The 72,089-nt window shown below is 43.8% G+C and overlaps 1 long non-coding RNA gene across 1 annotated transcript; it reads left to right on the top strand.

Moving 5' to 3' along the window:
- Positions 1-38,288: 38,288 nt before the first annotated feature.
- Positions 38,289-71,283, top strand: LOC124554119. The gene is made up of 3 exons (XR_006968250.1): positions 38,289-38,413; positions 50,208-50,249; positions 71,217-71,283. It is a non-coding gene; the product is annotated as an uncharacterized LOC124554119 (long non-coding RNA).
- The last annotated feature ends 806 nt before the right edge of the window (positions 71,284-72,089 follow it).

The raw sequence follows: 72,089 nt of genomic DNA, 5'->3' as shown, positions 1-72,089 counted from the left end.
CAGTGAATACAGGTACACGTGGAAATCTAGGAAATTTCAGTATTCATGTTACATGCCTAATTTTCATTAACATTTACCTTAATTATATGGTTACACTTTTTGCTGATTTGAACTGTGTACTACATGTTAAAAAGATTTTGTTTGGTCATAGTAATAAAAGCATTTCATTTTGTTAGTTCATATGTCCCACATGGAACTGAAATTATCGAGTTATGATGACAAAGGAAGGAAATAACATTAAGGAATCTTACTTCACAGAAATTATGTAACAATGGTTACACTTTTTGCTAGTTAACTTTAACATAAACCATTTAGTTTTCCATTAAGAGTGAAAGCAGTTGCATGAGTCACGTAAAGAACATAGTTTCTCATAGGGAACTAAAGTATTTAACGTTTGAGTTATTGCAGTCCCAAAGTATTGTGATCTTCATATTTCTGTTTAAAAAAGTTTTTAACTCAAATTCACAGACATTTTGGAATCTGTACATACATGTGTGTAGCAAGGTACTTTTCATGTGCCATGTGGAACCTTTAATTTTCTGGTTTAAATATAATTTGTTTCATGAATTACCTTTAATACCAGCACTGTCTGAATGCATTATTTACCATTTAGAAGAAGAAATATTAGTGTACAGAATAACAAACCTCATGAAAAATGCGAGAAATTGTTGTGTACAGAACTTGGAATGGCTCTTTATCAATAGCAGGTAAAAAAGAAGGCTTCTATTAAATGTTCAAAGAAACCAGTCAGTACCTCATAATTCGCCATAGAGGTGATACAGTAATAAAACAATTTACTTTTTTCAGAATTTCTGCTAAGTATTAAAAGTGTGAAGACGTATTCAATTAGTATTTGCTTTACCAATAACCTGTAGTACAAGCACACGTATAAGCAGATAATTATGGGAGTCAAGAGTTATGTTAAAATTAAAGATACTGACTGTTATTACTTGCTCACAAAGCATTGTAGTTGCTGCACAGTTTATGCTGTATGTGGTGTACCCAATGTGATTCCTGGAGGACGTAATATTGTTATCCCATGGGAGTGCACTGGTACCACACCTTTTGAAAGTACGTTTTGTTGTGGAATAGTTGTATCAGATGTCTGTACCAGAAAACAAATCTCCACTGTGACACCCTTATGTTCTTGGTATGCTATTAGCCATTATTACAGGAATACTCTTCACATGGAGGAGGAAGCATAGTGAGATTTTCTTTTTCATCATTTCCAACATTGTACACAACTTTCTTGCACTTTTATGTTATCACATTTTTTCCCTTGATAATCGAAGAGATAGAGAGAGAGAGGGGGGGGGGGGGGGGGGGAATTTAAGCGAGCTTTCATAACTGAAAACTCTACTTGCGTCATTTGTTATTTTCAAAATGTTACTCTCTTTCCAAATACTGTCCTATTTCTTCAAACCAATTTTGAATTTCTCAGGTTATTACATATTATTTACTGTACATTGTCCACCAATACTTCTGTTATTACCAGATAGTTTGTAATGTGGCACTACCTTTGTGCCACTGGTATTGGCTAGTGTACTTTTGCGGATAAGAAAATCGACTGGACTAGATTGTCCTGTCAGTATAGGACAAATTCAGACAATATGGAGCTTTTTACACTAAATTTGCAATATAATGTCACCCTTGTCTCACACATATTGTAGCAGCCATTGAGGTGCCTGTCTGGCCAGCTTCCGCAGCTTTCACTTTCAGGTTTGTTTTTTGCTTGGGCCGTATACTGACAACCAGTCATTCCAGTGATTGACACCATGTCAAAGACTGGAACCAAGATTCACAGAAATAGAATTCTATGGTTGTAATTCAAAGTGTAATTAATTTTGCTCACTGACATGTTTTGAAATCAATTTTAAAATTGTTTGGGTGTCACATGACTGGAAAATTACAGTTTTAAGACACCCCAACCTTAAAATTAGCAGCTGTGATCGAGGTTATTTTCAACAAGTTCTTTCACTTCCTACATCATCATGGATCAGTCTAATATAATATTATTACTAGACTTAACTTCCAAATGATACAAGTCAAGCATTTAAGAGGAGCCTTAACGTTGGGCTTTGTGCTTATCTCATTTAAATGTATTTCTTGTCTCGTATCAAAGACTGTAGCACTGTTAAAAACTGGTGCTTCTACCATATCACTCAGTTTAAATACACGGTGTCATGTACAGGCGTTAATAAAATCATGGCATTTAAATTACTGATCAAAGAGTGTTTCAAATTCGTAAGAGCATGTTGCAATTACAGTGTCAGCATATATGCAGATCGGTAATGCGTCACTTCAGATAAAGAAAAAATAACGATTTTTTCTGTTTATACGTAAGTAATACTTTAATAGTTCAGTTGTAATTTGTGTTGTCAGTAAAGATACCCCTAAGCACACGATGTCAACTTTTTTTCAAGAGACGTCTACACTGTTTTCCACACTTGATTTTCCGAAGTATACCAGTAGTTAAAAGCTTCGGCAAGTAAGGTAATTTGTTGACCTCCATTGAATCTTAAATAGTGTTTTAAAAGGGCAAATAAGTAAAGCACTCATAAATAGTAAACAATTTATAGGTCAGCTTGTCAACCTTTCAAAACACACTCGAATTTAGGAATATCATAGCAGAACTGTCACTGTTTTTTCTCACTAGATTAGAAACACTTAATTATGTTGATGTGTAGATATCTAGAACATCCAATTTAAAATACTTATGAGGGCGCAGAACGAAAAACATTTTCATCCGTGTTTTGACACTTCGTTTTTTTGCCAAATTCAGATATGACGGACACTCAATGATATAATCTCTTGCCGGCACGCGCTAGAGCCATCTATCGGTAGGTCCGGTAGTTGAGCATCCCTCATTTCGCTAGCTTTAGACGCCTGTAAACCGACCCATGCAGTGACCACGCTTCCAAACATGAAACACCGCTTCTACCACAGATAGCACTGCTCAACCGCAGAACGCCAACGTCACAGCTCCCACAGAATTGTGTGCGTAAGCTTTGTTTTTAGGTGTAGTTGCTCCAATTCGACTCGTTTTCGGCCAGTCACGAATTGCAGACGGAGCTAAAATGATCGCCATATTTTCTGAGGTGGCGTCTCGCATCTAGAGGGTTGGATCCCCTCCTTCGAAAGCGTCAGATTGCAAAGCCTGGGCTTCTCTCAGGGTGGAATCTCCGTCTTCGAAGATTGTGTGTGTTTGTCTGTCTGTCTGTCTGTCTGCCCGCTGCTGTCGCTGTTCGTTCGTTCGTTCGTCCGTCCGTCTGTCCGCCTGCTGGCTGTCCTTCGCCGTCGTCGTAACCGCTGCCCCCGCCGCCGCCGCCGCCGCCTGCTGTTCGTCCGTCTGTTCGCCGCCGACGCCGACGCCGCCTGCTGTTCGTCCGTCTGTTCGCCGCTGTCCATCGCCGACGCCGACGCCGCCTGCTGCACGTCCGTCTGTCTGTCGCCGTTCGTCTGCAATGAGTACTCCCACCTCCACCGTCATCTACACCTCCCCCTCCCCCTCTCCCACAGTCACTTCCTGGAGTGCCGCCTCTGGCCTCCCTCCTTCCACCTCCCCTTCCCTTCCCCCACTTACCCACCCCCCTATCTCCTCCCCTGCTGTCTACCCACACCTCTACACCCTTCCTCGAGCCTCCACACCCTCAACAGCTCCCACTACTACCCCCGCCCTCAGGTACGCCTCTGTTGCCGCCTCTGCTGCCACCCCTCAGGTGGTTGGCTTCCCCTCTCTCACCGACCCCGTCGCTTCTTCTTCTGCATCTCCCGCACGCATCACGTCGCGCCGAGCCACCATCGCCACCACTGAACCAGCTGCTTCTCCCGGTGCCTCCACTATGCCACAGGGATCTGCCACCCACCACCTCCCTCTCCTCCCCGTCCCTCTCCCCTCCTCCCAGCCTCCAGTCTCCAAAAAACCCCAAAAGCATGTCCTTACCGACTCTGTTCCCGCCACTTCCCACAAAAAATCAACACCACCTCCCCCTCCCCCTGCCGTCACCATGGACACCACCCCTCCTCCTGCCACCCCTACCTTGGCCCCCACCCTCCACACCTTCGTCCTGTCAACTCCCAATCCTAAGTTCCTCGACGCTCGTACCCTCACCAAGGAAATACGAAAGTACTTACCTGGTGCTCCCATCTCCCAACTCATTCCCCGCAGGGACTCAGTCCTTATCAAGTCCCCGTCCCCATCCTTTCACACAGACCTCCTGGGAAAACTCCCACGAGTTATGTTTGGCCCCCACGCCTCTCTGACACCCTTCCTTTCTGCTTCCACTCCTCGTTAGCCCCAGCCTCCCCGTCGCCCCCCCACCTACACCGCTGTGATCACCAAGCTCAGCCCGGTGCTCACAGAGGATGAAGTGTTGGTAGAACTGAACTCCCACCCGGACTTGGAAATCCGCTCTGCCCGCCGTATCCACAATGCCCCTGGTCCCACCTACCTCATGCGGGTATTCTCAGAGTCTGCCCCATCCATAGACCATGTCCTCACCCAGGGTGCCCTGATATACCACCATCGCCACCCTGTTGAATCCTCCAAATCCCCTCCCCAATCCTACCGTTTCCAGCGGTGCCTGATGTACAATGACCACCTGACTCCCAACTGCAAAAACCCCCTCACCTGTCCCCATTGCAAGGCCTCCCACTTTCTCAAGAACTGCCCCAACCTCGCTGCTCCTCCTTCCTGTAATACCTGCAATGGCCCCCATCCCACATACTCCCACAAGTGTAAAGCTAAACCCCCTCCAGCCACCCCTGAACTTACAGTCCCAGTTCGTCCCGTCAATCCTCCTGTCCATCCTAACAATTCCCTCCGTCCACCCCCCACGGCCGACGACATCATCCGGTTCATTACCGTTGTACTCCAAAACATTCACCCTTTTCAGCGTCCGCACACCTTCCAACAAATATCCCTTGCTGCTCGCTCTGTTTTCCACCTGAACACCTTCGCCACTTACTCCCACAACCAAGCCCACTTGACCTTCACCCGCCTCGACACCCTAGTTTAAGTCTCTTCCCTTCCCTCTCTTCCCCCCCCCTTTCCGTCATGGCGCGGCACGAGTCTCGCATCCTCTTCCAGAACATTCGCTCCTTCCGCTCCAACAATACCTCCTCATGCACACCCTCTCCCACCACCAGGTCGACACCTTCCTCTTGAACGAAACCTTTCTCCAGCCCCACCACTCTATCCGCACCTCCCCCTATATCCTCCACCGCACTGATCCTCCTGGTCCTCGTGCGCAGGGTGGAGTCGTGATTGGCCACCTTAAGCATATCCCCGTCTGGCCACAACCTCTCCTCAATGACCCCACTGAACACCTTATCCTTAGCGTCTTCTTCCCCTCCCTCACCATTACCTGTGCCACCATCTATGTCCGCTCCACTGCTCCTCTTCCTTATGACTTCATCTCACACATTGATCACACCTTCTCCACCTATGTGATTGCCGCCGACCTCAACATCCATAGCCGCACTCCTGCTGCCCTTCGGCGGTGGCATCAGTTCCTCTCCACAATCCAGGGTGACTTTGTTCCCATTCCCCAGCACACCCGACCCGAAAGTAACACCACCCCCGATGTTGTCATTGCCTCCGCCAACCTCCTTGGGCGTATCACTGTCGCCGTCCTTGACCCCACAGGTAGCGATCACCTCCCTGTCCTTCTCACCATAACGTCTGCAAACTGCCCCCCTCCGGCTCTGCAACCTGCACCCCCTCCCAAGGTCGTCCATGACTATCGTCGTGCCAACTGGGATGCCTACCGGGACTCCATCTCCACCCAGGCCGAAAGCCACCCTCTTACCTATGGCCATCCTGACGACATCATCCGCGCCTCGTCCTTCCTTCACACGGTAATTACTGACGCCATGGAGGCCCATGTTCCTACTAAAACCATCCACCCACACCGTCCCACTCTCCCTCCGCAGGCTGTCCTCCTCCTCCGTGAATCCCGCCGCCTCTATCGCTCCTTCCTTCGCACTCGTGACAGGGATACACACCAACGCCACCGGCAAATACAGCGACACGTACGGAACCTTATTACAGCAACGAAACGCCGGGACTGGCGCCGGACCTGCACACGACTCAATGCCACCCTCCCTATCAACTCCTCCAAGTAATGGTCCGCCTTCCATCGTCTTACTGGTTCCCTTTCCGCTCCCCACTACCCCCTTATCCATAACGATCGCCCCCTTCCAGACAACCTCAGTGAGGCCAACCACTTCGCTTCCCACCTTTCCGAGGTCTTCTCCATCCCCGATGATCCCCACTTTGATTATTCTCTTTTCCCCACCGTCATGGAACGTGCTGATACCTCAGTTGCTCCACTTGCTCCTAGTCTCCAGTACTTGGAGCAGTTGCCCCCCTCTGACGTCAACACTCCCATCACAGCACAAGACATTAAACTTCTCCTCCAGTCCAAACGCAACACGGCCCCTGGTCACGACTGTGTCACCTACCGTCACCTTCGAGAAAGCCCCTATTCCTTCCTAACTGTCCTCGCCCATCTCTATAATGTCATCCTCTCTACTGGCTTCTACCCTGACCTGTGGAAGACCTCCCGCGTCCTCCTATTCCTCAAACCCAAAAAACCCCCTTCTGCCGCCTCTTCCTATCGTCTCATCTGCCTCACCTCCGTCTTCAGTAAGGTCTTTGAATCCATCCTCTCCCACCGTATCCATCGGCACCTTGCTCAACACCACCTCCTCCCCCTTACCCAGTGTGGCTTCCGACCCTCCTTCTCTGCTGACAACCAACTCCTCAACCTTGTTCACCTTCTGTCCCTCCAGCTCAACTCCCGTCGCTCTGCCATTTTTGTTTCCCTTGACCTCCAAAATGCCTATGACCGTGTATGGCATCCCGGTCTCCTCTTTAAACTCCAAACCTACGCCCTGCCTATCAATTTTGTCCGTCTGGTCGCTTCCTTCCTCTCACACCGTCCTTCCTATGTCACCCTCCACAACACCAACTCCCGTATCTTTTATCCCATGGCTGGCGTCCCCCAGGGTTCTGTCCTCTCCCCTCTCCTTTATCTCTTGTACTCAGCTGATATGCCCAAGCCACCCCCACCAGTCCACCTTCTCCAATATGCTGATGACACCGCCTTCCTGGCTCTCTATCCTACCCTTCAACGGTCTCAACGTACCCTCCAAACCCACCTTAATCAGTTCACCACTTGGTGTAACCAGTGGCTCCTCCGTCTCAACCCCTCCAAAACCCAGGCAATCATCATAGGCCGCACCACTCGCTCCTTTCGCCTCCATGATTTCTACCTCACCCTTTATGATCGCCCTATCCAACTCACCCCCACCCTGAAATACCTTGGCCTCACCCTTGACCGACACCTCACCTGGACCCCTCATCTCCTGACCATCCAGCAGAAAGCCCATTCCCGCCTCCGCCTGCTGAAACTCCTGTCCGGCCGGACATGGGGTTTGCATCCTTCTACCATCCTCCACACCTACAAATCCCTCATCCGTCCTATCCTCTGTTATGCCAACGTCGCCTGGATCTCCACCCCCACCCGCTTTGACAAGGTCCTCCAAATCCTTGAAAGCCATGCGCTCCGCCTTGCCTTCTGTATCCGCCTTCCTTCCCCCACACGGCTCCTGCATGAACTGATCCCCTTCCCCCACCTCCTGTTGTTCCTCCAACATCTCCGCATCCTTTACATTGTTCGCAGGGTTGATCCCCCCCACCCTCTGGTTTCCTCCTTCCTCTCCACCCCCCCGCCTGTTGCCCCACCTCTATCGCTGTATCCCTACCTCTCTCCACCTCCACACCCTCTATCTCCTTCATCAGGGCAATTTCCAGCGCCTCCTCCTCCCGGATGACGAACTTCGCCGTGACATATACCCTTCCTTCCAACTATAACCTAACCTTGTCCACCCCCGCTCCCCAGGGCCCCCTTCTCCTCTTTCCTCCTTCTCCCAGAGCGGATTTTCCTCCATCCCCCCCCCTGAGACCCTGCACCCCATACTTGCCTCTCTCCTTCCCACATCCCTCCCTACCTGGCCCTCTTCCGCGCGCCCCCCATTCCCCTCCCCCATCTCTTCCCCTCCCTCCCTTCTTCAGGTCTCTCTCATCTCCTTGAACCTGGCAGATCCTCTGTATTGATCATCATCAGTGTGCCACATCAGTGTTGTGTTTAGTGCTGTTTCTCGTGTGTGTCAAGAGGTGTGATTTTAATTGTGTACTGCCTTGAGGTTCGCCGTCAGTGTTACGTTGTGTGCTATGCCATCCGTCAACACCTTTATGCTCCAGTCATACTGTGCCTTGTGTTCTTTTAATCGTCGCAGTGTGTAGCTTTTTGTGTGTGCTACTTTTAAACAGTTTTTTATCTCCATTTTACAGACACCCCGTTTTTTTTCTTTTTTTTTGTCTGTTGCATTCCATGATGTTCTTCCTTTTTATATCTATGTTCGCCTTCTTCTCTCCTTTGCTGTTTTTAAATGTCTTCTATTGTTTTGTTCTATGTCTTTCGGCTGAAGAGCAGCGCATATGCTGCTGCCAGCCCGCCCCGATGGGGAATTGAAATACAATAAAGAAAAGAAAAAAAAGTGTCTCGCACTGACATCTGTTGGCAGCGCCCAGCTACACTGAAGTATTCAAGCGCTGCTTATTTTACTTTACAAGTACAGCAGGAAAAATATCAAGTAAGAAACAATTTCGTAGTTATATGAAGTATTTATTTCTATGCTGCTAATAAAATAGCAATAACCACTCTCGCCCTCGGTTTGTCTGTGAAGAATATATTTCATACCCACAAAATTTCTTGGTAAGGTATTATTTAGATATGGTAACTTCATGCTGTAACCTGCATTCGAGGGTTGGATTCCCTCTCTTCTTCATCGAAGAGTTTCACTGCCTGGGCTACTCTCAGGGTGCACCTTCGACGTGGAAGTTCCCTGCCGTGTCGTCTGCTTGCCGTCCATACTGCCTGCCGGTGCTCGCCGCCGCCGCCGCCGCCGCCGCCGCCGCCGCCGCCGCTTGGTCGCCGCCTTCCGGTCCTCACCGCCGCCGCCGCCGCCGCCGCCGCCGTCGCCGCCTGCCGGTGCTCGCCGCCCCCGCCTGGTCGCCGCCTGCCGGTGCTCGCCGCCGCCGCCGCCGCCGCCGCCGCCGCCGCCTGCCGGGGCTCGCCGCCGTCGCCGCCGCCAGCCGGTGCCCGCCCCTGCCGCCGCCGCTGCCGCCGCCGCTGCCGCCGCCGCCATCCGGAGCCGCCCGGTCGCCGCCATCGCCGCCGTCCTGACCCTGGTCTACGGCCGTCTTCGTCTTTGTCTTTGTCTGTCCCCAGTTTCTGTCCTTTCCTCTTCGTTCTTGTTTCTCTCTCCCGTCATGTCCGCCCCCACCACCACTGTCACTACTACCACCACCGCCATTGTCTATACCTCCCCTTCCGCCGCCTCCACCACTGTAACTTGGTATGCCCAGTCCCACCCCCCTCCTTCCATTCCGCCACTCCCCACTCTCCCTTCACCCTCTATCTTTGTCGCCCCCTCTGCCGCTTCATCCTCCCGCTCCTCTCGTTCTGATCCCTTCCCCCCACTCCCCCAGCCTGTCACTGCAGCCCCGGCTCGGGTGGTGGCCCGTCGGGCCACTGCCCACGCCCAGCTCTCCCCGTCACCTTCGCCATCACCGCCGCCACTGCAACCATCATCGTCATCGTCATCGTCGCCGTCGCCTTCGCCTTCACCGTCACCGTCACCATCTCCGGCGCCGACTCCGGCCCCGGGACCTGCCCCTCCCCGCCACATTCCCGTTGTTCCTATCCCCCACACCTCCTCCACCGCCGTCAAGCGCCCCGGTGGCACTCCTGCTTCCTCTGCTTCCAAAAAGGCTGCGCCTCGTCCTCCTTCCCCCACCCCTGATGCCATGGAAGTCTCCCCGCCTGTCCCTGCCCCCTCATCTTCCTCCTCTCCCCCTTCTTCCTACCGCTACCTCCTCTCCCGCCCTGATCCCTCTCTCCTTGAAGCCCGGAACCTCACCCTCTTCCTTCGCCAGCATTGTCCTGGTGCCCCCATCTCCCTCCTCACTCCTCGCCGAGATTCGGTCCTCATCTCCTCCCCCAGCCCAACCCTCCACACCTACCTCCTTTCCCGCATACCTGTCACCCACTTTGGCCCTCATGCCTCTCTCACCCCTGCTCCTTCACCACCACCCTCCTGCCAACCCCAACCTCCGCGTCGCCCGCCAACTCTCACCGCCGTGATCACTCGGCTTAGTCCAGTGATCACGGAGGAGGAGGTGTTAGCGGAGCTCCAGGCGCATCCCCATTTGGAGGTGCGTGCGGTTCGCCGCATACATATCGCTGCCGGCCTCACCCGCCTTATGCGGGTTTTTTCTGAGCACGCCCCCTCCATTGACCGTCTCCTGAAGGAGGGTGCCCTCCTTTTTAACTAGTGGTACAAGGTCGACCCCTCCCGTTCCCCTCCTCAATCCCTGCACTGCCAGAGGTGTCTACTCTATAACGCGCACCCCACAGCTGAGTGCCGCGAGGCCCCCACCTGCCCGCATTGTCGGCAAGCGCACTTCCTCAGGCAGTGCCCCAACCACCAATCCCCTCATTCCTGCAATACCTGCAATCTCCCCCATCCCACCTACTCCCAAAAGTGTAAAGCCTGACCCCCTCCAACCACTCCTGAACTCACCGTCCCTGTCCGTCCCCTGGACGCCCCCACCCCTCCTGGCAATTCCCTTTGTCCCCCCCCCCACCGCTGAGGACATCATCAGGTTCCTTACCATCGTCCTCCAGAATGTTCATCCCTTTCAGCGCCCTCACACCCTCCAACAGATCTCCCTTGCTGCCCGTTCCATCTTCCAACTCAAGATGTATGCCACCTACTCCAACAACCAGGCCCATTTCACCTTCTCCCGCCTCGACACCCTCGTCTAAATCCCTATCATGGCGCGACACAATGTATCCTTTTCAACAACATCCGCTCCCTACCCCCCAACAGGAACCTCTTCCTGCACACCCTTGCCACCCACCGCGTGGATGCCTTCCTTCTTAATGAAACCTTCCTCCAACCCCACCACACCATTCACACTTCACCCTACCTCCTCCACCGCTCCGATAATCCCCTCCCGATTGCGCGTGGCGGAGTTGCCATTGGTCACCACCGCCAGATCCCCGTTCGGCTCCAACCTCTCCTTCCCGACCCCACCGAACACCTGATCCTTAGTCTCTTCTTCCCCAGCCTTACCGTTACCTGCGCCACCATCTATGTCCGCCCCAACGCTCCTATTCCCTTCGACTTCCTCTCCCACGTCGATCGTACCTTTTCCTCCTACGTGATCGCCGCCGACCTCAACATCCATAGTCATTCCGCTGCCCAGTTACGGTGATGGCATCGGTTCCTCTCCACCCTTCAAGGTGACCTTGTCCCCATCCCCCGGCATACCCGTCCTGACTCCAACTCCACTGCTGATGTTATCCTCTCCTCCCCCAACCTCCTTGGCCGCGTAACGGTGGATGTCCTGGAGCCTATTGGTAGCGACCATCTCCCTGTCCTCCTCACCGTTACAGACGGTCGTCGCCCTCGCCCCGACCCTCGTACTGACCCTCCCTCTAAGTATGTCCACGACTATTCCCGAGCCGACTGGAATGCCTACCGGGATACCCTTTCCACCCAGGTCGATAGCCACCCTCTCACCTACCACCACCCTGACGATGTCACCCATCCCGCCTCCTTTCTCCAGCAGACCTTGTCTGAGGCCATGGAGGCCCACGTTCCTACTGTCGCCATCCACCCCCACCGTCCTACCTTACCCCCACAGGCCGTTCTCCTCCTCCGTGAATCCCGTCGTCTCTACCGTGCCTTCCTCCACACGCGTGACCCGGACACACTACGACGCCACCGGCAACTCCAGCGACACGTTCGTAATTTGCTCGCGGCTAAGAAACGCCGGGACTGGCGACAGACATGCACCCGTTTAAATGCAACCCTACCAATCAACTCGTCCAAGTTCTGGTCGGCCTTCCGTCGCCTTACCGGAACTAAACCCTCCCCCTACTACCCTCTTCTCCACGATGATCACCCCTTCCCTGACACCCTTAGTAAGGCCAATCACTTTGCCTCCTACCTCTCCGATGTTTTCTCCATCCCCGACGATCCCCAGTTCGATTACTCCCTCTTCCTGGATATCCGCGATCGAACTGACACCTCTGTCCCTCCCCTCGCTCCAGGTTTCCAGTACTTGGACAACATTACACACACGGAACTCAATGCCCCTATCACTACACAGGATCTCATTGATACACTCCGCACAAAACGCAACACCGCTCCTGGTCACGATCGTGCCACCTACCGTCACCTTCGTGAAGCTCCTGTCTCTTTCCTCTCCACCCTAGCCAGGCTCTACAATGTAGTCCTGTCCACCGGTTACTACCCTGACCTGTGGAAAACCTCCCGTATCCTCATGTTCCTTAAACCTGGCAAACCGCCGTCCGCCATCTCCTCCTACCGTCCCATCAGCCTTACCTCGGTCTTCAGCAAGGTCCTGGAATCTATCCTCACCCGCCGCATCCACCAGCATCTCCGCCAGCACCGCCTCCTTCCCGTCACCCAGTGTGGCTTTACGCCATCCTTCTCTTCCGACGATCTTCTCCTTCGCCTCACTCATCTCCTTTCCGAACAGCTTAATTCCCGTCGCTCCGCCATCTTCCTCTCACTTGACCTCGAACGCGCTTATGACCGCGTCTGGCATTCCGGTCTCCTCTTCAAGCTCCAAACCTTTGCCCTTCCCATTAACTACGTCCGTCTGATCGGTTCCTTTCTCTCCCGCCGTCCTTCCTATGTCACCATCCATAACACCGATTCCTACACCTTTTTCCCATCCGCCGGTGTGCCCCAAGGCTCTGTCCTCTCCCCCCTTCTGTACCTTTTGTACACGGCGGACATGCCGCCGCCGTCGCCCCCCGTCCACCTCCTCCAGTTTGCAGATAACACCGCCTTCCTCGCCCTTGCCCCCACCCTGCAACGCTCTCAACGCCTTCTCCAATCCTATCTTGACCGGTTCACCGCTTGGTGCAACCAGTGGTTGCTCAAGGTCAATCCCTCCAAAACCCAGGCGATCATTGTAGGCAAAACCACCCCTTCCTTCCGCCTCCTTGATTTCTATCTCACTATCTATGGCCGTCCTATCGCCCTCACTCCCACCCTCAAGTACCTTGGCGTCACCCTCGACCGTCGCCTCTCCTGGACTCCCCATCTCCAGACAATCCAAGCCAAGGCACGTTCCCGACTCCGTCTCCTCAAGCTCCTTTCCGGCCGCACGTGGGGTCTGGACCCCTCCACAATCCTCCACACCTATAAATCCCTCATCCGCCCTATCCTTTGTTACGCCCATCCCGCCTGGATCTCTGCCCCCCCCCTACCTTCTATAAATCCCTCCAAATCCTTGAACGCCATGCTCTCCGCCTTGCCTATCGCATCCGTCTCCCCTCCCCCACGCGGATCCTGTATGATCTCATCCCCTTCCCCCACCTCCTACTTTTCCTTGAAAGGATATGGATCCTGTACACCTCCCGTAAACTTGATCCTCCTCACCCGCTCGTGCCCACGATCCTCTCCCACCCCCGCCCGCTGCCGCGCCTGTATTCCCACGTCCCACCCGGTCTCCATCTCTCCACCCTCCTTACCCTCTCCCAAGGTGGCTTCCGCCAGCTCCCCCTCCCTGATGATGTCCTCGTCCCCTCCATCTACCCCTCCTATCAACTTTGACCCTGCCCTGCCCCCCTCTCCCGGTGTCCTTTCCTTTCGGCGCCCTCCCTCCCTTCTCTTCCCTTCCCTTCTCTCTCCTTTCCCCCATCCCCTCCCTTCACCCCTCTTCCCCCGGGCTTTCTTTCCCCATTCCTCCCTCCCCCCCTTTCTCCCCTGCCCGTGGCATCTCTGCTCTCCCATCTCGCTCTCCCACTCCCCTTCCTCCTCCGCCTCCTCTATTGGCAGGTCCCCGGACTCGCACACGCTCAGTGGACATTCGCGCGCCGGAGGTCACCGCCGTCAGTGTATCGTGTGTGCCATCATGTTTAGTGTTCAGTGTTTCACCGTCACACTCCATCGTTCACCAGTGCCGTCGTCTTCTTCCGTGTTTGTGCATTGTGTCAACCGTTCGTCGTGTGGATTGTCATCGAGTGTGAACGGCTTCTTGTGTTTTCATGTTCATGTGTCTACTGTTTTTTCCCGCCGATTTTTTACGTCATGTCTCTTCTCTGTTTATCTCATTGTACACTCTTCGGCTGAAGAGCGGCGTATTGTGCTGCTACCAGCCTACCTGATTGTTCAGGTGTCAAAATAACAATAAAGTAAAAAAAAAAAAGCTGTAACCTGCATCAGAGGGTTGGATCCCCTCAGTCGACGACGTCCGGTTGCAACACCTGGGCTGCTTTCAGGTTGTAATCTCCGTCTTCGGCGGTTGTGTCTGTCTGTCTGTCTGTCTGTCTGCCCGTTGCTTCCTGCTGTCGCTGTCCGTCCGTCCGTTCGTCCGTCCGTCCGTCCGTCTGCCTGCCTGTTCGCTGCCGTCTGCTGTCCGTCCGTCCGTCTGTTCGTCGCCGCCGCCGCCACCGCCGGTGCCCGCCGCCGCCGCCGCTGCCGCCGCCGTCGCCGCCGCCGTCGCCGCCGTCCTGACCCTGGTCTACGGCCGTCTTCATCCGTCTTCGGCTTTGTCTGTTCCCAGTTTCTGTCCTCTTCTCTTCGTTCTGTTCGTTCTTGTTTCTCTCTCCCGTCATATCCGCCCCCACCACCACTGTCACTACTACCACCACCGCCATTGTCTATACCTCCCCTTCCGCCGCCTCCACCACTATAACTTGGTGTGCCCAGTCCCACCCCCCTCCTTCCATTCCACCTCTCCTCACTCTCCCTTCACCCTCTATCTTTGTCGCCCCCTCTCCCGCTTCTTCCTCCCGCTCCTCTCGTTCTGATCCCTTCCCCCCACTCCCCCAGCCTGTCACTGCAGCTTCGGCTCGGGTGGTGGCCCGTCGGGCCACTGCCCAAGCCCAGCTCTCCCCGTCACCTTCGCCATCACCGCCGCCACTGCCACCGTCATCGTCATCGCCGCCGTCGCCTTCGCCTTCACTGTCACTGTCACCATCTCCGGCGCCGACTCCGGCCCTGGGACCTGCCCCTCCCCGCCACATTCCCGTTGTTCCCATCCCCCACACCTCCTCCACCGCCGTCAAGCGCCCCAGTGGCACTCCTGCTTCCTCTGCTTCCAAAAAGGCTGCGCCTCATCCTCCTTCCCCCACCCATGATGCCATGGAAGTCTCCCCGCCTGTCCCTGCCCCTCATCCTCCTCCTCTCCCCCTTCCTCCTACCGCTACCTCCTCTCCCGTCCTGATCCCTCTCTCCTTGAAGCCCAGAACCTCACCCTCTTCCTTCGCCAGCATTGTCCTGGTGCCCACATCTCCCTCCTCACTCCTCGCCGAGATTCGGTCCTCATCTCCTCCCCCAGCCAGACCCTCCACACCTACCTCCTTTCCCGCATCCCTGTCACCCGCTTTGGCCCTCATGCCTCTCTCACCCCTGCTCCTCCACCACCTCCCTCCCGCCAACCCCAACCTCCGCGTCGTCCGCCAACTCTCACCGCCGTGATCACTCGGCTTAGTCCAGTGATCACAGAGGAGGAGGTGTTGGCGGAGCTCAAGGCGCATCCCCATTTGGAGGTGCGTGCGGTTCGCCGCATACATAACGCTGCCGGCCACACCCGCCTTATGCGGGTTTTTTCTGAGCACGCCCCCTCCATTGACCGTCTCCTGAAGGAGGGTGCCCTCCTTTTTAACCAGCGGTACAAGGTCGACCCCTCCCGTTCCCCTCCTCAATCCCTGCACTGCCAGAGGTGTCTGCGCTATAACGCGCACCCCACAGCTGAGTGCCGCGAGGCCCCCACCTGCCCGCATTGTCGGCAAGCGCACTTCCTCAGGCAGTGCCCTAACCTCCAATCCCCTCCTTCCTGCAATACCTGCAATCTCCCCCATCCCACCTACTCAGAAAAGTGTAAAGCCCGACCCCCTCCAACCACTCCTGAACTCACCGTCCCTGTCCGTCCCCTGGACGCCCCCACCCCTCCTGGCAAATCCCTTCGTCCCCCCCCCCCCGCTGAGGACATCATCAGGTTCCTTACCATCGCCCTCCAGAATGTTCATCCCTTTCAGCGCCCACACACCCTCCAACAGATCTCCCTCGCCGCCCGTTCCATATTCCAACTCAAGATGTACGCCACCTACTCCAACAACCAGGCCCATTTCACCTTCTCCCGCCTCGACACCCTCGTCTAAATCCCTATCATGGCGTGACAGCAATGTATCCTTTTCAACAACATCCGCTCCCTACCCGCCAACAGGAACCTCTTCCTGCACACCCTTGCCACCCACCGCGTGGATGCCTTCCTCCTTAATGAAACCTTTCTCCAACCCCACCACACCATTCACACTTCGCCCTACCTCCTCCACCGCTCCGATAATCCCCTCCCAATTGCGCGAGGCGGAGTTGCCATTGGTCACCACCGCCAGATCCCCGTTCGGCTCCAACCTCTCCTTCCCGACCCCACCGAACACTTGATCCTTAGTCTCTTCTTCCCCGGCCTTACCGTTACCTGCGCCACCATCTATGTCCGCCCCAACGCTCCTATTCCCTTCGACTTCCTCTCCCACGTCGATCGTACCTTTTCCTCCTACGTGATCGCCGCCGACCTCAACACCATAGTCGTTCCGCTGCCCAGTTACGGCGATGGCATCGGTTCCTCTCCACCCTTCAAGGTGACCACGTCCCCATCCCCCGGCATACCCGTCCTGAATCCAACTCCACTCCTGATGTTATCCTCTCCTCCCCCAACCTCCTTGGCCGCATAACGGTGGATGTCCTGGAGCCTATTGGTAGCGACTATCTCCCTGTCCTCCTCACCGTTACAGACGGTCGTCGCCCTCGCCCCGACCCTCGTAATGAGCCTCCCCCTAAGTATGTCCACGACTATTCCCGAGCCGACTGGAATGCCTACTGGGATACCCTTTCCACCCAGGTCGATAGCCACCCTCTCACCTACCACCACCCTGACGATGTCACCCATGCTGCCTCCTTTCTCCAGCAGACTTTGTCTGAGGCCGTGGAGGCCCACGTTCCTACTGTCGCCATCCACCCCCACTGTCCTACCTTACCCCCACAGGCCGTTCTCCTCCTCCGTGAATCCCGTCGTCTCTACTGTGCCTTCCTCCGCACGCGTGACCCGGACACACTACGACGCCACCGGCAACTCCAGCGACACGTTCGTAATTTGCTCGCGGCTAAGAAACACCGGGACTGGCGACAGACATGCACCTGTTTAAATGCAACCCTACCAATCAACTCGTCCAAGTTCTGGTCGGCCTTCCATCGCCTTACCGGAACTAAACCCTCCCCCTATTATCCTCTTCTCCATGATGATCACCCTTTCCCTGACTCCCTTAGTAAGGCCAATCACTTTGCCTCCTACCTCTCCGATGTATTTTCCATCCCCGATGATCCCCAGTTCGATTACTCCCTCTTCCCAGATATCCGCGATCGAACTGACACCTCTTCCCCTCCCCTCGCTCCTGGTTTCCAGTACTTGGACAACATTACACACATGGAACTCAATGCCCCTATCACTACACAGGATCTCATTGATACACTCCGCACAAAACGCAACACCGCTCCTGGTCACGATCGTGCCACCTACCGTCACCTTCGTGAAGCTCCTGTCTCTTTCCTCTCCATCCTGGCCAGGCTCTACAATGTAGTCCTGTCCACCGGTTACTACCCCGACCTGTGGAAAACCTCCCGTATCCTCATGTTCCTTAAACCTGGCAAACCGCCGTCCGCCGTCTCCTCCTACCGTCCCATCAGCCTTACCTCGGTCTTCAGCAAGGTCCTAGAATCTATCCTCACCTGCCGCATCCACCAGCATCTCCGCCAGCACCGCATCCTTCCCGTCACCCAGTGTGGCTTTCGGCCATACTTCTCTTCCGACGATCTTCTCCTTCACCTCACTCATCTCCTTTCTGAACAGCTTAATTCCCGTCGCTCCGCCATCTTCCTCTCACTTGACCTCGAACGCGCTTATGACCGCGTCTGGCATTCTGGTCTCCTCTTCAAGATCCAAACCTTTGCCCTTCCCATTAACTACGTCCGTCTGATCGGTTCCTTTCTCTCCCGCCGTCCTTCCTATGTCACCATCCATAACACCGATTCCTACACCTTTTTCCCCTCCGCCGGTGTGCCCCAAGGCTCCGTCCTCTCCCCCCTTCTGTACCTTTTGTACACGGCGGACATGCCGCCGCCGTCGCCCCCCGTCCAACTCCTCCAGTTTGCCGATGACACCGCGTTCCTCGCCCTTGCCCCCACCCTGCAACGCTCCCAACGCCTTCTCCAATCCCATCTTGACCGGTTCACCGCTTGGTGCAACCAGTGGTTGCTCAAGGTCAATCCCTCCAAAACCCAGGCGATCATTGTAGGCAAAACCACCCCTTCCTTCCGCCTCCTTGATTTCTATCTCACCGTCTATGGCCGTCCTATCGCCCTCACTCCCACCCTCAAGTACCTTGGCGTCACCCTCGACCGTCGCCTCTCCTGGACTCCCCATCTCCAGACAATCCAAGCCAAGGCACGTCCCCAACTCCGTCTCCTCAAGCTCCTTTCCGGCCGCACGTGGGGTCTGGACCCCTCCACAATCCTCCACACCTATAAATCCCTCATCCGCCCTATCCTTTGTTACGCCAATCCAGCCTGGATCTCCGCCCCCCCCTACCTTCTATAAATCCCTCCAAATCCTTGAACGCCATACTCTCCGCCTTGCCTATCGCATCCGTCTCCCCTCCCCCACGCGGATCCTGTATGATCTCATCCCCTTCCCCCACCTCCTCCTCTTCCTTGAAAGGATACGTATCCTGTACACCTCACGTAAACCTGATCCTCCTCACCCACTCGTTTCCCCGATCCTCTCCCACCCCCGCCCGCCGCCGCGCCTGTATTCCCACGTCCCGCCTGGTCTCCATCTCTCCACCCTCCTTACCCTCTCCCAAGGTGGCTTCTGCCAGCTCCCCCTACCTGATGATGTCCTCGTCCCCTCCATCTACCACTCTTATCAACTTTGATCCTCCCCCCCCACCTCCTATGTCCTCTCCTTTAGGCACCCTCCCTCCCTTCCCTTCCCTCCTCTTTCCTTTCCCCCCTCCTTCCTCCCCTCTCCACCGGGCTTCCCCTCCCCCTTCCTCCCTGCCCCTCTCTCCTTTGCCCATGGCATCTCTGCTCCCCCCTCTCCCATTCCCCTTCCCATTCCTCCTCCTCCACCTCCTCTCTTGGCAGGTCCCCGGACTCGTACATGCTCAGTGAACATTCGCGCGCCGGAGATCATCGCCGTCAGTGTTTCGTGTGTGTGCCTTCGTTTGTGTGTAGTGTTGTTCGCCGTCACGCCCCCACCGTTCACGTGCCGTCACAATCATCCATGTTCTGTGCATCGTGTCACCCAGTGTTAGTGATGTTTCTCGTCCAGCGTGAACGGCTACATGTTTTTTCGATTTTTAGTGTCTACATTTTTTTTTGCCCACCGTTATTACTGTCTACTCTGTGCCACCTTTATGTACTACTTGTTGTAACACTCAAGGCTGAAGAGCGGCGTATTGTGCTGCTGCCAGCCCGCCTTTGTATAAGGTGTTAAAATCACAATAAAGAAAAAAAAAAAAGCTGTAACCTGTTATACTTAACTTTTATTCTTTCAATTTTTGTAAGGTACGGATTGTATAATCCGTCCCTATATTAGAAGCCCAAATTGTGTAGCGGTATCTCTTCAGTGCTTTACTATACGTGGAATATATCTTCTCCTTTGAACATTTATCTTATCAACTGCAATATGGTTTGCTAGTGCGTTATGGGGCCTGACGTATTTGTATATATCCCTGTCTCACCCAGTAATTCCCAACAAGCAACTCCTCAAGCGAAGGGTCAAATCGAGTAGACTGGTAGTATTTCCAAACTTCGACTTTCGAAGAAGTCGGAAACTTAGTTTTAAACCTATATCGAGTTTACAGTAAAGCACCCACCTTACTTTTAATTTCGTGTTTATCTTCCTTGTCCGCCCAATCTGTAACTTTCATTGATTTAATGATTGCATGATAGTTTAGTTTTTTGTATGAAATTCCAAGCGTACTTTCGCCTTCCCTCGCTCCAGTATTGAAATGACAGTAAGCTTTTCTTTCGTCGCCGGCGCTCAGCTTTGGAAATCCAGGCAAGTAGATTCTAGACAGTAATGGGCTTTGTGGTATTGTGAGTTCTAAGAGACGAAAAGCAGAACACAAAATTGTTGGAGAGAAAACAGGAAATGTAATGTACATTCGGATTCTGGGATGCAAACAGGCTGATCGGTTGAAATGATTGTGGCTAGAATATCGTATTTTCCCATAGAATATAAATGTATAGGATCTATTTGAACTGTATGTACTAAAGCTGCACGTGTAGTGTTGTACTCGTGAACGTTATAAACGGCAGATTTATTTCATAGCTGTGTTGTATGCAACTTACTACTGTTGTAGTCGCATCCGTCATATCCATTCCTGAACGAAAAACAACAACCGATTAATTTTACTAAAATTACCACACGATCTACAATGAACAAATTAAGCTTCACACTCACTGAAACGAATTCCACTACAAACACAGCCGACACTCGCACAATTCTGGATAATGAGCAAAACCAAACTGAACCCATTACACCACACAAACGAAAACCCTGAACACACCACAAGAGAGCACAACAAACCACAACACGACGACATCTACAAACACGCCACACTCACAAGGCAAACTCCGCGCCGTCATGACGTCACACGACAACACCCGTACATCACGGGTCAAAGCCGACGCGTGGGATCGGACGCTTCTGTCGTCCCCTCTCAGATTATATTAGTGAATTATATAAGAAAACTTTTGTGGTTGTTGTTGAACGCTTTTGTGAACCTTTGGCAGACTTAGTGATAAACAATTGTTATGTTTTCTTCTGAATTTTCATTAAAATAACCTCATGGCTGACAGACAGCTATGGTGGTGCAGGGTCATTCATTATATACAACATTCCACATAGAATGAGCAAGAGCTGCACATGCAATGCAAATAGAGCAAAACATACATTCAGATTACTTTTATTGTTGTCATTGTCAGTAGCAGTGGGAAGTACATCAGTGGGGATGGTGGATAGAGCAACAGTTGGCTCTCGCCTTCCTGTGCATCGTACTGCAGCTGAGAAAGCTGTGTGGTGCCTAAAAATCAGTCATTACAGTGGGCACATAGGTGTCAAGAAAGAACAGCAGTTGGCTGACTCTTAGTCACTCCCACAATCACAGTTACTTTAATCAAGGCGTAGTGTGGTTGTGAAAAAAGTCATTTCATGCTGAAATTTGATCTGCACTATCAATACAAGACAGAAATATAACTTTTGTGTAAACTTTGCATCCTTAACTAAGATTTAACAAAGTTATGTATTATAGTATGAAGATATTTGAGAAGCTCCCATCTAACATCCAACAAGAAATTAGTTATCTCAGGAAATTCAAAGGAAAGTTTAAAAAATACATCAGTAGTGACTCCTTCCATTGATTATCTTAGTGCAAGGATTTCATTCCTTCTTTAGATGGATGGCAGGGAGTGTGTTGTAAACTGTCCTATGTAATTAAATATGTAGGTTACTGTTTTTTTATAAAAAATACTTGATTAATGAACTACATATCAAGTTTCTTATGACATCCTGAAGGTACCTAATGTAACTGAAGTAGCAGCAGCTTTCTTTCTAATTCACTAGAACACATTTAACTGGCATAAAAAGAACTAGCATTAAGCAGTATTGTGATATTTTCTTATTAATATAGTGTACAGCTTAAGCAATGTTTGGTTGTCTTTTGTTAATGTTTATCTTCACTTACTCGCTGTAGGTTCACCTCCTTGGCGGTAGAGTAGAAGAAATTTCTGTTCTTTTTCACCTTCTTGGTGGGATATACAGAATATGATGAATGAGTAGAATAAATTTCTATTCTTTTGAAATTGTGATGGTTTATTTATGTCAAGAAATGTTAGTAAATGTATATAATGTGAAGGTGATACTAGAATGCTTAATGCCTTGAACACGTACCTATATAATGAGTGTCGGTAAATCTGTAGCATCACAATCTTCAGCTGTCCAGTTGCAGTGTGAATGCAATACATGATCAGATTAGCTGATTAAATGTGCCACCATTTAACAACTTAATATGAAGTTAAATGTGGGAGTTTTTTGAAAATGATTTGCACCTAATTGGCCACAGAGTGGTGTATTCTACATACAAAATTCATATTGCTGATCAGTACATACATAATTCTTTTCTTACTTGACATGTATTGATGTTATTCTAATTTGACATCTAAAGATGTTTTTCTACTCATGTTTGTTCTTTCCGTTACTGCCAGGTTCTACCTTAAAATATGCAATAATTCACAATAATTCATTCAATATATCTTTTATGTATTTTCAGAAATGCATTGCAAATCCAGTACCACAACAGAGTGACTACAGGATTGCACAACCAAACGTTCTCTGCCACCACCCTATATTTTCTGGGATGGTTACTAGGAATAGGCAACAGCCAGTACCCAAGATCATTATTTTTATTTTACCATCTGTGTCAAATTAATGTGTCTGGTAATATATGAATAATGTTATATCACTGTCTGTAGTAGTATCATAGATACACTTTAAGAAAATGAAATGGTTTACATTGCACTGTGAAAACCCATGTCATAAAATGTTTATTGACGTGGATGACACGTTTATCTCTTGTGTTGGAGTTACTGTTGCAGTGAATGTGATTTTTTAGTATGACATGTTAAAAACATCAGCAGTAAAATAAATTTGTTTATTGCAGAAGGAGTTACCGGTGTGTCTTTTAAATATGTTGTATTGTCCCATCTTATACATGTGTTGTTCACAATCCCTGCTCCCATCCCCACCCACAGAAAGTAATTACAGAATCATGAATCTGTGTTGTGATTGGTTCTGCATGGAATGTTGTTATAATATTCAAAATTTGTTTGCTTACTGTGAACTATTAGACATCAGCTGTATTAGGTATATTAGTGACATGTGAAGATTTGTGCCGGAGTGCAACTTGAGCCTTATCAAAGATTCACTGTGTGTATGTTTAAAATAAGGTATAATGAGCTAATTGTAGCACATTTGGCCAGTGATACACAGCTTCTTATTTGGCATGTGTTCAGTTCATTTTTTTTTTATTCATTCCACGCATCACCTCTCCTCTGCTTGTAACTTCAGATTGATTAGTCTGTGAGAGTACATAATGGGCTATGAAAATGAACACTTATTTACAACAGTTCCTTCTAGATATGTTCAGTTTGGTTTGACCTTCTGGATGTGACATGATCTTGAATAAAACAAGTAGAAGTAGTAACAGTTATGACCAGTGCTTGATTTATAAAAAAGAACAGGTACCAGTACTGTGACTTGTCAGAGGTATCAGTATGGCATACCATCACTAATCGAGCACTGGTTATAACAACCAAAGCAGTTGTTTGGTTTAGAATAGTGATGCCAGTAACTGTACCTGGATTTCTTCGTCTTGTCACAGCAATGAAAAATGAAGATATATGTTCGACAGTTTTATGAAAAGGATAGTTGCTACCCACCATATAGTGGAGTCGCTGATTCGCAGATAGGCACAACAAAAAGACTGTCAAACACAGCTTTTGGCTAAACAGGTCTTTATTAGATTTAAACAGCACACAACACAACACACAAACACAACATGCGCAGACATGGACACAGTCTCTGGCTGCCAAGGAAAGAGTTTGAGCATCTTGCACTGCTGCTCACATTCTGGCCTTGGCAGCCAGATGCTGAGGTCAGGTATGTGTGTTTGTGTTTACGCACACTGCCATTGCCACTCAAAGAAACTGATAAACAAAATAGGTCTTATGAATTTTTGTGTGGAGGGGGGGGGATGGGAGGGGTTGGAGACAGAGGGGAAGGTTTGCACTGCCCACATGCAAAATTCTATCTTAATATGCGTTAATTAGGAAATCCCAACCTAATCATGGATCTGACACTATAGATTTAGCATTGCGTTAATATACCAGAATTAAACAATAATTTGAAAGTGATGAATGAAATCAGAATATTTTGTGATTGGATCTGTATGGGATCTGAACCCTGTCACATTCATCTTTTTTTGTTGTAATATATTTGGTTACACTGATGCAAAACTTCAGAAAGAATACACAAGATGAAAACTCCATAAAACAAGATTGATGGAAAAAAGGAAGTTAACTGTTTAGTATTTCAAAACTAATCACCATAGCTGTGAATACATTTACGACCCTGTGAGACAAGATGGTCAACAGCTTAATGGAAAAATGTTTGCGGTGTTCTACGAACTCTTGGTGTGAACCAAACGAATGACCAATCTCTCTCCAAGTGATTTCCATATTTTTAAAGTGCTGAAGAAAGGCATTCATGGCTGTCCCTTTGCTTCAGATAAAGAGGCGTGTGCCTGGCAACATTTTTTCACAAAGGCGTTGACCACTGTAAGGCAATTACAGTGGAATAAATGTGTTAACAACTATGGCAAGTACTTCAGTATTAATAAGTAGTTTACTTACATTTTTCCACATTTTTCATATTTGACTGCCCTTGTATGCCACTCTCTTAAGCTTGCTTTTGTAGCTCTGTGTACTACGTACACAAGTACTCTATTATTATTTTACAGCATTTTTTTTAATGCCATGTTCCATTCATGATCTTGCAGCTGTGTGCTGGGTTAAAGCTATCCCAAATTTGGTAGGTTTTCCCTAGAGGGAGCTGTAGAGGGCAAAAACTGTAGAGGAAGACAGAGATTGGAATACGTCAAGCAAATAATTGGGGACTGGGGATGTGGGTTGCAAGTGCTACTCTGAGATGAAGAGGTTAGCACAGGAAAGCAATTCGTGGGGGGCCGCATCAATCCAGTCAGTAGACTGATGACCAAAAAAAAAAAAAATGTAATGAACACTCTTAGCTGCTTACAGGCATTGACATACGTCAATGGGGACAGATGAAAACGTGTGTCCCGACCGGGACTCGAACCCAGGATATCCTGATTACTTGGCAGACGCTCTATCCATCTGAGCCACTGAGGACACAGAGGATAGTGCGACTATATGGATTTATCTCTGGCCTCCCGCGAAACCCACGTTCTCAACGTATTGTCCCGCACTACATTCGTAGTGCCCCCACCCATTATACTCATTTCTCGCAGTGCGTTGCCGATTCCCGTAAGAGTTCGGGCACTGTTTGTGCATTTACACAGAAGAAGAAGATGGTCAAGTGGCCGGTGCGCCTTAACTTCTTCTGTGCGAATGCACAAACAGTTCCCGAACTCTTACAGGAATCGGCAACGCGCCGCGAGTATTGAGTATAATGGGCGGGGGCACTACGAATGTAGTGCGGGACAATATGTTGAGAATGTGGGTTTCGTGGGAGGCGTGCCACTGATGAATCCCTGTAGTCGCACTATCCTCTGTGTCCTCGGTGGCTCAGATGGATAGAGTGTCTGTCATGTAAGCAGGAGATCCCGGGTTTGAGTCCCGGTCGGGCACACATTTTCATCTGTCCCCGTTGACGTATGTCAATGCCTGTAAGCAGCTAAGGGTGTTCATTTCATTGTAATTTCAAGACATCTATCACATTGGCAGGAAAGATCATCAATTCACGTTTCACAGAACACAGTGGGCCGCTGACATATCCACAACCTCACCCTCTTGTACTTCCTAGACTGACTGAAACTGATGTCCACACGTATTTCTTCAGGTCATCAAAGATGTGAAAATCACAGAGTCAATTCAGAGAACCATAGCCTTCATCTGATTGGAGGTGTGGGGGTGGGTGTTATCGTGCAATAGGATGATTCGATCACACAGCATTCCTTGATATTTTGATGTGATAGCACGTCACAGTTTTGACAGAGTGTCTTCCTGGCATTGCACATTGATTGTGGTTCCACACTTGAGGAACTCAACAAGCAGAGGACCCAAGGAGTTGAAGGAGGAGGTTATCGTGACCTTACTGGAAATTGTGTGAACAACTTTGGATTTCTTAGGCAGGGGAGACGTGGGATCTTTCCACTGTCTGTTTTACAATTTGCCCTCTGGCTGGAATCAGCTTTTGCCCAATAATGCCTGCCGCCACACCACCATTCGAACCAAAGCTGTGCCTCAACAATTTGGTTGGGAAATACTGCAACATCCTGAATACAGTCTGAATCATTCGTAAGACTTTTACATCTTTGGCAATGCCTTAACAAGTTTGGTGATTACTTTTGAATGGAACCATTCCACATGTTCAGTTTTCGGATCCCTTATATATTTAAGTCATCATATATTTGAGTACTAACAACTAAAATTAATGAACTACAGTACTTATCTGCCTTGGTGAATAACAGTCATCAAATCCATCTGACATAATTTACCTCTATGAACATTGTGTGCCCACTGATACATAAGTGTTAAGTGTAACAGGATTTAGATTAGTCTCTTGCTTCTGTAGAGCAGAAATGGAAACAGAAGGAGCTGCTGCATTCATCAGGAATTGTCATCTGCCTAAAGCAGCTTGTGGAAGCATGCAGGACAGAACTAGAATTTCATATTAAATCATTTATAATGGTAAGGGTGTACTGAACGCCACTGGGTAATTTTAATCTGTTCATAGATCACATTGATGTTCTATAGGCATATGTAACAGCAATAAAAAAAGATAAACAGTGATTCTGATAACTTTAATGTAGATTATCTTAAAGACTTGTCCAGTAAGGATTTATCAGTTAGTAACACTATCATTCACGTAATCCATACTGTCAACTTCCAAAATAGGGTAGCTAATTGCTCAAACACAGCTATTGATAACAATGCACTATTAATATTATCTGCAGGGTCATTTATATACAACAGGAACAGCAAGGTCCCAACACAATTTCCGCACATCTGAAGATACTTCTACATCTGACAATAAAATTCTATGACTTCTCTACCAAAAGGTCCTCAATCCAGTCACAAATTTCACTCGACACCCCATAAGATTGTAGTTTTGATAATATGCATAGGTGAGTTACTGAGTCAAATGCTTTTCAGAAATGAAGCAACACAGCATCTTCCTGACACCCTTGATCCAAAGCTTTCAGTAGGTCGTGGGAGTAAAGAGTGAGTTGGGTTTCACATGACTCATGTTTTTGGAATACATGGTGCTTGGCAGTGAGGAGATCATTCTGTTAAAGATGCCTCATTATGTTAGCGTTCAGACTATGTTCTAATATTCTACAACACATCAGTGTGTGGGATATCGGACAGTAGTTTTGTGGTACACTTCTACTACCCTTCCCGTATACATGTGTAACCTGTGCTTTTTTCCAAGAACTGAGCGAGGATTTTTGTTCAAGGAATCTGCGATATATGAAAGTTAGACAAGTGGCCAACTCGGATGCGAGTGCAATCAGACCTGCAGCGAGGAAGAGAGGAGACGAGGATCAAGGGAGAGATGCCAGAGAGAGTAGCTCAGGGATAAAGTGCACTGCCAGCTTCAGTGCAGAAATGACACTGGCACAGTTAAAAGTAAAGATAGATTAGAAGGAAGAGGAATGAATAGTACAATTAGGAACTATGACAGTATAAGGGGTGGACAGAAAGAGGACAGGTAGTTAAGAGAGTGAAGGTGGACAACAAAAGGAGAGAAAAGCTTAATGAAAAAAATGAGGAGGAGGGATGTGTTAATGAAGATTAAGATCAGGATGAGATGGTGTCGAAATGTGAGGATGTCACAGATGGGCAGCTCCAAACTATGGAGTCCAGGAAAACAGTACCAGGTGGGGACTGGAGGGGGGAATGGGGGGGGGGAGGAGGGAGATCCAAATGACCTGTGTTGTGTAGCACCCTTGAATCATGTGGTGGAGTATATTGAGCAACTGGGTACCGGATGTCCCAAAAGCATAAAGTTCTTCCATGCACATTTGTATGCTCCACCAGTTTAGTGATGGTCAGGTATGTATATAACACAGTGCAGTGGACACAAGTTAATTGATAAACGACATGCACAGTTTTGCAAGTTGACCTGCCTTTGATATTGTAGGATTTACTAATGGTGGAACTGGAGTAGGTGGTGGTCGGTTGGTGCACGGAGAAGGATTTACACTATGACAATCCCAATGGCAGGAACTCTGGAGTGCGGGTAATGGTTTGGGAATGTCATATAGTCTGACTAGGATGGTACGGAGATTAGGAGGGTGTTAGAAGGTGACACTGGTTGGTGCGAGAAAGATATAAGTGAGAGATGATCCCATTTCAGGGCTCAACTTGAAAAAGCTGTAGCTGTGGCCTCATAAAGTTATACCCGATATTTGAGGCTGACTGCTGAATAAATCCACTGCTCCCAAAGTACATTTTCCACAAGGTCCATGACGATAAGATGTGACATATTAGGGCTTGTATTGACATTTTTAGGCAGTTGTTTTTTCCTCACTCTATTTGCGAGTGGATTAGTACAGGAAATTATTAGTATGGTAAAAGTTACCCTCTGTCATGCTCTGTGCAGTGATTTGAGCAGTGTGTATGTAGATGTAGGAAGTATAGAAGAAGTTGAGGCCCGGGTGGACCTGGGCACGAAGAGGGGTCCGTCGTCACTCTTTTGTAATTGAGAACTGCATTAACAAGAGGGAGAGAGTATTAAATTGCCCAGGAGATTTGTTTGTGAATAAAATCTGTGAGGTAGCTGTAGTTGAGGACAGTCTGAGAGAGACTGTCAGTGTCAGTGTATGTGTTGAGGGATTCTGTGGTGTTGTTGTGGTCTTCAGTCTTGAGACTGGTTTGATGCAGCTCTCCATGCTACTCTATCCTGTGCAAGCTTCTTCATCTCCCAGTACCTACTGCAGCCTACATCCTTCTGAATCTGCTTAGTATATTCATCTCTTGGTCTCCCTCTACGATTTTTACCCTCCACACTGTTCTCCAGTACTAAATTGGTGATCCCTCGATGTTTGAGAACATGTCCTACCAACCGATCCCTTCTTCTACTCAAGTTGTGCCACAAGCTCCTCATCTCCCCAATTCTATTCGATACCTCCTCATTAGTTATGTGATCTACCCATCTAATCTTCAGCATTCTTCTGTAGCACCACATTTAGAAAGCTTCTATTCTCTTCTTGTCTAAACTATTTATCATCCATCTTTCACTTCCATACATGGCTACACTCCATACAAATACTTTAAGAAATGACTTCCTGACATTTAAATCTATACTCGATGTTAACAAATTTTTCTTCTTCAGAATCGCTTTCCTTGCCATTGCCAGTCTACATTTTATATCCTCTCTACTTCGACCATCATCAGTTATTTTGCTCCCCAAATAGCAAAACTCCTTTACTACTTTAAGTGTCTCATTTCCTAATCTAATTCCCTCAGCATCACCCGACTTAATTCGACTACATTCCATTATCCTCGTTTAGCTTTTGTTGGTGTTCATCTTATACCCTCCTTTCAAGACACTGCTCATTCCGCTCACCTGCTCTTCCAAGTCCCTTTCTGTCTCTGACAGAATTACAATGTCATCAGCGAACCTCAAAGTTTTTATTTCTTCTCCTTGGATTTTAATACCTACTCTAAACCTTTCTTTTGTTTCCTTTATTGCTTGCTCAATATACAGATTGAATAACATCGGGGATAGGCTACAACCCTGTCTCACTCCCTTCCCAACCACTGCTTACCTTTCATACCCCTTGACTCTTATAACTGCCATATGCTTTCTGTACAAATTGTAAATAGCCTTTTGCTCCCTGTATTTTACCCCTGCCACCTTCAGAATTTGAAAGAAAGTATTCCAATCAACATTGTCAAAAGTTTCTCTAAGTCTGCAAATGCTAGAAACGTACGAGTAGGTTTGCATTTCCTTAATCTTTCGTCTAAGATAAGTTGTTGTTGTTGTGGTCTTCAGTCCTGAGACTGGTTTGATGCAGCTCTCCATGCTACTCTATCCTGTGCAAGCTTTTTCATCTCCCAGTACCTACTGCAACCTACATCCTTCTGAATCTGCTTAGTGTATTCATCTCTTGGTCTCCCTCTACGATTTTTACCCTCCACGCTGCCCTCCAATACTAAATTGGTGATCCCTTGATGCCTCAGAACATGTCCTACCAACCGATCCCTTCTTCTGGTCAAGTTGTGCCACAAACTTCTTTTCTCCCCAATCCTATTCAATACTTCCTCATTAGTTATGTGATCTACCCATCTAATCTTCAGCATTCTTCTGTAGCACCACATTTCGAAAGCTTCTATTCTCTTCTTGTCCATACTATTTATCGTCCATGTTTCACTTACATACATGGCTACACTCCATACGAATACTTTCAGAAATGACTTCCTGACACTTAAATCAATACTGGATGTTAACAAATTTCTCTTCTTCATAAACGCTTTCCTTGCCATTGCCAGCCTACATTTTATATCCTCTCTACTTCGACCATCATCAGTTATTTTGCTCCCCAAATAGCAAAACTCCTTTACTACTTTAAGTGCCTCATTTCCTAATCTAATTCCCTCAGCATCACCCGACTTAATTAGACTACATTCCATTATCCTAGTTTTGCTTTTGTTGATGTTCATCTTATATCCTCCTTTCAAGACACTGTCCATTCCATTCAACTGCTCTTCCAAGTCCTTTGCTGTCTCTGACAGAATTACAATGTCATCGGCGAACCTCAAAGCTTTTATTTCTTCTCCATGAATTTTAATACCTACTCCTCATTTTTCTTTTGTTTCCTTTACTGCTTGCTCAATATACAGATTGAACAACATCGGAGAGAGGCTACAACCCTGTCTTACTCCCTTCCCAACCACTGCTTCCCTTTCATGTCCCTCGACTCTTATAACTGCCATCTGGTTTCTGTACAAATTGTAAATAGCCTTTCGCTCCCTGTATTTTACCCCTGCCACCTTTAGAATTTGAAAGAGAGTATTCCAGACAACACTGTCAAAAGCTTTCTCTAAGTCTACAAATGCTAGAAACGTATGTTTGCCTTTCCTTAATCTTTCTTCTAAGATAAGTCGTAAGGTCAGTATTGCCTCACGTGTTCCAGTGTTTCTACGGAATCCAAACTGATCTTCCCCGAGGTTGGCTTCTACTAGTTTTTCCATTCGTCTGTAAAGAATTCGTGTTAGTATTTTGCAGCTGTGACTTATTAAGCTGATAGTTCGGTAATTTTCACATCTGTCAACACCTGCTTTCTTTGGGATTGGAATTATTATATTCTTTAAGATAAGTTGTAGGGTCAGTATTGCCTCACGTGTTCAAACATTTCTACAGAATCCAATTTTGTGGTGGAGCAGATATTTTTGCTGCAGATGTGAGTGTTTATCAGAGATGAGAGTATTGTCATGAGTGCCCCAGGGAAGTGTAATCAGACTGCTGTTGTTTTCTATATAGTCGTACATAAATGATTTGGCGGACAGGAGGAGCATCAATCTGCTGTTGTCTGCTGATGATGCTGCAGTGTATAGTAAAGTGTAAAAGCTGAATGACTGCATGAAGATTCAAGATGACTTAGACGAAATTTCTATTTGGTGTGATGAATGGCAGTTAGCTCTAAATGTGGAAAAATGTAAGTTAATGAGGATGAGTAGGAAGAACAAACCTGTGATGTTCAGATACAGTATTACTAGTGACCTGCTTGATACACTCCAGTCAGTTAAATATCTGGTCATAATGTTGCAAAGCAATATGAAATGGAATGAGCATATAAGGTTTGTGGTAGGGAAGGCGAATGGTCAACTTCAGTTTATTGGGAAAATTTTAGGAAAGAGTGATTCACCTGTGAAGGAAATCACATTCAGGATGCTGGTGTGACCTATTCTTGAGTACTATTCAAGTGTTTGGGACCTGTACCAGATCAGATTGAAGGAAGACATTGAAGAAATTCAGAGATGGTCTTCTGGATATGTTACTGGTAGGTTGGAACAACACGTAAGTGCTACGGTGATGCTTTGGGAACTCAAATGGGAATCCCTGGAGGGAAGGCAGCATTCTTTTCGAGAAATACTATTGCGAAAATTTAGAGAACTTGCATTTGAGACTGAGTACTGAATGGTTCTACTGTCAGCAACATACATTGCGTGTAAGGACCAAAGAGATAAGATATGAGAAATTAGGGCTCATACAAAGGCGTACAGACAGTCGTTTTTCCCTTGCTCTATTTGTGAGTGAAACAGGAAACAAAATGATTAGCAGTGGTACAGTGTACCCTCCACCACGCACCATACGGTGGCTTGTGGAGTATCTCTCTAGATGTAGATGCAGATGCCTGGGTTGTAGGGAAGGGAGCATTTGATGTAGACAGGGTGGCAGCTTTCATAAAGTGTAGGTATTGTTGGTTTTGATATGGACTGAGGTTTGGGTGTGAGTTTCAGTGAGGCAGAAGTCAGCATGAAAGGAATTTGCTTTGGGTCTGAAAAAAGACCAGGTGAATTTGATTTGGGAAAATTAGTTAAGTTTTTGCAGGAAGAGGAGAAGAAATTGTTCTTCACCACGAGTCCAGACCACAAAGATGTTGACAGTGAATCTGTATCAAACCAGGGTGGGGTGGGGTGGGGGGGGGAGCTTATAGGTCTTGGGGAAGGCCTCTTTCATGCACCCATGAAAAGGTTGTCATAGGAATGGGATGCCCTGGTCCCCATGGCTTTGCCTCTGATTTGTTTGCAGGTCTGGTCCTCAAATGTGAAGTAGTTATGGGTAGGGCCAGAGCCGGCTTGTGTGACAATAAAGGAAGTTTTAGAAAGACTTTCAGGCAACTGTTGGAAGAGGTGGCATTCTAGGACAGAGAGACCATGTGTATGTGGGTATTAGTGTAAAGCAAAGCTGTGTTGGTGGTACATAACAAGGATAGCACCCTGTGGGAGAGCATTGGAAATAAATTGGACACATTCCAGGTGGTGATTGGTGTAGGAGTTGGACACAACTATTGAGGTATTTGAGCAATTGGCTACACGGATTCTTAAGATGGTGAGAGGTTTTGTTCAATTTTATGGCTGGCTTCAAGGAGAACCACACTGAGTGTGTTAGCACATTAAGGGGCTGAAAGGTAGGATTTTCAAGAGAGAATGCATCTGTTGGGAATGGCAGTTTGGGAGGCAGTTTATTTGTCAAGGGCAAGGTGGGTAAGGAGTACAGATTTTTCAGTCTGGAATTTAAGGAGGGAATGGTAGAATAAAGGGTCACATCCAAAGATGGGTCTTGGCCTTTTGGAACAGAAACAAAGGTTAAGCATGTTGGGAATGTGCGTCTCGCGGGGAGCATGCAAGGGGTAAGTGCCTGCAGGTGCACTATTCTCTGTGCCCTCGGTGGCTCAGATGGATAGAGCATCTGCCATGTAAGTAGGAGATCCCGGGTTCGAGTCCCAGTTGGGGCACACATTTTCAACATGTCCCCAATGAAATATATCAAAGCCTGGTTACAGCTAGGGTGTACATTTAATTATCATTTCATTCTAGCAAAGCTGCATGGTCATCTATGGTAACTGTTCTTTTGGGAACAGATACTAACGTCATATATAGTTAAAAAATATGGCTTCCCGACCATCGACCTTCTTGTGTGAATGCACACACTATGCCCGAACTTGTAAGGGACTTGGTAGATTAATCTGCCACGAGTAATGAGAATGATGGGCAAACATCTATTAGGCGCACTACGAATGTAGTGGTGTGGACATGTTGGGAATCTGCATCTCACAGGGAGCATGCAAGGGATAAGTGCCTGCAGGTGCACTATTCTCTGTGCCCTCGGTGGCTCAGATGGATAGGGCGTCTGCCATGTAAGGAGGAGGTCCCGGGGTTGAGACCCAGTCAAGGCACACATTTTCAACATGTCCCCAATGAAGTATGTCAGTGCCTGGTTGCAGCTATGGTTTCCATTTAATTATCACTTGATTGTGGAATTAATCAGGCCATAAAAAGGAGTAATTTTGCTGTAGTGTTTCTAGAACAGTTTTGACATCTTGTGCTGAGTTTGATAGCATTATCTTTATGAACAATCAGTAAATCACACAGAGCATATTTCCTGATGGACTTCAATATGCTGTCACACCAATCTAGAAACTGGACAAACACAGAAAATCACTTTTAATTACAGAACTATATCACTCCTTCCAGGCTTTTCAAAAATGATTGAGAAAGTGGCATGTGATAGAATACGGACTCAATTAACTGAAGAGAACTTGTTAACCGCCTCCCAGTTTGGCATTTATAAAGGATTATCCACACACAAAGCAATACAAGGCCTCCGAAACAAAGTCTTAGCTAGTGGAGCTAAACAAGAAAAAAATCTTATTGTCATATTCTGTGACCCAACCAAACCCTTTGATTGTGTGGAACACAAAGTTATACTTTGCAAAATAAAGCATTACAGCATTAATGGTGTCTCTCTTGCATGGATGGGACCTTACCTCCATGACAGGAACAGACTGTACCTCAGGCTTGAAAATAACTTCAGAATGGAGGAACATAGCACATGGAGTGCCACAATGATTGGTACTAGGCCTGCTCTTGTTTCTAACCTACAGACACTGATCAGCCAAACCATTATGACCACCTGCTGAATGGCTGATTGGTACCACATCTGCACACACGTCACCTGGGGTGATGAGCTCTGATGCCAGTTCTACATCTACATCCATTCTCCGCAAGCCACCTGACGGTGTGTGGCGGAGGGTACCCTGAGTACCTCTATCGGTTCTCCCTTCTATTCCAGTCTCATATTGTTCGTGGAAAGAAGGATTGTCGGTATGCTTCTGTGTGGGCTCTAATCTCTCTGATTTTATCCTCATGGTCTCTTCGTGAGATATACGTAGGAGGGAGCAATATACTGCTTGACACTTCGGTGAAGGTATGTTCTCGAAACTTTAACAAAAGCCCGTACCGAACTACTGAGCATCTCTCCTGCAGAGTCTTCCACTGGAGTTTATCTATCATCTCCGTAATGCTTTCGCGATTATTAAATGATCCTGTAATGAAGCGCGCTGCTCTCCGTTGGATCTTCTCTATCTCTTCTATCAATCCTATCTGGTACGGATCCCACACTGTTGAGCAGTATTCAAGCAGTGGGCGAACAAGCGTACTGTAACCTACTTCCTTTGTTTTCGGATTGCATTTCCTTAGGATTCTTCCAATGAATCTCAATCTGGCATCCGCTTTACCGACGATCAACTTTATATGATCATTCCATTTTAAATCACTCCTAATGCCTACTCCCAGATAATTTATGGAATTAACTGCTTCCAGTTGCTGACCTGCTATTTTGTAGTTAAATGATAAGGGAACTATCTTTCTATGTATTCGCAGCACATTACACTTGTCTACTTGAGACTCAATTGCCACTCCCTGCACCACGCGTCTATTTGCTGCAGATCTTCCTGCATTTCAGTACAATTTTCCATTGTTACAACCTCTCGATACACCACAGCATCATCTGCAAAAAGCCTCAGTGAACTTCCGATGTCATCCACAAGGTCATTTATGTATATTGTGAATAGCAACGGTACTACGACACTCCCCTGCGGCACACCTGAAATCGCTCTTGCTTCGGAAGACTTCTCTCCATTGAGAATGACATGCTGCGTTCTGTTATCTAGGAACTCTTGAATCCAATCACACACTTGGTCTGACAGTCCATATTCTCTTACTTTGTTCATTAAACGACTGTGGGGAACTGTATCGAACACCTTGCGGAAGTCAAGAAACACGGCATCTACCTGTGAACCCGTGTCTATGGCTCTCTGAGTCTCGTGGACGAATAGCGCGAGCTGGGTTTCACACGACCCTCTTTTTGGAAACCCATGCTGATTCCTACAGAGCAGATTTCTAGTCTCCAGAAAAGTCTGTTTCAGTCACATCCCAGATGGGTTTGATCGGGTTCACATCTCGAGGGTTGGGGGGCCAGCACATCAATTGGGACTCGCCACTGTATTCCTTGAAACACTCGATCACACTCTTTTCATTGTGAAATGGTGCATTATCTTGCTGAAAAATGCCACTGCCATCAGGAAACATGAACATCATGAACTATGTGGTCTGCAACGAGTGTACAATACTCCTTGGCCCTCATGATGCCTTCCACAAGCTCCGCTGGACCCATGGATGTTTACATGAAAGTTCCCCAGAGCACAATGTAGTTGCCACCAGATTGTATCCATCCTGAAGTATGGGTGTCAAGGAGCTGTTCCCTGAAAGACTGGGATTCATCACTCTGTGCAATGCTCTTCCACTACCCCAACGTCCAGTGCCGATGGTCACGAGTCCATTTCAGTCGTAGTTACCGACATTATAATGTTAACATTGGCACTTGCCAGGGTCGTCAGCATCAGAGGCCCTTCGTTAGGAGTGTTCCGTCTTCTGTGTGTTCAGACACACTTGTACTCTACTCAGATTAACGTCCGATGGCACAGGTTGCTACCTGTCCTGTTTTACGAGTCTACTCAGCCTACAATGTCCAACATCTGTAATGAGGGGTGGCCACCCAACCCTCTGACATCTGGACTTGGTTCCACCTCGGTTTCGCCACATGTTGAAGACACTAATCACAGCACTCCTTGAACACCTGACAAGTTGTGCTGTTTCCGAAATGCTCGTGTCAAGCCTCCGGGCGGTTACAGTCTGCCCTCGCCCAATCTCAAATAGATCACGTACCTTCCACATTGTACACACAGATGGCATGCTCACCGATACAACATATACCGTGCATTTGTCGGACTACGTTATTCCTTGGCGGGTGACACTGCTATCGCCTGGACGGATTTATATTTATAGTAGGTCGATAATTTAGTTCTGTATCATTTTTTTATGGTACAATCTACATCGCACAAAATATTGTTCAACCTTTTAGTAAGGATTCGAAGCTTTCTTAATAAGCCAATAGTCCAAAATACTTTGAGCTGCTTTCATGCTATGCCTCCAACCCATGTTAACTAAGTGACAGACTTCTTTTAGTCAATAACGATTTACCGTTGTAACTTACATGAAAGCCATGGCCGGTATGCAAGGAATTATCTAACATGATTACGTCTTTCAAGTTCACCTATATTAGTTTTCTGTGCACTTCATTCATCTCACTGTTCACTTTTTTCTATGAATTTATTTTCGCATGACCGAGTGGACAGACAAACAGAAAAAGTGGATTGCTGGTGACACCGCGATCGACGCAACTTGAACTAAACATTTCGCCTTCTGAAAATGATGTTTCTACTGCAAGCAATTCTGGCACAGAAGAATTACTTTGACGCTCCTGATCAAACAGTCGCGCATCGGACATAACTCATGAGTGTTTAGAGCACACAGTGACCAGTGTTGAATTAATTCTCTGCACTGCAATCTGCAAACCACTGTGAACGTGTGACATGCATGACTCACTCTATACACACAGCAAGTTACACTGACATGCGTAACCGAAACAGATTTTCGGGAGTCTAGCAATGACTGATGCAGCAAATGGGCGATCGAAAGAATTTGAAAATGCAGTCTCGATATAAAAAAATTCTCACTTCCATGTCCGTGAGAGAGTGATTTTCGATGAACTAAAATGAAGATACAACAGGTTCACGTAATTTAAACGCCTTTAGAAATAGAATTAATGTTTGAAACAACTTAAAAAAAGAAATTTGTGATATTGAGGAGGGTGTAGTGATACTTTCGCGATTTTGATCTGCCTTCAGCTGTTGGGTAAGCAACGATTCGGTTTTTGTCGCCAAAGCTACGTACTACGTTGGTAGCTTTGGTCTCTGTTCATTTGTTTTAGAGTTATTCCGTAAATCCGTAATAGTATGTGGAGCGATATGTTTGTTGTTGGTTACAAACAAAAACAAAATAATAATAGTGTGGTAACGGGATTACTGTGTTCAGTCATGCACGATTTGAATTCAAAAAACGTTACCGAAGATCTGCAGTTTTTGTACATTTTAATACATGGCTGTAAGTGGTTGTACATCACTAGTGTACCACTTTTGCTGTTAATCAAGGCCTGTGAACAAATAGTACAGTAACTTGAAGAATGAGCATGTAATGCGATGCAGGTATTTATCATCCTTGTTATTCGTTTATTTTTGAAACTATGTTAGGTACGTCACGTTACATTGAAAAATGCATAAGCGTTGGCAGACAGACAGATGCTTTCAGTTTTGCCGTAGTTTAAGCTCAAAATATACATTTGAACTTCATCTCACTCATACCACTACTCTAACGCTTTTTGTACATTTTAATACATGGCTGTAAGTGGTTGTACATCACTAGTGCACCACTTTTGCTGTTAATCAAGGCCTGTGAACAAATAGTACAGTAACTTGAAGAATGAGCATGTAATGCGATGCAGGTATTTATCATCCTTGTTATTCGTTTATTTTTGAAACTATGTTAGGTACGTCACGTTACATTGAAAAATGCATAAGCGTTGGCAGACAGACAGATGCTTTCAGTTTTGCCGTAGTTTAAGCTCAAAATATACATTTGAACTTCATCTCACTCATACCACTACTCTAACGCTTCTTCCACTGCCTTAATTTTGTACCCAGCGTAGATAATACTAGATCAGACAAATTTGATTAAGTTTTGGACCTTGATGTCTCAGTTGTGTCAGATTTTTTGAACATCTGACCATACCCAGGTAGTTAACAAACACCGCGAATTCCAACAGCGTTTCCCTATGCTAGACTTTTTTCTTCGAAATCGTGAGAAACTGCGTGATTTTCCAAACCTTTTGAGAAATATTTCTGCATTTAGCTCTTTAACTATTGAAGCTAGATAGTTAACTCTTGTCAGTTGAAAGCACCTGAACTATGCGTTAATTACTGTGAGATTAAATTTTACTTTCAAAAATTGAAGAAAAAATCCATTTGAAAATCTCAAAAACACACTTTTTATTTTTCTAAGAAAAATATATTGCTGCCGTATTTCTGTTTGCCATTGATAAAATTTGAAGGTGAGGAGAGGATGAGTAGAAAGGGGAATTGATTTTTAAATGTACAAGTCTACTGCACTACATTGATTTTTCTTAAGTTACAAGGGATCATCAATAATGAAGAGTGGAAGTTTTGGTGTAGCTTCTATTCTAATTTTAGATGAAAGTTACGCTGTTATGTTATTGGAGAGATTTTTTGGAAATTTGTGGTAAGATCTTATGAGACCAAACTGCTGAGGTCATGGGTCCCTAATGTTATTAAGGGGCAATCAGTTTTCTTATGATACAAGATGACTCAAAAGTTCTCATAACCTATAATTTTGCTGAAAATTACTCATTTGTGCTTTGATGTATGAAATTCAGTCTTACCGGTGGACCGTCTGCCAATCCACAATGCATCCTTCGGTTGCATACTGTAATGAGGATAATACTGAACGCGGATACATGTATTACACATAGACATTTTAGAATGCGTAAAATGCAACACAGTGATATTTAATGTTTTCCATTCAACAGCCTATCTTAAAATGGCAGCATTCACAAGACTTCAACAATAATGAAGCAGCATTCACTGTCTTCTCATAACAAATTGTAAAAGTGCTTATGGCATATTTATGGGCCAGTGACAACAGACTTTCTGCTAATGCGGTGTTAATTTGAAAATGAAATTATGACACACAAACAGCTGTGCAATAATAGCTCAAGAAACCATTGTCGGAATCTGTTTTGAACAAAGGAATACCATCAGAGCCAAGCGATTCAGAAATCATCCCAGGGACTTCCCTCTCTCATTCCAATGTGTTAATTTTAGGTTGCACTTAAGCCATATGCTGTGAATGATAAATCAGGTGCACTGACCATAGACCATTCCTAAACAGAAGACTTCTACAGAAAATGTGTCATTGAATCTCGATTGATTGCATCTGCTTGAACCGAGAGTAGCTTAACATTTTTCAAAGTTGATGGTATGTTGCTTGCCAACATTCAAAGAAATTAAAAGTTAGTGTTCTGTGCCCAAAAGGATCAACAGCTTCATTGTTTTTTCCTCATCTATATTTTGAAATATCTTACACATCTTAACTGGTTGTATTCTAGGGTAAGCTGAGCCCAGTATGGCCAGTGGGAGAGTCTGTACTTTGATTTTTGATAAAATATCATAATATCCACTTTGTTTGTTCTTGTTTACAATTTGTTGTAAAATCCAAACGAAAGGCATCTTGGCATCTTACAAATGAGACTTCAGGTAACATAGCTCAAGTGACTGCTTTGTATAATCTTATTTTATTCATTTTTATTCTGTTGTGGGAGAAACGGATTGCTTAAACCTTTCCAAACAAAATGCAAATGATGTTCATTAAAGTCATTGTTAGCCTCTGTTTCTACCGTGGGTAACTTTTATTACTTAAATATATCATCATATTCATACTATATATAGGATTGATAAAGATGTAGTTCAGTTCTTAGTAAGACTAATACCATAGCTTTGCTTCTGGAGGAAAGTTGTTGGTTGGTCGATTTGGGAGAGGGGACCAAACAGTGAGGTTATCAGTCCTGAAGAAAAGTCATCATTTCACGGCTTGTTACTTAAACAACTTAAAATGTACATAATAGATTGGTCTTAACATTGTATCTCAAATACCCTTGCTTTCTTTATCTTGAAATTTAACCCATTGTATGTAAACAAAAGGACTGTTTTTCACACTTACCAAACTTTAAAAAAAAAATAAAAAATTGAGCATCACTTTAGATTTCTAATCAAAGCTCAAACCTAGACATTTACATTATTTATGTTGATGGTGATTGACAACTGTTTGAAATTAATTCGCTAAATAGGAATAACTTGGTGCCATTGTATTAGGTACAGATGTTGTACCTTCTGGTGTTATATGAAAATATGTGCCGGACTGGGACTCGAACCCGGATTTCCCGCTTATCGCAAGGAGTCCTCTTACCATTAGGCTATCTGTTCATACCTTCTGGACCGATCCAAACACTGCGTTGCTATACTGTAGTCTTACTTTCATCACTGAATGCCTGCAGCTTAATTCTGTATGCCTGCATTACTGGGAATAAGACTGTATAGAATAGAGACCTATTCATTATAATCTAGGGCCTGCACCAATATAGAGTATTACATTAATAATGATTAACAGCCGCTTGAATTCAGATCAAAATAAATTAACTGAATGTGAATTACTTGGTGTCAGCTATTTTAGGTACTAATGTTTTACCTGTTGGTGACATTTGAAAATTTGCACTGGACTGGTACTCGAACCCAGATACCTTGCTTATCGTGAGCGGTTGCCTTAGAATGAAGCTATCTGTGCACACCTCTTGGATCGACACAAACTTCTATACGTTACGTTGTCTTAATCCCGACACCATAGGTGCTGGTCGGTCTGGGAGGCAAGTACAGACAGCCTAATCCTGAGGCGAGCACATGTGATAAGTGGGAAAACTGGGTTCGAGTCTCCGTCCGGCACAAATTATCACGTGACCATCTGGTAGGACATCCGTATTGTAACAACTGATGTCAAGTTACTTGGATTCGGTGAATTTATTTCGATCTAAGTCATTTATGTTAACATCAGTTTCAGATTTCTAGCAACAGTAGTTTTGAAGTTTCATGGCAATCTCAAAAAATGATTCTCTTGTTAATTGAAAAACAAATAACCTGTGCTTCAACAGAATATTAAATTTATTAGGCCTACTTTTTGTTTACTCTGTGGGTATATACTGTAATTAAAAAATATTAAATACCTGACATTTTGATGTCAAAATCTTTTGGGGATTTGATATAAACTAGCCCACAGGTACCAGAAGCACAGGTGATAATTTCCACATTATCCATATTGGTATCATATATCACGTTTAATAATGATGACGATAAGATATGTAATAATAGTCCTAAGCCTCGATAGTACTAAGAAGAGGATTTGACATTTTGTATTAAATAGTCACAAGGGGACAAGATCACAATAAAGTAATGGACAGCACTAGATCTGCTGTTCCAAAAAGCTGACAAAACAGAATGGGGAAAAATAGCGCTGTATTGCACCACATGATCAAATAGTGTTCACTCAGTGACAAACCCCATTGCAGTGTCCTTGCTAATCAGTGAAATAACATTTTCACCTGTCAGCCCCAAACACACACACACACACACACACACACACACACACACACACACACACACACATTGATTACATTTTGTGTAATGTAGAATGGAGTATATGGGAAGCGGTCTGTTATTTTCAGTAATCACAAAGTTTTTCATGCTCAAATTGTAAACATTCTTAGTGTGCTATCCACATTTTTAGTGTCTCCCAACTTATCTTCAACCACGTTGTTGCCATTTGACCTGAATTATATCCCTAGCCGTATTGCTTAGCAATCTCCCACCACAATCAAGATTTCAGGTGAGAAAGAGTGCCTTAGTGTTGGCAGTAATAACACGCATTTAGAGGAGTGCATAAACATTTTCAGGAAGCTGTTTCTAGGAGTTCTATGTGACACGGTGGGGGTGGGACTAGTGAATACAAAAGGGAGGGGACCCCAAAATCACTGGAATTTCTTTGTAGAAAGCATTTACTTTATTGTTTTTCAAACACAACCTTGACCTTCTCCTAAGTACACTCCATTAGCATTAATGCACTTGTCCAAATGTTTATTCCAGTGTGGGCAATACCTTCTAAATTCGTCCTCTTTGTGAAGTGCTAATACCTTCGTGACACTGCGTCTTACATCTTTGATATCGGCAGAAAACTTTCCTTTCAAGTCTCTTTTTACCCTCAGGAACAGGAAGAAGTCAGAGGGTGGTAAATCTGGCGAAGAAGGCACGGGGTCAAGGTAGTCATCTTTGTTGAGGACAAAAACTGATGAACACTGAGAGCTGTGTGTGTGTGTTAGTGTTGACAAGATGCAGGGACCAATTGCTGGAATCCCATAAAGTTGGACGTTTTCACTCCAAACTCCTGTGCAGACTTTTCATAACTTCCATATAGAATTGGTGTTTACTGTATGGTCTTGAGGGACAAATTGTGAGTGTGCAATCAGTTTGATGTAAAAAAAAAAAAAAAAAATTGACAGTGTCTTCACGTTCGATTTCACTTGCTGAGCTTTTTCTGGACAATGTGGGCCAGTTAACTTCCATAGAATTGACTATTGCGTACTATCTGGATCATACCGATAGCACTGTGATGATTTTGTTGAAAAAGTTTAGATCATCTTTGAATGTATCCTTCAGTTTGTGACAGGCTCAAACGTGATGATTCTTTTGATCTGTGGTGATAATTTTCAGCACAAACTTTGCTGCCTCTTTACACCTCCCCAAATCAACAGTCAAAATGCACTGAATTGAGCTCCAGGACAACCCTGGCATGTCGTCAAATTGGTCAGTTGCCTGCATAGATCTTTGTTAATCACATCACGCATTTTGCTGACATTGTCCTTGCTTCGAGCAGTCGAAGGGTGATTGGAATGAGGCAGATCTTCAGTGGCCATTTCTCTGATTTTGAACTGAGAAAATTGTTTGTACACTTGAGTTTTACTGAGAGCATTTTGTTTGTGCTATGTTTTAATCATCACATCTGTTTCCGTTACTTGTCAAGAACATAGCAGAAACAGCTATGATGATGCAAACAGCTCACAAACAACACGCTCTCCATAAGACTCAAGTGGTTATGTAAATTTTGAAAATAAAATGAAAATGATAGTAATGATGAGGAAAATAATAAGAAATGATAATAGCAAGAAAAAAATGCATATGTTTACCTTATATAACAGGAACGTGTGCCTTTTAATAAGCAGACATAATTAACATGAAAGTTTAACTAAAAGGAATTGAAGAAAATATGTTTAAGGTCAAAACCGATTATTTTCCTTGACTTCAGTAAGTGTGGTAAAACTGTAATAAGCCTGATCATAAACTATTTGTACTGACATTGTTTCACTACTTCTGTGGACTACACTGCAAAGAGAACCAATTAGCTGTTAGCATGTCTTGCTTAATCATTAATCTTTTAGTTAAACCAGGTTAAGCAATTAATGTAACTACATGAAGTAAGTTAAATTAACCTCCCCTGAAAATCCATACCAATTAATATTACTGCCACCCAGAATAAAACAGTATAAACCCAGTTTTGTCACGTAATATACAAAACCCATTTTAACTTATACAACATAAGAACTTCGTATGTAATTTGTTGTTGGAGAGACCTAATCATTTATTCACACAATAACCTTAATCTGCACTTGTTAAGGCACCAACATCAGTAAATTATAACTTACCTCTCATAGAAGACTTAGAGGATGTTCCTTTTCTTCAAGCATTTTGATTACTGTTAGCATTACCATTTCTGGAGGACTCTCCCTTCTGGGCAATTCCAGCCAAAAACTAGCCAGTGTCTGTAGCAGGGGAAAAAAAGGAAAAGAATTGTGTCTCTGCAGAGAAAAAAGGGTTTAATTACTATTAGATACGTCGGTAAGTCAATTGTTATCCACAATTTAGTTATATTTTTGTTTATTTTGGTAGTACTGTCATTTTACGTTGATGACGCATACTTTGTTCATTGGCTGCTCCGCTGTCTATTTGCACCAAAGAAGAGCAACGTTCAGTGATACATTTTTTGTGGTCAGAAGGCGTATCGAGCCGAAATTCATCGAAGACTTTCAGTACAGTACGGGAATAGTGTTTTGCCACAATGGAGTGTCTAGGAATGGATTGAAAAAATTCTGAAATGGTCGCACAAGTGTTACACACGATGAAGGAGTCGAACAACCGTTTACCGCCACAAATGAAGAAACCACTGAGCATTCATGTGAAATGATTCTCTTAGATAGACAATTAACTATTGATGAAGTAGCACATCGTCTGCAAATTAGTCACAGTTCTGCCTATGTAATCATCCACAACAGACTTGCGTTTCATAAAGTTTGTGCAAGATGGGCCCCAAATTAACTCACACAGTTGCATAAATGAATGCGGTTGGACACCTGCAGAAAATATTTGGATTGCTATTGTAATGAAGGGAACAACTTCTTAGACAAGATCATTATTGGTGACGAAACATGGATCCATCATTACAAGCTGGAAAGTAAACAGCAGAGTATGGAATGGAAACAACCAAATTCACCATGCAAGAAAAAGTTCAAGAGACAACCGTCCGCAGGAAAACTGATGCTTACTGTTTTTTCTACGCACAAGGCCCAATACTGGAACATTATGGGGAAAGGGGCACAACAATAAACAATGTATGTTATAGAGAGATGTTTACTACCAGGCTAAAGCCTGCAGTTCGAAGCAAATGCACAAATGCTGAGGATTGCTGTCAAAAGGTGTTGTGTTGTTGCACGACAAAACCCTTCTGAATATTGCTGCCCACACTGCTGAAACGCCCCAGAAACTCAAATTTGAAGTACTGGATCATCCTCCATATAATACTGATCTTGCCTGTTCTGACTATCACTTGTTTGATCCAATCTAACAGGCATTAAAGGGCCGTCGATTGCCTTGGATGAAGCAGTGAAAGAAGCGGTGCATTCCCGGTTCACAGCTCAACTGAGAACCTTCTTTTATGAGGGAATCAGGAGGCTTATACAACGATGGACCAAGTTTGTTGAAACGCAAGGAGGCTATGTCGAAAAATGATGTTCTTGTTAAGTTTCCTGTTTGATTACAATAAAATTTTATAACTACTTTGTGTATAATAATTGACTTAACCTTGTAGGTTCTTCCTTGTAGCAAGGGGAGAAAGATTTCGCGCTACGTTAATCTACACCATGTAGGTGCTCACCCCCCTCCCTCTTTTTTTAATGAAAAGAAGGAAGAAGAAACATTACTTGACCTCAATACTAATGTTAAGATTCGTCATGAATTTTTACATCATTTGGTTCATCATAATAGACCCTAACAAATGGTACCTCCTAATCAGGGCACAAAGTCCTTAAGCCACCATCCAGTCACACTTATACAGGGTGTAAATGATAGAAGCTGCCATAATTATACAGCAGGTACATGTCATTGTGCTTGACAAAAAAAAATCTATTGAGATATCACTGTATCACATTCTTTATTTTTGTATTCCTAAAAGGCAGATATTTGTGCGTTTGATAGTTGATGCACTTCTGTTTACATTGTCATCTGACGGCGTACAGCGATTCTTGTCTATTAAAGACATTGACACAGTGGTCAGAGAAAGTTAATGGATGAAGCAGAGCAATGTAAGCATTGGACGTGTACAAGAATGCTGCGTGGTGTCTAGGTATTAAAATACTACCGAAACAAGCAGTTTAAACAGTCACTGGCTGGTTGACAACATATAATCTATTTTAAATAATCAATGAACTAAGTACAACCAGATGTTTTCTCTGTTGCAACATTACCATAAAGGAGGTCATGGTAGTAAAGAAAAGCTACATGAAATAAAATGTGTTTCCCGTAGTACAAAATGAATCAATTATAATTTGTTGTGCATTAATTACAATCAACTGTTTTCTCTTTTTACAATAAAACTGCAATGAAAATTAAATTCAGGTTGTTTCCCTTTGCTACAATAGTACTGTAATGAAACCCACATTACTTTGTTTAGTGTTACACCAGTGTTCAAAATGCCCGCCATTCATTTCAACACGTGCTTCATGACGGCGAACCCAGTCTTGTCGCACTCATTCACGCGTGTGCTCATTTGCCTTCACGGTATTGGCAGCATCGAAAATCCTCTGTGTAAGTTCATCCACACTAATTACTTTCTGGACATAAGTAATTCCCTTCATAGGGCCTGAAAAGTAAAAAAAATCCAGTGAATTTAAATCAGGACTGCATGCTGGCCATCAATATGCACAAAAACATCCTATCCATTGTCCTAGAAATCGTCCATTCAAAACCTCCATACTGTGTGACCAGTGTGGGGTGGAGCACCACCATGGAGGAACCATGTGTTGTGACGTATGGCTAATGGAACATTTTCCAATGAAGTTGTTAGCAATGTCTCCTCTAGATAGTTTCGGTAATTGTTAGGAATCCATCATGCAGGTAAAACGTAAGGGCCAATAATGAAATCATCGACTATACCTGCCCGTACATTTACAGAAAAGTGGTACTGAAAATGTGTTGCTACTACTTGGCATGGATTGTGTTCATTCTTCGTGTGCACGTTATGAAAATTAGTTATTCTGTCGTGAGTCAAACACTGTTCAATCTGTGATGAGTATTTTGTTTACCATGCGATCTGTTGTTGTCTACCTGTTTCCGATTCACTCTCGCTATATCTTTATGCGCAGGGGCAGGGGTGATCCTAGACGTCAGTCAAGGGGGGTTTTGGGGGAATGGAATATCGCTTAACTAAACGAGAGTTGGGGTCCTCCACCGACAAATTGCTAAAATTTGGTGTTGCTTAAAGTAGTTTTTGGTAACATGTCTACAGAATGTGTGTGCTCGTGAAAATAATACGATTTGTCCCAGATGTCCGGCAATTTCGAAGTTTTTTGTGTGGGGTCAGCAGTTTGTGTTGGTAGGCATACGCAGCATAGGCCTATTTAGCTTCCTTGGTTATTGTAAGTGGTATTCGTACATTAATAATCATCCAGTGTATATTATTAAATAATAAGATGCCCTTTTTAAGTTAAATGCTATTTATTGGTTTAGATAGTAAGCTGTTTGCTGCTCTTATTCATTTGTTGAAATGTGTTTGAAATACATTGTTACCTGTATTGCTATATTATCATAAAAGTGGTTGAATCTGTTGAAGTTATGTAGTTGCTGATTTCTGAAGTCATTTTATCCAGTGTAACATGATACTCCATTGGGGGGTGGGGGGGTTGGGGCTATAGCCCCATAGCTAACCCCTTGCCACCGCCCCTGCGCAGCACTAAATAATGCGAACCGATCGCTTACATAAGCGTACCTGTGTTGGAGGATGTGTGGGACAGGCGCCCTTAGTTTTTGATTCTCTTTAATGGATTCTTCCAGTCTACTACGCATAATGTTTCCACAAGTCACATCTAATCTGTGTGCGCTGTCCAGCGTCAACTTTTCCAAAAACATTGTCCCGAGTCAAACTCTTTTTTCCTGGAACATTTGTAGGAAATGGACAAACATTTTACTAGATGTTTTAAATCATTTGGTTGTGATTTACTAACATGATCTTTTTTTGGCAGCTTATACCAATTACATCTTGTATGTCGGTTCGTATATGCCTAAAATACTTCTCCTTAACTTTCTGCCAGTTACTCATCTTGTTCCCATTGTGATAATCTAACTACTTCTCATTTTATAGCATACTCTTACAGTTAATGAGACAAATGTATTATCATCTATGAAACTTCCAAAATAAATATAATCTTAAATCATTACAGTGCCAGATGTTTTATCTGCCAAGTGCCTGAACCTAGTCTGAAGAGCCAGTAGTTACTCAGATACCCTGAATTTTGAAACTACGTGTTGGTCAGTTGATAAGACTGTCAGCTTTTCCATGATAATAGCTTACCCTTGCTCTTTGTAGGAAGGTGCTTCCACAAACAGTGATGTTATTTTATTCCTTATTTGTCTTCCACATGCACACTACTGGCCATTAAAATTGCTACACCAAGAAGAAATGAAGATGATAAGTGGGTATTCATTGGACAAATATATTATACTAGAACTGTCATGTGATTACATTTTCATGCAATTTGAGTGCATAGATCCTGAGAAATCAGTACCCAGAACAACCACCTCTGGCCGTAATAACGGCCTTTATACACCTGGGCATTGAGTCAAACAGAGCTTGGATGGCTTGTACAAGTACAGCTGCCTGTGCAGCTTCAACACGATACCACAATTCATTAAGAGTAGTGACTGGCGCATTGTGACGAGCCAGTTGCTCGGCCAACATTGACCAGAAGTTTTCAGTTGGTGAGAGATCTGGAGAATGTGCTGGCCAGGGCAGCAGTCGAACATTTTCTGTATCCAGAAAGGCCCGTACAGGACATGCAACATGTGGTCGTGCATTATTCCTGCTGAAATGTAGCGTTTCGCAGGGATCGAATGAAGGGTAGAGCCACGGGTCGTGAAACATCTGAAATGTAACGTCCACTGTTCAAAGTGCTGTCAGTGTGAACAAGAGGTGACAGAGACTTGTAACCAATGGCACCCTATACCATCACGCCGGGTGATACGCCAGTATGGCGATGACGAATACACGCTTCCAATGTGCGTTCACTGCGATGTCGCCAAACACGGATGCGACCATCATGATGCTGTAAACAGAACCTGGATGCATCCGAAAAAATGACATTTTGCCATTCGTGCACCCAGGTTCGTCATTGAGTACATCGCAGATGGTCCTGCTTGTGATGCAGCATCAAGGGTAACCAGAGCCGTGGTCTCCGAGCTGATAGTCCATGCTGCTGCGTCGAACTGTTTGTGCAGATGGTTGTTGTCATGCAAACATCACCATCTGTTGACTCGGGGATCAAGATGTGGCTGCACGATCCGCTACAGCCATGCGGATAAGATGCCTGTCATGTCGACTGCTAGTGATACGAGGCCGTTGGGATCCAGCACGGCGTTCCGTATTACCCTCCTGAACCAACCAAATCCATATTCTGCTAACAGTCATTGGATCTCGACCAACACGAGCAGCAGTGTCGCGATACGATAAACCGCAATCGCGATAGGCTACAATCCGACCTTTATCAAAGTCGGAAACGTGATGGTACGCATTTCTCCTCCTTACACAAGGCATCACGACAATGTTTTACCAGGCAACGCCGGTCAACTGCTGTTTGTGTATGAGAAATCGGTTGGCAACTTCCCTCATGTCAGCACGTCGTAGGTGTCGCCACCGTCGTTAACCTTATGTGAATGCTCTGAATAGCTAATCATTTGCGTATCACAGCATCTTCTTCCGGTCGATTAACTTTTGCCCCTATAGCACGTCATCTTCGTGATGTAGCAATTTTAATGACCAGTAGTGTAATAAAATAATCTTCAGTCTTGATAAATTTGCTACATGATCAAAGTCCAAACAGAAAAGGGTAATAAATTCCTGTAGTAATTTCTTGATGCAAATACTTAGCCTCCTCATGTTAAGTTTCAGTACAGTTCAGATATCTAACTCCAAGGCATGAGATGACAAAAATATAGTAAATTTTGATTACAAATATGTGTAGCAAGTTGTTAGTAATTATTTTCTATTTTAACTGTCAAACCAAATTTCTTCCATTCCAGATTCATGTTACACTCCAGGACTGCCATGTGAGAGAGTCTGCTGTATGTAAAATCCATTAAAATTTGGTTACTCTTAAAGTATTTTCCTTTTCACTACATTCTTTACTATTATTTATCATTATTATTTACTCCTTCATACTGGGAAATAGTTATCGACAGAATTAGATAACAGAGTACCTTGTTATATGCTACCTCTGTATATACATCAGAGCAATTTTTAGTACTCACTGTCAGCTTTTCTGTACAAGTTTTTACAGAAGCATTTTTGCATGTAGCTTTCATTGACAGTGTTAGATATCTCTTACTCTGAGGTGCTCCTTAAGACATCCATGTAAAGTTGGAAGCTCTGTCGTGTACTTGGTGTGACATAAAGGCATTTTCTGACAAATTTCTAATGCCACACATCGCCCAAGGAATATCTCAAATAAACAATAATACAACACAAACAAAATATGCGTACTAATATGTAACAATACATGCAAAATGTGGGCCTATGTGCTTTACATTATTAATAAACTGCACAATTCCTCATTTTTAGAGTTCCGTATCTCAGCTGATAAAAATGGAACCCATACAGGATCACTATGTTATCCGTCCGTCTGTCTGCCTACCCGTGCGGCCATTTTTATTTTATTTATTTACGCGTCAAGTTCTGTAAAACCAAATTGAGGAGCAAATCTCCAAGGTCCTGGAATGTGTCAGTACATGACATTACAACATAAAAGTAATAACAGATAAAAATAAAATGTGTATGAGCCTGAAAAATGTCAAGCCATAAGTTTCAGTAAACCCAGTCAGCAATATAACATAAGAATCAGCTTGATTTTTAAGGAACTCCTCAACAGAATAGGAGGAGTGACCCATGAGGAAACTCTTTAGTTTATATTTGAAAGTGCATGGGTTACTGCTAGATTTTTGAATTCTAGTGGTAACTTCTTGAAAATGGTTGCAGCAGTATACTGCACACCTTTCTGCACAAGAGTTAAGGGAGTCCAATCCAAATGCGGGATTGATTTCTGCCGAGTATTAACTGAGTGAAAGCTGCTTGTTCTTGGAAACAAGCTAATATTATTAACAAGAAATGACAGTAAGGAATATATATATTGAGGCCAATTTCGTAATACCCAGACCTGTGAACAGGGGTCTACAAGAGGTTCGTTAACTTACGCGACTTATTGCTCGAACCACCTGTTACTGGGCCAAAACTATCCTTTTAGAATGGGAATAGTTACCCAAAAAACATAATACCATATGACATAAGTGAATGAAAATAAGCAGAGTAGACTAATTTTCATGTCGGGCGATCACTCAGTTCAGATTGCATTCGAATCGTAAAAATGGCAGCATTAAGTCTTAGAACAAGATCCTGAGTGTGTGCTTTCTACGACAGTTTACTATCTATCTGAACACCTACAAATCTGAACTGTTCAGTTTCACTAATCATATGCCCATTCTGTGAAATTAAAATGTCAGGTTTTGTGGAATTGTGTTAGAAACTGTTAAAACTGAGTCTTACTGTGATTTAGCGTTAGTTTATTTTCTACAGGCCATGAACTTATGTCGTGAACTGCACTATTTGAAACCGAGCCAATGTTGCGCGCAACATCCTTTACTACCAAGCTAGTGTTATCAGGAACAGACATATTTTAGAGTTACCCGTAATTATTTATTTATTTACATAGTTTATGCCCACATTGGAGCACTAAAATCAAACATAATACAACAGTCTACAATGATTAAATTTAGGTCTTAGCAGTCAGCAATTTCTTCGTTTTCCAAAACTTCTTCATTCGCAGTGATCTGGCTGCTCGTTCTTCTGCAGATATGAAATATTTCCTCCATTCTGATGGTTAGAATCTCAGCCGTGTGTATTTGTTCTCCAGAAGCAGTTTCTCTTCACTTTGTTGAATTTGGTGTGTGGTGATGTTCAGTTCATCCAGATCACTTTGTACTTCTTTAAACCAGATGTTTTTGGTTTCACTGTTCCAGAAGTAGTCAAAAAGTTGCTTCAGGATTCTAGTATTTGGAAGGTGAGATATGTGGCTGAAAAATGCAATCCTTGTTTTCTGCATTTTATCAAAAATGGATTCACTTTGTTTGTACACTACTGAATTTGGCAAAAGTCTCCTCTGCCCATTAACTTGATGTTTCTTACTGATAATTGTTAGGAGTATTCTTATCTCAACTTTCTGCAATTTGTCAGTTGGTGCTTGAGTATTTAGTCGGAATAGTGTTTCACTTGCATATGTTGCTTCCAGTTTAACGATGGAGGAGTAATGTCGAAATTTAGCATTTATTGAGAGAGATTGTTTTTAGTAGGTGGCCACATTGTTCTTTGCGCTCACAGAAGTTCTAATGTTCTACTATCTACTGATGCTCTTTCATTAACATTCCAGGTAATAATGTCACCAAGATATTTAAACTTTATTTTAATTATTTGATCATTATGGAGTATGATACGGGATGTGTCAAGCGAGAAAGCTGGGCATCATTTCTGTTTTCCCAAACGAAATTTGCAATCCGATCTTTGCCGCTAGTCGTTCTATTTGTTCTGTCTGAACCTTTGCTTCATTAATATTGTTTGCTAACAGCGCCAAATCATCTGCAAATGCAAGGCAGTTAAGCCGAATCTTTCATCCAGTCTTAACAGGTGGTGGGCGTATCTTGTTCCATTTGCACATGATTTTGTCCAGCACCCAATAGAACAATAATAGAGACAATCCATTGCCTTGTCATAGGCCAGTATGGATCTCAAAAGGTTTAGAGAATTCATTTCTGAACCTTACTCTAGCTTTAGTATATTGAAGGGTGACTGCAACGAGGTTGACACGTTTCTGACGTAATCCAAATTCTTTAAGAATTGACAGTAGAGATTCACGATGGATACTATTGTAGGCCTTTTTAAAATTGACAAACGTGATCACTAGTTTCTTGTCCCTGACCCTTCGATGTTTCATTATCCATATGAGACTAATAATTTGATCGGGACAGCTTCGTCCTGGACAAAAGCCTCCTTGATATTCGCCTAGTTCACCATCAAGCTGTTCATGAATTCTGAAATACAGAACCTTGGAAGAAATTTTATAAGTAATATCCAGTCGGGATATACCTCTATAATTATTTGGATCCAATCTATCTCCTTTTTTGTGTAGTGGATGGGTTATCGCAACATTCCATTCCTCTGGCAACTTTTCAGTATTCCAAATGTCAGTAAGATGTTTAAGTTCAGGATAATTTGTACATTTGCATATTTCTAAAGTTCTGCCACTAGTTGGTTCTCACCTGCTGCTTTATAATTCCGAAGTGAGTTAATCGCTGCTTGTACTTCATCTGGAAGTGGCGGTATAAGTCTTTCTAAGTGTGTTTTGTTTCTTGGATAGGGGTCAGATTCAGAATGATGTTCAGGTTCCACACTATTTAGTAACTATTTGAAATATTTAGCCAATATCATTGAATTGTCATAATTGTTGTGTGCTGCCTTTCCGTTTGTATCCTTCATCATAAGAGTAGGTGGAGTGTATTTCGACTGGTACCGTTTGAATGTCTGTTAGTAATGTCTGGTTTTGTGGTGATTGAAAGCATCCTCCATAGATTTTTACCGATTCCTTATGAAATTGCCTTTTGACCCAACTGATTTCTTTGGCAGTTGATCATCTAGCATTTATTAATTCCTCCCTGGAGCTTTCAGTTCTCTTTTGTCGGTAATTTAACCAGGTCTTACGTTTACATTGAATCACTACATCACATTCCTCATTCCACCAAGCATGTTTCTCGCGTTTCCATACAAGAGCTACTTCTTCAGCTAAGGCTTTTAATCAATTGACAGTGGCTTCTAGATTGTCACTTAAAGGTATTCTTGATCTCTCTTAATATATTTGATGATTAATATTATAAGTAGGATCATATGTTCTCTTTGTATCTAACTTTTGAGACTTGCATTTTCTTTTAGGTTTCAGTTAGATTTTAATTTTAGAAATGTGGTGGTCTGAATAAACATCAACGCCACGCAGCACTTAAAATAGACTTACTTATGGTATTTCTGATCCATGGCCACATCTATCTGGAACTCTACTAGCTTGATGTTAGGACATTTCCATGTCATTTACTTATGTGATCTTCTCTTAAACCTTGTCTTCAACACCAATCCATTTGTAGAATGAAATTCAATTAACCATTCCGCATTCCTGTTAATAAGTTTGTGAACTGGCCATCGCCCCACCACACCTCGAAATTTCTTCTCTCGTCTTGTCTTCGCATTACAGTCTCCAAGCAGAATTTTAATGTTAGTTTCTAGTATGGTCCTTACTAGTTGATCAAGTTCATCCCAGAATTTTTCTGTTCCATCCTTGTCAGTTCTATTTTTAACATTAGTTGGAGCATGAATATTTATCAGTGTGTATCTTTTGTTTTCCACATTAATTGTCAACAATGCCATTCTTGAGGAATTGGACGAAAGATCGTCAGTGGAATCAAATATTCTATTGTGTACCAAGAAACCCATGCCAAATTGGGGAAGATTTTCTATTATCCTTTCTCCTGGTGGTCCCTTATAAATTCGATATCCCCCTGATTCGATAGTGTCCCGGTGAACTCTTGAAGGGCTGTGATAACTATGTTCTCTTGATCTAAGACATCTGTTAAATGTTTCAATTTACCAACTTTCCTTAAAGAATTAATTTTAGCATCTTCTTATGTGGAATATGTTGCTTGTTGTTCATTCAGTGCATCGCTAGGTGCTCAGACTCGCCTTTGTACTCTACGTGACACCCCACCATATCCGAATGGTGTCTTCGCCTGGATAATCTCTACGTGACTGTCCAAACAGGTGGATTCTTTTAATAGAAGACTCCTCATATTTGTTTGATTATCTGATCAATGATTAAGTGTCTGACCAAGGTCAGGGTTTACGATTCCAGTTACCCGTAATACTAGAGGGCATATCATTTATATAAATAAGGAACACGAGTGGCCCCAACATTGATCCATCTGTTGAGACTCCTTTTTTCCAGGAATGGGTACAGGTATAAAGTGTACCAAGTTGGAATTTTTTGTCAGCTACTATGGTTCCTTGGCAGTGTAAAATATTTAAGCTTCTCCAAGTCAGTGCAGTATGGCCACTTATTTCACATATTTGACACCCACAAACCCACTCGTCAAATCCTATAGCGTGCTTTACATTGACTTACAATAGTAAAATTTGGCAAGAAGCACGGTTTCACAGTACGAATCTCAGTTGAATAATGGCTTTTTCAGTCTTCATTTTAAAATAGCCTTCACCTCCCAACAATGTGAGAAGTCTCCAGAAAGCCCCATATCTAACTACAGTCGGGAATAAATCCGAGATTCATCAGTGGGACTGGATTGTGTACATAGCATACACTTACGACACCACCTCCAGCTGGTTCATACCAACTTGTGTCAAAAATATACACAAAGACAAAAATGGTGAACAGTTTAGAGTCAGAAAGGAAATAGTTGCACAAAAATACCACACTCAGTTTCCATGAAAGCAGTTGGAATTTATGGATCTGCTATGTGATATAAGGCATGCGCATATGCAGTGTATGTGTGTTCGCAAAATGACTGGACAGAATTCACACCCACACTCAGAAATACACCTCCTATTGTTGTAGTCTTTCCAGGATTGGAAGGTAACTGTTGATGGTGAATACTTTGAAACACCAGCTCCACCCCAGACAGCACTAGCCTCCTCCTGCAAACCCTACAAATGCTATCGGTCGACTCCTCAATTTCAAGAATTCCAAACTGCTTTCACCCGATCGACTTAAGCAACAGAATTCAGGCATTTCCATTGCCTGTTATTGACACCCACTAACAACACGTACTGCTCAGTAATTGGTGGGAAGTATATCGAAGAGACATTGATAAGAATATTTTCTCTATTGAGTTTTAATTAGAGTGTGATGGTGAAGTTGTTTGGTCCTATACAAGGACAGTTTTAGAGTCATTCGAAGATAGTTTGACCACTGCACGGACCCTCATATGGAAGATACAACAACAGATACACTACTGCTAATTAATTTCAGTACACCCAATAAATGACATCTAGATTCTGTAGATAAGGTCTAATACCGTGGGTACGGTTGACGAAGCAAAGGAATAGTACAACAGTGGTACAGATGTCATGATTTTTGTTTGTGGTCATAGAGATACAACAGTATCCAACAAACAGTGTTGTATACATAAATATTATGTACCTATCTGATATGTTTGTTTACCTATTTGGCGACAGACGCCGCATTTAGTGGACCTGCATTTTCCCTGTAGTGATGTGATGTCCGCAGCGAATGACAAGCGTTGCTAAGATACATAACGTGTGGTTCCTGCATTTCAGTTCCTTCGTGACATTGAAGCAGAAGGGTGTGGTCTTTGCTTCGGAGACTTGGAGGTGGAGGTAAAAATCTGCGAATGACCAGCGCTATGTCCCCAAATACAGTTGCGGTTCACATCAGGAAGACGTCCAGGGCCCCAAAGGAACGAGCCCATACTATAAAAATTAAAAAGGAGCTTAAAGAGCTAAAATCGACAGCAGAGAACAATACATCTTATTCCCAACCCTTTTCAGTCGAAGAGTTAAATATGGCCCTGAACGATATAAAACCAAGAAAGGCCCCAGGGTTTGATGGGATTCACCCAGAATTTCTGCTCCACTGTGGTAAATTTGCAAGATTATGGCTTGCGTGATTCTTCTCTAACGTGTTGCAAACTGGACAAATTCCGCACACTCTCAAAAAGGCTAAAATTGTTGCCATATTAAAACCGGGCAAACTGAGTGACCAACCTCAGAGCTACCGCCCAATCGCCTTACTCAGCATGATCTATAAATTACTGGAGAGACTTATGTACAACAGAATGAGCGAAGTCATCCTGGAGGCTGTACCGGTAGAACAGGCGGGCTTCCAGCCGAAAAGAAGCTGCACGGATCGGGTCCTCGCTCTAACAACCTACATCGAGGCGGGCTTCCAAAGACAGCAAAAAACATCAGTGGTATTTGTTGACCTGACGGCGGCGTTCGACACTGTCTGGAGACAGGGCCTGATTTATAAGCTCCTCCGCATCGTGCCATGTCTAAAAACGGCTAACCTTATCAACGAAATGCTCTGCAATAGACAATTCCAGGTTGTCATTGGTAACAACAGAAGTAAATTCATGAAAATAATGGCCTGCCCCAAGACTCAGTACTGGCTCCACTGCTTTTCAGCATGTATATAGCCGATATGCCTAGGACGAGATCCAAAATGTTCGGATATGCGGAAGACTGGGCCTTGGCCACACAACACCCAGTGATGGAGGGAACTGAGATCACACTATCCAGCGATTTGACCACTCTAGGAAAATACTTCCATGACTGGAGGCTCCAACCCAGCCCATCCAAAACAGAGGCCACTTGTTTCCACCTGAATAACAAATTAGCAAACAAAGAGCTCAAGATCTGCTTTGATGGCGGCATTCTTCCATATAATAGAACACCAAAGTATCTGGGCGTGACACTCGATAGAACATTGAGCTATAAACAACACCTTGTAAACACTGCTGAAAAAGTCAGAACTAGAAACAACATTGTCCAAAAGCTTTGTGGCACTAGTTGGGGGTCCACTGCCTCCGTTCTGCGTAGCTCTGCACTAGGACTTGTCTATTCTGCAACAGAGTACTGTTCCCCAATATGGTTAAATAGTGCTCACATCAAGAAGGTGGATGCAGTCTTGAACCAAACGATGAGGGTTATCTCTGGAACGATCAAGTCAACTCCTGTCCAATGGCTGCCTGTATTGAGCCATATCCCGCCGCCACATTTGCGCAGAGAACACGCACTTGTCAGGGAGTGTCGAAAAATCCAAAATAGCCCAGATCTTCCTATCCACACCCTGAGTAATGGAATTGAGCAAAATAGATTGAAATCCAGACACCCCCTCTCGCAAGTGCCAAAGATCTGGTAAAGAACGCTTTTATTCTTGAGGACCGCTGGAGAGAAGAATGGGAGGAAAAGACACCGCCTCAGGTTAACACCTTACTGGGAACATCTAACAGACCTCGGGGCTTTGATTTGCTCCGCAAAATCTGGTCTACCCTTAACAGGATCAGGACGAGCCACGGCTGTTGTGCGGACTCCTTGTACAAATGGAGCATAGTTCCATCACCACAGTGCGACTGCGGCGCTGACAGGCAGACAATTCACCATATCGTGGTAGAATGCCCTCTGAGGGCCTACCCTGGGCCAACAAGGGACTTCATGGATGCGACTAACAGTGCAATCGATTATATTTCTAACCTAGATATTGTAACTGTTTTGTGTGTTATGTACTTTTAGATTTTTCATACGTGATTTGTACTTGCCATACGCTAAATAAATAATTGAAGTGTGCACACTGATAGTATGACTTCACGAGTGGAGATGTCCGTAGAAAAACTGGCTGGTATTGTAGCACATAGCCAAGCAGGTTTCTCTATCCGCCAAATTGTGAAACAGTGTAGTGTGTCTGTAGGGGGAGTGCAATACACCTTTCACTGCCAGGAGACAATAGGTAGCAATAAGGACATACCATGACCAGGACGAACTCGTAAAACAACCAAAAGTGAGATAAATATATCAGAATTACCAGTAAGAGAAACAGATTCAAAACAGCGCCTCAAATTCATGCTGAATTGGTAGAAGTGAACACGACAACAATATCTGTTGCAATAGTAAAACGGAGGCTGACAGAAATCGGGTTGAAAGGATATGTCACAGTAAGGAAACCCCTTCTAAGGAGATTTGAATGGGCTAGAAAACACCGTAGTTGGACACTGGAAGAGTGGATGAAGGTGTTACAGATTTTTGGAACCACAAGGATAACATTTGTTCTCCGATTTGTAGGGCAAACGGTAGCCGAGAAGTGTGTTCTACCTACAGTTAAACACGGTGGAGGTTCTATTATGGTTTGGGTATGTTTTGCTGTGGATAGAGTTGGTGACGTAGTGTAAATAGAGGGGTGTATGGATCAGAAGCAGTACCACCACATACTTCAATATCGGGCAATATGAAGTGGATTGCACTTAATAGGGAAGGGGTTCACCTTAAAACAGGTTAATGACTCAAAACATTGGTCAGCATACTGTTGAACTACATTGCATCAAAGGAAGAACAGAAAGTACTGAATGATATGGTATGGCCGTCTCAAAGCCCTGATTGTAATCCCATTGAAATAGTCTGGGATGAAGTGTACAGATATATCATGGAAGTTAATATATCCAGCAAGGAATATCTCTGGAGTATTGTTAAGGATGTGTGGAATCATATAGATCCAGAATACCTACAAAAACTGATTGACTGCATGCTTCGACTTTGTGAGACATTCATTAAATCCAAAGGAGGGTACTTTAATGAAAGTGAAATATAATGATTGCGATAGTATTATATATGTGGAAGTTAATATAATAATATTTTGTGAGAAATAATGTTCGATTTGTGTTGTAAATATGAAATAGCAGGGTGTATCGAAAATAATGAGCGGTAGTGTACCTCTGGCATAGAGAAACAAGGGAAACAGCTGAAAACAAGTGTCACCAGGTTGGTTTCAAAGAGTACTCTATGGCATTGGTCCTGTACTTAGCTTGCATTTATCATGAATCTCCTGCCCAACTCAAAGTCCAAAGTGAGTGGAAAAAAGCGTAAGTGGCTCCTGTATGTAAGAAAGGTTGAAGAACCGATTTACAAAATTACAGACTAATATCTTTAACATTGATTTGCTACAGAGTTCCTGAATGTATTTTCAATTCAAATGTAATAAATTTCCTGAATACTGAAATGCTTCTGTCCTTCAGTCAGCATAGTTTTAGAAAGCATCACTCATGTGTCATGTGAAACTTGGCTTTTCCTTTTCCCATATGATATCCTTTGAACTGTGAATGAAGGGCAGGATGTAGATTCCATATTCCTAGATTTCTAAAAAAACATTTGACACAGTGCCTCACTACAGACGGTTAACGGAGATACGAGCGTATGGAATAGGTTCTCAAATATATGAGTGGCCCATAAGTAACAGAACACAGTATGTTGTTCTCGATGGCGAGCGTGTCATCAGGGAAGTGTAATAGGAGCTATGTTATTTTCTGTATACAAAAATGATCTGGCAGATAGGGTGAGCAGCAATCTGCGGCTGTTAGCAGATGATGCTGTAGTGTATGGGATAGTATCATCACTGAGTGACTGTAGGAGGATACAGTATGACTTAGACTATATTTCTAGTTGGTGTGATGAAAGGCAGCTACCTCTAAAAGTAGAAATATATGAGTTAATGTAAATGAGCAAGAAAATGTTTGTAATGTTTGATTATAGCATTAGTAGTGCATTGTCTGTAATGTTTGATTATAGCATTAGTAGTGCATTGCTTGACAGTCATGTTGTTTAAATATCGAGATGTAACATTTCAAAGTGATCTGAAATAGAATGAGCATGTAAGGATTGTAGTAGGAAAGGCAAATGCTTGACTCGAGTTTATAGAGAGAATTTTGGGAAAGTGGTTCATCTGTAAAGGCGACAGCATATAGGACACTAGTGCGACCTGTTCTTGAGTAACCTATTCTAGAGTGCCAGGGATGCGCACAAGGGAGAATTAAATGAATACATTGGAGCAATGCAGATGTGGGCTGCTAGATTTGTTACTAGTAGGTTCGATCAGCCTGCAAGTATTATGGAGATGTTTCGGGAACTCGAACTCAAATGGGAATCCCTGGAGGGAAGGTGACACGCTTTTCGAGGAAGACTGTTGAGAATATTTAGAGGACCGGCATCTGAAGCTGACTGCAGATTGATCCTACTGCCACAAATGTACATTTCATGTAAGGACCACGAAGATAAGAGAAATTAGGACCCTTAAGGAGGCATGTGGGCAGTCATTTTTCCCTCACTCTGCTTGTACATGTAGAAGGGTTATGGATATCTCAGCCCTCTCCCTGGGGAACCGTAGCCCCCGTCGCCAGAATACCAGAAACCTAGTGTAGCAACCACAATGGCGAACACGACAAGGACACGTATGTGGCCAGGAAATGATATGCAACGAGTCTTTTTGCTACTGTGTGTTTCTTAACTATGAAAAGGTTTTTGGAATACTGCTACCAGTCACAAAATTTGTTGACGACTGAAATTATTTAATTAGCAACATACTTTGAGGTTAGGCATCATCATTGAGCTGCAGTGGCAGTAGAAAAATATTTAGCGCAAGGGTGCGTAGATGTTAAAGTTTATGTGTGTAGTCTTGGCAGCTGCTGTGGGCATCCTGCAGGGAAACAGAAGGATAGCTTAATAAGAGGCGATGCCTCTTTGTTGGTCTGCTGTTCACACAGAAAAATTTTAAATAACAACTCACTTTGCTCATCTGAAGTGGCTGTCTTCTTACGATGTGTTCAGCAACCTCCATTTCTATGAACATTTCTATGAATTTGTTAGCCATCGTTGGCAAATTCCCGAAGGTAACTCGAAACACGATATCGCAAAAGAACTTGACTGGAGCAAAGGAACACGGCAGTCAGAACAGACTGTGTTTTGATCTACCTATCAGTATGTCTACCCGTCTGTTGGCAGTCACTTGTGATGCATTCTACATATTATACTGTCACATCACTGATATTGCTCGACAACATATATTACAGAATGGGAGACTGTGACAATTTTATTTTAGAAATGACACTATAAAATTTTATTTTAAAGAATTTCAAAGATGTTGCTGGGACCTAGGTTTGTATATGATCTTAATGTGTATATGTGTTCTATTGAATTGAAGTTGGTCAAGAAATGTGGGTTGTTAAACTCCACTGTTTCATTTACGATCTTGTTTTTCAACTTTTAACGTGGATGACTCATCCGTTTCCTCCGAGATGGCCATTTTCCAGCTCTTTTTGAAATTATGTTGTTGCAACACTGTGGACTGTTTTGTCCATGTGTTTTGCTGTGGCTGACTTCTTAGGTTCATCAAGTCTCAAACGGTCAACAAGTTCTTTAAAATGGGTTTTAAAATTTCTGCCCATTTGATCACTGTAGTATTACAGTAGTTGCAATGACTGCATATAGCTCTGTAAGTTTGTAATTTGCTCAGTTCTTCTGTTGTTTGTGAGATGTCATGAACCAGTTAAGTTGTTGTTGGCAGAAGTGATCCTGATACCTTTGGTTTCCAACAGGTTGGCTGTTTTGTATAAAATGGCTCTGAATTGCCGTATAGTTAAACAGTTGGGTTTTTGTATGTTGGCTGATGGCCCTGTCAGTTTGTTTGCTTTTGTTTTCTGGTATGTGTTGTGATAGCGCACCTAGTTCATATTCATCATAGCCATTGTTTTGTGAAATCTATTTGATTGTGTGTGTTTGTGGGTCATTGTCGCCAGCATGAAGTGGGAATTTCTGTATTCTGTTTAAGAAAGCAGTGAATGCAGATTGTTTTGCATGTGTTGGGGTGTGTGTGTGGTGGGGGGATTGGCAGTGACAGTGACTGTTTGTGTTGGTTTCTGTGCACATTGATGTTCAGGGTCTGCTTTGTATTTGTTATTGTCATGTGAAAGAAGTTTATATTGTTATCTTTCTGGTGTTCTCTCTGTGTGAAATGGCTGTTCTTATGAAAGCTGTTGAATCTACATAACATCATTTCTATTTGCTCTTCAATTTGCTTATATGTTACGAATGTGACATCTACATATCTGCTGATTTTGTTACTGTTAAGTCAGGTATATGTACAGTACTGAAGTTGCAACATAAGCAGTAGCAGCATGCACTAATAAGTACCCCATGTGCATACCAAAGGAACCAACTTTACTTCCCCACCAAAGGGGTGACTGAACAACCTAATGAGTAGCAGACAGTTCATCTACGGAGGGGAGTGGTTGTCCACCATTGCAGTTATGTCCTTAAGTGCACATTTTAATTTTAAAGAAGTAGCCAATGAAATACAGTCAGTGAATTTTTAAAAAATACATTGTGTGATATATTTAAACAGCTGGAATCAGGGCAATTCTGATCAATGTAAACAAGACTTTTGAAACACTTGATTTATTCACAATATTTCTGATTTCGAGCTCTAACACCTAGACACAGGATTCGTTGACACCAAATATAAAATGAAAGATGAGATCTTATGATATCGAGATGCTGGAACCTGTTCAATATTATAACAAGAACAAATGAAATAGGCCAAATGACTTACAGTCTTTGGATAAACTATATATGTGAATCTAAAAAAAACTTAAGTCGTGCACAAAAGGATGCCATCTACTGATATCTCAGAAACACTGAACGAAACACTGATATGTTTCAGTTTGAACATTAAAACATTAACTTTCAAAATTCTTTACTCAACACTCATGTACGAGTACCATTTTGCTGCCTAAACAACATTACCAGATTGGCATCCACTGACAAGAGACCCCAAAACACTTCACATGCTCTCGGCTCAGCAAGTCACCTGAGCAAACTGCCCTAGTCAGAAGTCCACTGTGGTCAACCACATTTGGTTGCAAAAAGTCATTTATGCTTAGCATTTAAATTATAGACTATTGAAAATTATTAATTACAAATATTGAAACATCCTTTCATTTCATGCATAATTGTTATAAAACTCTCTTATTTTTTTATATCATTACATCACTGGAATACACACAGTAGACAAAACTCTTACTTTAATAATGAATTAAAAACAGTTTCAACCGCAATAAAACATTTGTTTACAATGTTTATCAGTTTCGGTTGCAATGTGACCATCTTCAAAAGATTTATACCACGATGCTAGGTAGTGGCAGTGAATGGAGCTGTTGTTATTACTCCATGAATGTCAAAAACTCACTTTGTGGAGTCATAATACCTGTCCCATTCAGCACTGCGCCACCGCCTACCGTCGTCATATAAATGGTCTGAAGATGGTCGCAATCTGACTGAAACCGGTAACACTTTTAAATAAATGTTTTATTGTGTTTGAGACAGTTTTTTATCCATTCTTGAAGTACTGTTAGCCAGTCTGATGTTTCTCCATGAGAATTGTTCTCAAAAATTTCTAGAAGTCTTTACTAAGTTTACTCCTACCATTTCCAAACTGTGTTATTCAAATATTTCCAGTTTCTTGGTGGATGACTTGTCTCGGCACTTGAATTTCGAAATCAGTTTCCTCTTCTCTTCTCTTCTCGGAAAATTCTCAGTAAAATTCACGCACATTACACAGGGTCAATGGACAGCAGTGCCACAACTATGATAGCTTTGCTATTTTGTTACACTTACAGAGTCACTTTCTAAAAACAGCTATTGAATTAAATTAAAACTTAGTTTCTGTAGGGAGTTATTCAACTCTTAGAAAATGGCTTTCCATGACTGCTACACGAATTACAGCTCTGTGGTGCTGACAATGGGGAGATCGAGTCACTAATTAAATTGTCGAAGACTAAGGATTCCCGTGGATTATAATGGGATGTGTAGCAGAATTTGTAAATGCTGTGGCACATATGTTAGCCCAGTAATTAGCCACATTTGTAATTTTTGCTTTGCGAATGGCCAGTTGTGTGAACTGCTCTATGAGAAAAGGATAATGTAGGGAATTTTAGACCCATTCCTATGCTATCTGTGTTCTCTGAAGTTTTTAAAAAGGACGTGACAAACAGCACTCGCTTTTCAGTGAGCTTTAAGAGCACGGAGGGAACTCACCGGCTGTGAGTTTGTGAATGGGTGTAGAGGCTACTATGACCATCCACAAGGAGGATCGGAAATGGGGGGCTGGGTAAACATCTTTGAAAATTCCAATATTATCAGGGTTGACACAGATTATGGAAATCAGGGAATATCAGGGAATTTCAAACACATGAGGGAAATATGAAAAAAAACACTGGAAATATTTGGATTTTGTCTCAGAAAATGAAATGGTTTGTTTACTGAGGTGTTATGCATCATCGCGGCTGGGTGCAGCCGAGTAGTGTGCGCCGCTTCCTTACTTCCCCATTCCCACTGCTTCTTCCCTTCCTACCACTCCCCTCAGCTTGCAGTCAGTGCTGCCACCACTTCTTGCCCCTAGCCTAGCAGCTGCCAAAGAGAGCCAAGGAGGCAAGAGTAGTAGTTTATTTGGATCTGATTCTCAGAAACTGCAGATGCAGTGGCCAGAGACAGAGGTTATGTGTGGCTGAGTTGTGTCTGAGTGGAGAGAGAGAGAGAGAGTGAGTGAGTGAGTGAGTGTGTGTGTGTGTGTGTGTGTGTGTGTGTGTGTGCGTGCGCGCGCGCTCTCTCATTTTGTGACAAATACTTAGGATGAACATTTAGTTGTGAGAGTGTGATTGTTTTTTCTACATGTCTGTCTGAGCCTCAGCAATCATCTTTATGGTGAGTTACCGTAGTACCTATCCTCATTATTATTGATTCTCAGAGTATTTGAGCAAGTTACCTGTTGCATGGATTGATCACCATGGTCTCATTTCTTCAACTAGCTGTCTGTTGTTCGTGCTGGCTGTGCGCGGGATTTCCGAGGTGGGTCAAAAGTGCAGGCTGCTCCTGTGGGTATCTGTAACGGATCGGGCCTGCCGACCTAAAGCCATTTGGTTCCCACTGAGGTGCAGGCCCTGCCTGTCGGATCTAGTCTCACCGACCTGCCCGCAGGCTGGGTCTGTTTGTGTGTGACGTAATGCAGCAGATTTTCACGGTTTATCCGTGGGCCCAGGACTGTGGTGTTCCCCGGCAGGCCAGAGGCCGTGGGCGATGGACTTCAGGAATTACAACTGTCTCGTCATAAGTATGTTGTACAGTGTGGCATTTTATAGACATTTTACTTGTTATAGTTAATTTTGGCACTTAAAAGTACTGTATATGTTAGAAAGTGTGGAAAATAAGAAGAAAAAGATTATGCCAGTTGGTGGCGGTTTGTGCTTGTATATTTCTCGAAAGAAAAATCCCTGAATACCTGTAAAATAATAGATAGAGCACAGTGGGTAATAACCGACAATAAAGAACATTGTAGAATCGATATTTCATTGGGGGTCCCCTGCAGTGTTGCTTTACACAATTCTTTCCCACCTTATACACTTCTTTCAAAAGGCCAGCTTTCTCCTGAGGTTATTTCTGAAATCAGTGAAGGTATTTTAAATCTGTCTTGCAACTCCAAGGAAATATGCATTTTTATCACAATATGTGTTTTGTTTTATTGAAGTAAAATAATATCAGTGGGCCGAATGAAACACACATACTATTTGGCTTGGTTTCCCCATCTAAAAACAGTTCATTACAAAAGAGTTTGATGTTAGTACTTAAGATTTTTGCTCACATCAGGAAACCCCATCTGATTGCTAGATTTTTAAAATATTTCCTCATTTGCTCTATTGTACCATAGCTGCAAAGACAGATTGTCAACTTACGTCTTAAGGTACCTTTGAGATCTCAAAATTTGTCATGGAAAAGTGCTAAAACTTGTCCGGAAATCAGGGAAATATCTTGGAAATTCGTGGCAACCCTGATTATTGTCTTTTAGTATTTGGGGCTGATGTATTGCACTTTTAGTTACAGTTATGGAGAATGTTCTAGAAGTGTTGAAATGTAGAAGCTTATCTCTATCTTTCTTTTTTTGTGTTGTGGTATTTTCTGAGAAATTGTTCATCTTCCTAAACACAAAGAGGCACAGGCAAACCTACATTTATACTGCATCTAGTTGATACAGGGTCTGTGTTAAACAAGAAACTATAATCAAGTGAGGAAGCTGGTTTATTTGAAAAACTATATGGTGTGTCCTCAGATGGAAAACCAGTCCTAAGCAAAGAAGGGAAAGCTGAAAGGTGGAGCAGTATGTATAAGGTCTCTACAAGAGAGGTGAACTTGAAGGCAATATTACAGAAATAGAAAATTACGTAGATCAGATGAGATGGGAGATACCATACTATGAGAAGAATTCGACAGAGCACTGAAAGACCTAATTCGAAACAAAGTCCTGGGAGTAGATGAGATCCAACTACTGGTAGCCTTGGGGGAGCCACACCTGACAAAACTCTATCTGGAGTGCAAGATGTATGCAACAGGCGAAATAACCTCAGACTCCAAGTAGAATGTAACAATTGCAGTTCCAAAGAATGTAGCTACTGACAGGAGCGAAAATTATCAAAATATCATTTAATAAGTAATAGTTGTAAAATACTAACAGGAATTATTTGCAGTAGAATGGGGAAACTGGTAGAAACCAACGTTGGGGAGGATCAGTTTGGATTTCGGAGAAATGTAGGCACACACGAGGCAATACTGACCCTATAACTTATCTTAGAAGATAGGTTAAGGAAAGTCAGACATACATTTATAGTATTTGTAGACTTAGACAGTGTTGACTGGAATATTCCCTTTGAAATTCTGAAGGTAGTGGTGATAAAATACAGGGAGCAAAGGGTTATTTACAACTTATACAGAAAAACAGAGAGCAATTATAAAAGTCAAGAGGTATCAAACGGAAGGAGTAGTTGGGAAGGGAATGGGACAATGTTGTAGCCTACCCTTGATGTTATTTAGTCCGTACATTGAACAAGCAGTAAAGAAAACCATAGAAAAATTGGGAGTAGGAATTAAAGTCCAAGGAGAAGAAGTAAAGACCTTGAACTTTGTCAATGAGATTGCAATTCTGTCAGAAACAGGAAAGTACTTGGAAGAGGAGCTTACGAAATGAGTAGAATATACAATGAACAGCAACAAAAGCAAAACAAGGATAGTGGAATATGATCAAATTAAATCAGGCAATTGTGAGGAAATTAAATGTAGTCAAATTAAATCAGGTGATGGTGAGAAAATTAGATTAGGAAACAGGACACTGAAAGTAGTAGATAAGTTTTGTTATTTGGGCAGAAAAATGACTGAAGACTGTCATAGTAGAAGGGATATAAAATGTTGGCTGGCAATGGCAAGAAAAGCTTTTCTGAAGAAGATTATGAAAAGGAAAGTTGCTACTCACCACATAGTGGAGATGCTGAGTCACAAATAGGCACAAAAAAAGACTGTCACAAGTAAATAAAGCATATCTAATATATGGTGAGTAGCAACTTTGCTTTTCATAATATTGTTACATCCCATCCTGTATTTTCCATTGTTGAATTTTCTGAAAAAGAGAAATTTGTTGACATCGGATACAGATTTAAGAGTTAGGAAATCTTTTCTGAAAATATTTGCCTCGAGTATAGCCATGTAGGGCAGTGAAAAATGAACTGTTAACAGTTTAGACAAGAATAGAAGTAAGGCAGTGAAAAATGAACTGTTAACAGTTTAGACAAGAATAGAAGTTTTCGAAATGTGGTGCTACACGTGAATGCTTAAGATTAGATGTGTAAATGATGTAACTAATGATGAGGTACAGGACAGAGTTGGGGAGAAAAGAAGTTTGTGGTACAACTTGACTGAAAGGCACAATTTGACTGAAAGAAGGGATCAGTTGAGGGGACTTATTCTGAGACATCAAGGGATCACTAAAGTGTGGTGGGTAACAATCGTAGAGGGAGACCAAGAGAGGAATACAGTAAGCAGGTTCAGAAAGATGTAGGCTGCAGTAGTTAGTATGAGATGAAGAGGCTTGCACAGGATAAAGTAGCATGGAGATGTCCATCAGACCAGTGTCGAGATTGATGACCCTGACAGCAATGTGTTGCTTCTGTAAATTTAAATTTGCCCAAAAATTTATGTATTCTTCTCCCAGAGAGTAAGCTAAAAATATTGTTTATAGTCAAGTTTCATGTTACAGTGCATTGAGCATGTAAAATATGTTGCTTTATAATTGGTAGACAGTACTGGCACTTTTCAAAATTTGTTTAATAGAGGACTTGCATAAATAAATAACTGTGCAGTGTTCCATCATCTTTCGGGCGTGCACTCGGGACAGTGACAATTCTTCTTGCGATATTTCGGCTAGAAACCTCCCAGCCATCTTCAAGGCGAGTCGGAGACTCAGTTCATAGCGTTTTCGCGTTCCTATTTACGCGGAGAGTCACGTGATGCAAAGCTGCTGAGGATTGAAAGCGCATGCGTCAAAGATATCAAAGTCGCCACTACTGCGCTAGTTATAGATAAGATGTATATAGCAAAGATACACATACAAGCGCAGAGTGCAAACAAAATAGTGCTGCTGCGAATCCACAGTGCTTGTAAATAAATAATTAATCTTTAAAAGTGGTAACATCTGTCGGAAGTGAAGAAGCAGAAATTCTTTCCGAACGAAGGTGTGAAATAAGCGGTTTCCAAGCATGCGCTTTCAGTCCTCAGCAGCTCTGTATCACGTAACTCTCCGTATAAATAGGCACGCGCAAACACTATGAACTCAGTCTCCTACTCGCCTTGAAGATGGCTGGGAGGTTTCTAGCCGAAATATCGCAAGAAGAATTGTCGCTGTCCCGAGTGCATGCCCGAAAGATGATGGAACATTATGTCCGCCGGGAAAACTTCAAGAATCACATAACTGTGCAGTGGTGAGTAATCAGCTGGCTTGTTATGAGAATGATATGCCTTGCCTTATGTATGCCAGTGCCTTTATCAGAGCAACTAAAATATTCAGTCCTATAAGTTCAGGTTTTTTAGTGTTAAATGAGATGGAAGAAACCTATGCAATATAAGAAGAATATTTCAACAGCTAAATGCTGCCAATTAGACTACTGGGTGTCGTACTTGTCATCAACATCTACACTCTGCATTCCACTGTGAGGTGCATGACAGAGGGCATGTCCCATTGTATCAGTTATTAGGGTTTCTTCCTGTTCCATTCACATAAGTAGCATGGGAGGAATGGCTGTTTGAATGCCTCTGTGCATGCAGTAATTATTCTAATCTTATCCTCACGATCCCTGTGTGAGCAATACATAGCGGGTTGTAGTATATCCCTAGAGTTATCATTTAAAGCTGGTTCTTGAAGCATTCTTAATAGATTTTCTTGGGATAGTTTATGTATATTCTCAAGAGTCTGCCATTTCAGTTCCTTGTGTATCTCTGTGACACACTCCCGTGGATTAAACAAATCTGTGACCATTTGTGCTGCCCTTCTCTGTACACATTCATTATCCCTCGTTAGTCCTTTCTGGTATAGACCCCACACACTTGATCAATATTCTAGAACCAGTTGCACGAGTGATTTGCAAGCAATCTCCTTTGTAGACTGATTAACTTCCCTAAGATCCTGCCATCTGCTTTGCCCGTGACTGAACCTTTGTGACCATTCCATTTCATATCCGTACAAAGTGTTACACCCAGGTATTTGTATGAGCTGACTGATTCACAACAGTGACTCACTGATGTTATAGTCGTAGGATTCTACATTCTTTTCATTTTGTGAAGTGCAAAATTTTACACTTCTCAACCTTTAAAGCAAGTTTCCAATCTTTGCACCTCTTTGAAATCTCGTCAAGATGTCACTGAATATTTATGCAGCTTCTTTCAGACAGTACGCCAACATAGGTACCTGCAGCATCTGCAAAAAGTCTGATGTTACTATTAATATTGCCTACTCACCAAGGGGCAGCAGGGGAACGCACACACACAAGGCTTTGACTTTTGCAAGCTTTCAGAGCCGGTGGCATTACATTGTATTATCAATAATTGATTATTTCCATTGTTATATTAATATTGTCTTAAAGGTCATTAATGTACATCACATATAGCAAGGGTCCCTACAAACTTCCCTGGGGCATGCCCGAAGTTACTTTACATCTGACGATGACTCTCCATCCGAGATCATACGCTATGTTCTCCCTACCAAAAAGTCCTCAATCCAGTCTCAAGTTTCACTTTATACACCATATGATCATACTTTTGACAATAACAACAGTCATTCTTATCCACTGTACCCACTGAACACTGTGTATGAGAATTTGTAACTTCATATCTAAATGCCCTTATAATATTGTGTAATGTTGATTTTTTTTAAGAAAGGGGAAAAAAAGAACAACAAAACTGTTTGTAAGATGGCTGTACGAATAAAACCAATTTAAAGAAAAAAAAGAGGAAATAAAGAAAAGAGGACAGATAATTGAGTGACCTTTTTTTTCTGCTTTCAGATACCTGGCCAATGAGATGAAGTTGTACCACTTCCATCAGTCCAGACATTTGTCAAAGAAGTGCAGTTTGTAAGTATTCTGAAACATTGATTGTCGAGTATGCGCTGCAGTAATGTGAATATTGACTGAATTCTGTCATGTTGACACAGTCTGTGTTTCGTGAGGGGGAAAAAGCTTTCATTAGCAAAGATCTCAGAAGTTAGTCTGTATTGTTGACAGTGGGTTTCAACAGTTGGAACTGTCGTTTTCTGGTCTTAAAAAATTTCTGTGATGAAACATGTGCCATTGTGAATTTGTAGCTTATGGATAAAACCCAGCACATAGGTTTTTCAAAAACACAACCATTTATAGTTAAAAAAGCAGCTTGTGCACACGAGCATGTTCACATACATAGCACTCACAGAGGCTCGTTAAGTCTTAAAATGTACAGTATACATTAAACTGTAGTTGCACCATATACTTCGGCTGAGGTGTGGATCCACAATGTGTGGAACATTTCTGCAAACATAAACAGATGTGCATTTTGCTGTGCTTCAAGAATTAACAAGCCTCTGCGAGCACTACTTATGCAAACGTGCTCATATGTACGAGGTGCTTTTTAACTGTAAATGGTTTTATTTTTGGACAATATTATGTATAATATCCTGCATTTTAATCAGTGTGGCATAAGGTACAAGCTCACAGTGGAACATGTTTCATAACAAACTTTTTTTGAAGACCAGAGGATGACAGAACTGTCAAAACCGGTTGTCCACAATAAAGACTAATTTATGGAATATTGGGTATTGAAAGTTTTGCTCAAGGAATAAATATTACTTCTGTTCCTTATAGCTATCGCAGAGAAGCTGTATGGATGCAGTTTCATATCATATC

This window comes from Schistocerca americana, chromosome 11 (assembly GCF_021461395.2).
Source record: "Schistocerca americana isolate TAMUIC-IGC-003095 chromosome 11, iqSchAmer2.1, whole genome shotgun sequence".
Lineage (NCBI taxonomy): Eukaryota > Metazoa > Arthropoda > Insecta > Orthoptera > Acrididae > Schistocerca > Schistocerca americana.
The sequence above is the reverse complement of the archived record's forward strand: the minus strand, read 5'-3'. Positions and strand labels throughout refer to the sequence as shown.